Below are 71,014 nucleotides of genomic sequence, written 5' to 3' on the forward strand. Positions count from 1 at the left end.
ATCCTAGGTCCTTTCAAGCGCGCCCGTGTCCCACTCGCCCGTGCCCTCGCCGACGAAGAAGAAGACAGCGGTGGCTAGGGCTCCGGTGGCGGTGGCGAGTTCAACACCCTCTCAATCCGACTCTCTCTTTCTTCTTCCCCAACATCAGGAGGGCAGCAGTTAGGGTTTCGGCGGCGGAGGAGGCGGCTGGGCCAGGTCGGAGCGGGGACGACAATATGGCCATGGCGGCGGCAGGAGGGCGAAGGGGAAGAAGGAGGCCGCGGAGCTCTAGCAAGACTCTATCGTGTTGCGGCGGGTCGCGCGCTCGCTCGACAGTGAGACGTGTCGCGCGTTAACTTCCCCATAGTAATAAGCGCCTTATTTATTATGTCATTCTGTTCTATCTCTGCTTAGAAAAGATCAAAGCAGATACTATCGTTATTTTCTAGTGAAGAAGTATACTCAATATTCTACAATAGTAGCTAGGTGCTGAAGAATCTATTGTACTAGAACTTTTATACTAAATGTAAAAGAGAACCTTCATTATTTGCATCTATTATACTAAAACTTTTATACTAAATGTGAACGAGAATCTTTCATTCTTTATTCTAAATACAAACGGATTTGCTATTTTCCACCTGAAAAATAGCATCTGTTCAGGCATCTGAACAATGGCTGTGAGCCATAGATGAAGATCTGACGGATCTAAATTCGCACAAAGGAAACTAACAATAAGGAATTCTTTCTATAGTAAGACAATTACAAAATTATGATCTAAGACGCAAAGACAATTAAAAATAAACAATTCTATAGTAAGACAACTAAAAAACTATGATCTAAATTGACACAATGATGTACGAATTTCGAAGCGAGATCAAATGATCACGTCGTCGCCTGAACCAAAGACACATTCTAGGCGCATGCTTTTTAGAAAAAAAAGTGAAATACAAGATATATCCATGTGGCCTTTGTCCATAGTAGTAATTATGGGCATATTTTTCCAGTAAATTTGTAAAACCGAAAACACCTGTCGTTGAGGAAGAGAAACATATTATCATCTCATCGGGAAACACTAAATACCCTATATATATTTAATCTAATCTAATCTAATCTAAGAGAGGACTACTAGCAAGCTAGCTAGGGAACAAACCAACTAGGCTTAGTTGAGCATCGATGAATATCCTCCGGCGGCACGTAGATGCACTCCAGTTTGTTATCCTGCATGCTGTAGCAGTAGGCCGCAGGAGGAACCCGGAGCTCGTCGTAAAAAAGGTCATGAACATAGTAGATCCGAGTACCGCCGCCGTTGACGCCATTATTTTCCCTAAAGGTGGTGTGATATCCATCCAGGAACAGTTCGTAGTCGCCAGCGTCTCTCACCTTGAGCCAAGCGAGCCCGTCAGGCGTCGAGCCTAACTCGAAGACGTCGAAGGCCACCGGCCGTGAAGACTTGACGCTAGTCCTGACCAAAACCAGCTTGCTCGGCAACGCAACGAGGTGGACGAAATTGAACTCTTCATTCTCGGTACAGATGCCGTACATCTTGTTGGCAAGGTTGGGCGTCGCTGGTGGAGGCTGCACGATGCAGAGGGCGTGGAGCGTCGTGGCGTCGAACACCGTCGTCTGGCCGTCGAAGCCGAACATCTTGCCGTCGTGGTAGGCTAAGTCGAAGTAGGCGAGGTTTACTGGGACGGGCGTGTTCACCAAGGTCCAAGCCGCGTCTCCGGGGCGGCAGCATAACATACCCGCTCCCGGTGGCACCAGCATCATGTGGGACATCATGATCGTCATGCTCGCCGCCGCCGCCGCTGTCGTCGGAGGAGCGCCAGGCGGGACATGGACGGCGAAGCGGAAGAAATCCGTGAATTGGAGGTAGTTTCTGCACGAACTCCAGGTGCGTACCGCCGTGTGGAAGTCGGGGCGGCGCAGGTATGTCAGGTGCGTGACAACGTCGCTGCCGGCGTGGCGGACGGCGTTGAGCGAGCCTGGGCAGGGCAGACGTCGCGCCCGTGGCCAGGTGCGAGAGGCGGCAGGACGCGTCGCGGGCGTCGACGACTATGGACCAGCCGCGCGACAAGGGGAAGACGAGCGCGTCCTCTGACGGCCCCGCACGGGGAAGCATCAGGCGCGGCGCTGGCCCTACCGCAGCGCGCCATGCCCGGCACACGGAGCGGAACGCGGCTAGCCCGGTGACGGCGTCGCGGGTCCTCTTCCCGATGGGCTCCAGGAGATCGGTGGGGAGGTTGGACCAGTCGGGTTGGTTTTCCTCGTCAGCTGCCATTGTAGATAGATCGTGTTCTAGATGGATATATGATGGAGGTCAAGCACTTTTATATAGTCCCTCCGCCCGTTTTTTTGGTTGAATTTGATCGTGTATTGGGCCTGAAGTGGTCCCCTTTTGATCTAGTACGTCGCTCTGTTTCGTACGAGGCCCGGATTAGTTTCCCAAGCAATCCTGATTCCTGACGACGCGACACCTGAGGTTCCCGGTGGGCTCGGCCCGGTCTGATCGGAGCGAGGGGCCGGAAGGACTACGACGCTACTGACGGATCGGATTTAGAGACGAGTCAGTCCCGATCGTAAGGCCGGTCTCTAGTGCCCCGAACCGCGCCACGGCATGGTCCACGGACCACGGCTGCCAGCACGTCGTCCTCGACCGTTCGGTGAAGAGAAGCCAGCGATGTCCGCCACCACAACGCGCGTGCGCTTCGTGAAAGAGTCGCGCCGTGCACGCCCCGATGCCTCTCGCCCTGCCAGTGATCAGTTCAGCGCCACCATGCTCTCTAGATCAAGCCAGCCCGACACGCTGAGGCGCCACGCCAGGGAGCTGCAGGAGACCATGGTGCCACGAAGAGTGGCTACGAGTGTGTTTGGTTGAGCTGTGGCTATGGAAAAAAAAAAGCTGTGGGCTGTGAGCTGTAGGAAAGCTGTTGTGGGCTGTGAGTTGTAGAAAAGCTGAAAGTTGTTTGGTTAAATAAGTATAAAATATACTTTCTATCTTTATCTCTCTTGAAACAACTATGAAAAAGCTTTTTATTCCATCAATTTTGAAAAGCAGAAAGCTAAAAGTCAAAAGCAGGGTCAAACCAGCTTTAAAAAATGTACTACGAAAAAACAGCTGCTTCTGAAAAAGCCGTCTAAAAAACAGCCCCTTTGATTGAGCCTTTTGGCTTTGGCTAAGCAAAAAAACCCAACCAAACGGACGCTACAGAAACATGACCTTACTATGCTTTTGTTGACTCAGCAAAGACTTTGGACATTCATTTTTCTTAAAAAAATGGCGAACAACACTAGTTATATGTAGACCGTACTACAGCTACGCTGCTACCGCCTGTTCCTCAGCATAATAGCATAGTAAGAACATACTAGTTTTTATAATCTATCTATACTAAAAGGACAAATCAGCAATCAAATTAGGGCGTAGCAATCAAATTAGGCCGTGGTTAGCGCCCGGATGTCCAGATGCCCGTGCCGCTACGCCTGCCGCACCCGCGTCACTGCACCTACCCACCCATGCCTCGCCTGCCGCCCTCACCCACGCCACCTCCTAGCCCACGACGGCTACTGCTGCACATGCTACATACGGCTGCATGCCCGCACCAGCTGGGACCGCCTCCACCTGCCCTCGCTTACCACGGCCGACACTGAGGCGAGGCAGCAGAACATGAGGAGAAAGATGCAACATCCGATCTAGTTTTAAAACATCCAGATGCAATAATTGGAATATACGTCTGAAGACAAATGCAATATTTGAAACATGTGTCTGAAACACTTGCAAAAATACTTGAAACTATTACAAGGCATATGCAACATCCAGATAAAACATTTGCAACATATGTGTAAAAACATATGCAATATCCAGATAAACACACTTGCAACATAAGTTGAAAAACATGAAACATTGAGAACAGAAACTTGCAACATACGTATACAACCATTGCAACATATGCAAAATCCTGATCTACTTTTGCAGCGTCCATCTGAAACACTTGCAACATACCTATAAAACATCTAAAACACTTTAAATGTACACTTGCAACATGCATTTTCACCCTTCTTCCGCGCGGCGCAGAGTAGAGCGGGGATGGCCGGTTCCGGCTACCGGCGGCCGAGGATGGTGGTGCGGCCTGGCAGTGGCTAAGTGCGCCTACGCCTGGCCTGGGGCCGGCCAGCGATGGCCCCTCTCCTGGTGTCTGGCCAGGGCGCGACGGAGGACTGAGCACAGCATGGCGCGGCGGTGACGCAGGCGCCGCTGCAGTCGCCGACCACTGTCGGGTACCATAAAAAGGGGTCCCCTAAGCAAGAACCGAAAAAATCGCTTAGACCTTGTAAATATTGAAGCGAAGAGACAACCACCGGCAAACCCCCACCTTATCCGAGGCCCGGCTGGACCGCCCGGCCCACCTCGAACAATATCCGGGCTCACCCGAAGCGGGCTCGGTCCAGAACGAAACCACGAGGCCTCGGACGGGGTACCGGTTTTCCGACTCGCCTGAGGCCCCACGCCACAAGGCCTCGGATGAGGTACCGATTCTCCGACTCGCCCGAGGCCCTGCGCCACAAGGCCTTGGACGAGGTACCGGTTTTCTGACTCGCCCGAGGCCCCGCGCCACGAGGCCTCGGGTGAGGTATCGATTCTCCGACTCGCCCGAGGCCCCGCGCCACAAGGCCTCGGATGAGGTACTGGGTTTCCGACTCGCCCGAGGCCCCGCGCCACAAGGCCTCGGACGAGGTACCGATTCTCCGACTCGCCCAAGACCCCATGCCACGAGGCCTCGGACGAGCACCCAGTTACCAACTCGCTTGAGGCCAGCTCGGCATCAACCCCGTCACCGCTGCCTTGACCGATTTCTCTGACGGGGCGTCACATCCAACTAACGCGTCCAACCACTCCCGCGACGTCAGCCGAACGACGGCACGATACAGCGAAGTGGCCGACAAGACGGGAGTCACATCGACGCCATGCCATCCGAGACAGGACGGGGCAGGGGTTACCGGCCGCTGTGCTTGGCACTGTGCCCACGGCTAACACCCGTGCTGCACTGTGCTACCTAACCCCTGCTCTAAGGACAGCATGGCGTGGAAAGTCAAGTCCGGGTCCCTGTAACCTCGGAATCGACATACAAGACCAACTGCTCCCTCCGAGCCTCGGCTATCCGCTTCCGAGCTCCTGTAGCCTCGAGACTCGCGCCCGCCGAGCCCCCCACAATGGTTCAGCCTCTGCACCGACTGGGCCTTGGCTCTCTACGTTGTCAGCACTCTGGGACTGGCACGTCGTCCGCAGTACGTGCCATGCCCTGCGTCAAGCTGTAGGAGCTCCCACGTCGTGCACAAGGCCAAGCTCCTGTAGCCTCAGAATCAGCGCACCCGCGCCGTCGCATCTACCCAGCCTCGGCTCTCCACGTAGGTCAAACATACAGTGACCAGCACGCCTCCAATAGAAGAAGGCGTGTATGCCACCACAGGAGCTCCCACGTCGCACAAGATCAGGCATGACCGGCACGTCGCTCTAGTGCATCGAGGATAAGACCGCTCCACCGACCATACCGCCACAGTAATGAGCCGTAGGGCTTGGACATACCGCCTCTGCTCACAAAACGCCACATAGTAAATACATGTACCGCCCCTGTGCCTCCCTTTGACTATAAAAGGGAGTGACCAGGGCTGCTTCTAGGGGGAGATGAGACACACAGGTGCAGGCAACGCACAACGCTCTATAACACACACGCTCCCTCACTGCAAGAGATCAACATCTCAAGCCACCCACGCCACTCTACGCAGAGACCTGGGACTAGCTCCCTCTCTTGCTCAGCTTGTAAGCCCCTACTACAAGCACCTCAGTGCAAGGTATACAAGATAGCTCTCTCAGACTAGATGTAGGCACCTATTGCCTGAACCAGTATAAATCTTGTGTCTCTTTGCATCACCATCCAGAATTAGGGGCACGCAGTACACTTTCACTAGTCGGTTGAGGACCTGCCGGACTAAAACACCGACAGTTGGCGCGCTAGGTAGGGGCCATACTACGTGTCAGCTTGGTCATCCCAACAAGTTCCGGATGGTAGACCCCGTACGACCACTACGTCTCGGCACAGTGATCTGGTTCGGAAGCCTAGAGTTCATGTCTCTAGGATATGAGTATGATATGGTACTCCTCCCACCTAGAGCTCTATCGACCAACGACGACATCACGCACCAGTAGCCCAGGCGTAGGCGGTGCCCGGGCCGCCGCTCTCGTCGTGCTCGCCAGGCACGACGTGGGCGGGACCACCCCAACACCGCGCGAGCTCAGGGCGACGCACCGCGCTCTGCCAGTATCCCATACCCGGCTGTTGGTACAGAGTCCCTAGCTAGGGACCTATCTAGCTTAAGCCTGGGCAAGGGAAAGACACCGGTGGCGCGCAGCAACGCCCCATCATCAAGCTCTACCCCGCCACCTCCTGAGGAGTCGACTCCGGCAGAGCGAAACCTAGCGACGACACCATCCCCGTACCCCTTTGGGTTGGGCAATGCTGCCGCCGCCTACGTTTCCACTCACGTAGAGCCCCTAGGACGCCACCAATGTTTTGCCCTCGGCCTCATCACCATAATCTCGACCCACACCCACGCTGACTCCTCGGAGGAGGAGGAGGCATGGGCTGGAGTAGACTTCTCTAGGCTTCGCGACCCTAAAGCCATGCGCCGCTTCATGGCCGCAAGCGACTACTGCTTTGGCTACTCTAACTCTGATGACAAAGACACTTACGATCCCACTCGTGAGTGCTTCAACGTCGAGCTCGGGATGCCGAGGGAGAGCATGAGGACGAAGGGGCAAGCAATTGCTCCTCGCCCCATGAGGGGGCAGGCGACGCCACACTTCCACGCGTCGAGCCCCCGGCAGCGCGGAACGAGAACCCCGCCCCCGAGGAACTTCGACGCCTAGACCTAGAGCAGCTCCGTGAGCTTTAGGCCAAGGTCGAACAAGACCGACTCCTTCTGTAGTAGCTTCGAGACACTCTCGAGCAAGAGCAGCGGGGTCACGGTGATGGCGGAGCAGCCCGGTGGAGGGCTCATGACCGTGGTGTCGTCTTTCCCTCTGGGAGAGATAATCCAGAACCGGGAGGCCTCGGGTAGAATAGCCAAGTGGGCCGTCGAACTCATGGGGGAAGCCCTATCTTTTGTGCCTCATAAAGCAATTAAATCCTAGGTCTTGGCCAATTTTATGGCCGAGTGGACCGACACCCAACTGCCACCTGCTCAAATCCAGGTAGAATGCTAGACCATGTACTTTGATGGGTCTCTGATGAAGACCGGGGCAGGCGCGGGTCTGCTCTTTATCTCACCCCTCAGAGTGCACATGCGCTACATGATCCGGCTCCACTTCGCCGTCTCCAACAATGTAGCCGAGTACGAAGCCCTCGTCAATGGCTTGCAGATCGCCATCGAACTTGGAGTATGGCGTCTTGACATACGGGGCGATTCGTAGCTCATCGTCGATCAAGTGATGAAGGAGTCGAACTGCCATGACCCCAAAATAGAGGCGTACTGCAAGTTGGTATGTCGCCTAGAAGACAAGTTCAATGGCCTCGGACTCAACCACATTGCATGAAAATTCAATGAGGCCATGGACGAAATGGCAAAGATGGCATCGGCATGGGCCCCGATCCCCCTGAACATCTTCACCAGAGACCTCCACAAGCCTTCCATCAACTATGCCTCGCTGGTGGAAGAGGGCCCACCGGTCGAGCCCACCATAGGGCCTAAGGCCCCCTCTATCATCGAGACCCCTGCGGCCGAGCCCGAGGCCATGGAAATCAACGCGGAGCCTCTCGAGGCCGACTAGGGTATGGACTGGCGAGTCCCGTTCCTTGATTGCCTCGTCGAGGAGAGCTTCCTACAGATAGGACTGAAGCCCGATGGCTCGCGCGATGAGCCAAAACTTACGTCCTCAGCAACGGCGAGTTGTATAGGCGAAGCCCATCTGGCGTCCTCCAACGGTGCATCACCACCGAGGCAAGCCAAGCCCTACTTTGGGACTTGCACGCTGGAGCCTGCGGGCACCATGCAGCGCCTCGGACGCTCGCCAGAAACGCCTTCCGCCAAGGGTTCTACTGGCCAACGGCAGTTGCTGATGCCACCAAGCTGGTACGCTCCTACGAGGGATGCCAGTACTATGCACGGTAGACGCACCTCCCGGCCCAAGCCCTCCAAACCATCCCCATTACATGGCCATTTATCGTATGAGGGCTGGACATGGTTGGGCCTCTACAGAAGGCCCTCGGGGGATATACCCATTTGCTGGTAGCTATTGACAAGTTCTCCAAGTGGATCGAGGCTCGTCCAATCACTCGAATCAAATCCGAGCAAGCGGTGCTGTTCTTCACTGATATCATCCACAGGTTCGAGGTTCCAAACACCATCATCACTGACAATGGGACACAATTCACCGGCCATAAGTTCCTGATGTTCTATGACAACCACCACATCTGTGTGGCCTGGTCGGCCGTAGGACACCCTAGGACAAATGGCCAAGTAGAACGTGCCAACGGCATGATCCTACAGGGTCTCTAGCCAATAATATACAACCGGTTGAAGAAATTTGGCAAGAAATGGCTTGCCGAACTCCCGTCGGTCATCTGGAGCCTGAGGAACGCTCCGAGCCGAGACATGGGGTTCACACCATTCTTCCTGGTCTATGGAGCTGAGGCCATCCTCCCCACTAACTTGGAGTACGGTTCCCCGAGGCTACAGGCCTACAACGAGCAAAGCAACCGCACTGCCCGCAAGAACGCCCTTGACCAACTGGAGGAAGCCCGAGACATTGCGCTGCTACACTTGGCCAAGTACCAGCAAGCCCTACGACGCTATCAAGCCCGGCGCATTCGAAGCCGAGACCTGAAAGTGGGTGACCTGGTGCTGAGACTGAGGCAGAGCAATAAGGGCCGCCACAAGCTGACCCCGCTATGGGAAGGGCCATACATCGTCGCCCAAGTGCTAAAGCCCGGGACCTACAAGCTAGCCAACGAGAAGGGTGAAATCCTCACTAACGCTTGGAACATAGAACAACTACGTCGCTTCTACCCTTAAATTCCCAAGCATTGTATACATTGTTTCTTGAAATACAATAAAGAAGCGTTCTTTAGTTGTTCTAATTTTTCAAGAAACCCCCCGAGCCCATCGATGGGGGATCGGTGTTACGATAACGCTATAAGGGAGACTCGGCCCTACCTTTGCAGAGGTGCCCACCATGGGTCTCGAACAAGACTCGGCTCTGCCTCTATAGAACTGAGCCTCCCTCAAGGGCTAGAAGGGGGGGGCTAAGTCCCAGACACCGTTTTTAGTCGTTTTTCAAAAAAAATTCTACGCCAAACTCTCTCGCGCACTCTGACAAATCGATTGTAAAAAAACCTAAGGACCGAAAGTCTGTCTCAGGGCCAAAAGGAAGCCACAAGACGACCTACGCCTCTGGGCTACGGCAACTCCCTCACCACCTTTTGCCCGAAGGGCATCTTAGGCTCCGAGGAAGTTTTTTGCAAGAGATATGTTCAAAGACGAGACAGGGGGCAGAGGCTCGGAAATACAATAAAAAACGATTAAAAAGCATATACACACAAGTACTTTAAAAGGCCTCGACAGCCACAAGCGTCATGGTACAATGATGTAAGTCCTAATCTATTTGCATGGCCCCTTTGGCCTAGGTCAAAACTCAGGGTCGCCAGCGTCGGCGGTCGGCGTTGGAGGAACCACCTCCTCTTCGAACAACCTAGCCAGTGTCGTGCTAGGGGACTCAGCCACCTCCACCAACTTCATGACCTCCTCCTCGGCCTTCTCATCATCCTCAGCCATGATGTAACCGTCGCTGACGGCCTCGAGGTTGATGCCGGCATAGTGCGAGGAGACAACGGCCAGGGCGCGCTTGACGCCCGTATGCAGCGCCTCCTGGAGCCGCTTGTGGACTTGGCCGCTCAATGCGATCAAGCAGCTCCTAAGGGAGCTGCCCGACTCGACCCCCCCGACCTCCAGGGCCTCACAGGCGGTATGGGCGGTGCTCTATAGCACGTTGTGCTCCCGGATCTCGGCCTCGAGCACCGCCTGCACTACGACGAATGCCTTAGTTGCCTAGGAGGCCTCCTTCTTCAACCCTACACTAAGACAAGCGGGATGGGGTTAAGCATGAAAGAAAACAAGCCAAACAAGGGTGCAAGCCTATGAGACTCACCCTCGACTTTATCCCTCTAGTTTTGGACCTCGACCCAAGAGGCCTCAGCCACCCTGGAAGCCTCCCTCTCTAGCTCTACATCATGTCGGGGAGTTAGGGGTCGAACGCAAGAAAAACAAATAAAACAAGGGGCGAGGCTCAACAGGACTCACCCTCGGCCTTTTCCTTCCGGGCTAAGGCCTCGACTCAAGAGGCCTCGGCCACCTTGACAGCCCCCGCCAGCGCACCTTTCATCAGCAGGTGCACGCCCTGCTCCACCTCCAGCTGCTCGGCGATGGCCTTGGCAGAGGCTGCCTCTTGTTCGGCCCGGGACCTGAAGGTGTCCTGCTCGCCGGCCACCTAGGTTAGCTCCTCCTCCAGCTCCTGGATCCACGCTGTCAAAGGGGTGGCCTGCTCCTGAGCCATGGCTGCCTCGGCCTTCATGTCAGCACGGCGAAGGCGGAGGTCCTCCACCTCTGTGCTTCGCACCGATAGAAGCTCATTAGCATTGGCGAGCAGGTCCTTTTGCTGTCGGAGCTGGTCCTAGACGTCCCTCTCCTGTTGGAGGAACATCGACTTCCTAAGGGACAGGGCCTCGAGCTCCTAGATAGGCAGAACAAACATCGAGCACTGCGAGAAAACTCGGGAAAAAGATGACACGACACAAGAAAAGAAAGCGCGTACCTAGGCAACGTTGGGCAGGTTGTCAGCCATGATGGACAGCGCTGTCCTCAGTGACCGCTCCGCCAGCTAGCAGAATTGCTTGAGGGAGCCCCAGTGCCCCCCTCGTCCACATCCTCGAGGGCGAAGAGAGGCTCCCCCTCAGGGTCGTCCTAGCTCCGCCACAAGACACGTGGGCTATCCCACTCGCGGGGCTCGGGTCGTACCCGGACGAGGGCTGAGCTCCCCTCTCCAGAAGTCAGAGTTGGCTGCTCCGCGGTGCTGGCCGCCTCGGCATCTGCCACCTCCTTCCCCAGGAAGTATCGTCAGAGGAGATTGAATGAACCTCCACCTCTCGGGCGCTCTCCTACGACTACTGTGGGTCTTGGACTGGGGGCGGTACCGAAGCTTGCCCCGACTCTGTCTCCGCATCCTGGGCCGCCGGCTCCGCCGTGCCTAAGCCAGCCTCCACCACCTCGGCCTCGGTGGTCCTGGGAGCTCTGGCCTCCACCACCTTGGCCTTGGTGGTCCCAGGAGCTCCAGCCTCCGCCACCTCAGCCTCGGTGGTCCTAGGAGCCCCAGCGTCTACCACCTCGACTTCGGAAGCCCTAGAAGCCCCGGCCTCCACCACCTTGGCCTCGAAGGTCCTAGGGGCCTCAGCCTCGCCCTCGGTGGCCCCAGCCTCCCAGGGCGTAGGCACCTCCTCCCCTGCCTTCTTCGTGGCTGCCTTAGTAGCCTCTCCTTGGGTGACTAGCTCCTTTGGGTTAGCCCTGGCCGACGCCGCGCCACACTGCATGGCGGCCTGCGCGTCCACCACCCATCGGGCGGTGGAGCTGGTGCTCACCTTAAGCACCTTAAGTGGCACCAGGGTGGGCGCTTCTGCCTGACGCTTCCGGCTGAAGACAAAACACTCACAAGGTCAGCATATGACCAAACAATGAGTGGGAGATGCTGCAAACTCCACTGACAAAACACTTACCTCAAACGGGGAAGCAATAGCTTCCATACCGCGTCCCTTGTCCTCGATAATGGCGGTGGTGGCAGTGGCACGGCCCCCGTGTCCGCCGGTACCGGTCGGCCCTCACTGGACTCCAACACCCCCTTGGCCCTCTGCGGAGGCGGTTGAGTCGCCCCCGCCGTCACCCGCTCCACCTCCGCTGTCAAGCCCATCGGGCTGATGACGCGCGTCCCCGATGCCCATGTCTCGAGCGTGTTGGCCTCGGCCCCGGGGTGGGTGATCGCCAGCCCTGAGGCACCCTCTCCTCATCCTCCTAGAGATGCCAGGCCACTCACCGACGCCCCAGGCGCCGTCTCCCTAACGTTAGGGAGGTGGTCCAAGGGACCCCACCCCGCCTTGCTCTCATCGTCATCGCTCGAAAAATCCATCGACGATGATGATGGAGACGGCTCCTCCGGGAGACCATCTGAAAGGGTCGAGATGGCGACTAGAGGGGGGGTGAATAGTCTTTTCTAAAACTTAATCGCGTCGGCTAACCGATATAAATGCGGAATTAAAACTATCGATCTAGCCAAGACTATACCCCACTATATATGTTCACTAGCACCTTGCAAAGATAATAATTATGCAACAAAGGTGCTGGGCTAGTTAGAGCTCTCCTAAACAATTCTAGAAGCAAGGTTACACAAACCTATGCCACTAGTATTTTAAGCAACAAGAGAGCTCCTACACATGCTAGTAAGCAAAAGCACAAAGCTAACAAAGCTCACTAGCGATGCTCAATAACAAGGCAACCAATGCCTAATTAGAGAGCGCAAATACTTAGCTACACAAACTAAGCAATGTGACTAACAAGGTTACTAAAACCAAATTAGCCACACAAGGGAGCTACTTCTATGCTACACAAGCAAGAAGGTAATTAGCAAGCTACACAAGCTATATAATTACAAGAGCAACTACACAAGCTTAATATGTATAAAAGTAATTGCAAGCTTGTGTAATGGGGATGCAAACCAATGGGAAGAACAAGGTTGACACGATGATTTTTCTCCCGAGGTTCACGTGTTTGCCAACACGCTAGTCCCCGTTGTGTCGACCGCTCACTTGGTGGTTCGGCGGCTAATTAGCATCACCCGCTAAGCCCGCACATTGGGCGCCTCAAGAACCTACCCCTTGAGTGAGGGTAGCTCAATGACACGCTTTACTAGAGTTGCTCTTCGTGGCTCCCGCAGGGCGAGCACAATGCCCCTCACAAGCACTTCTTTGGAGCGCCTCACAAGCTTCTTGTGGGCTTCAACGGAGACCACCACCAAGCCATCTAGGAGGTGGCAACCTCCAAGAGTAACAAGCACCACTGGCTTGCAACTCGATCATCTAGTGCCACTCGATGCAACCTCACGATGCAATCGCACTAGAATCGCTCACTCACACAATCGAATGATCACTATCAAGTATGTGTGAGATGGAGGGCTCCCAAGCACTCTCAAGCAAGGACACAAAGTCCCCCAAGGTGCTCAGCCCCAGCCATGGCCGAAGGCCACTTCTATTTATAGCCCCAAGGGCTAAACTAGCCGTTACCCCTTCACTGGGCAAAAATCGGGCCGACACGCTCTGGTCGTGTTGACCGGACGCTGGACCTCAGCGTTCGGTCGCCCGCAAATGGCCACGTGTCCCGATTCCAACGGTCACTTGACCTGACCGGACGCAACAGCTTCAACTGACCGGATGTAGAATCCTCGGCGTCCGGTCATTTCCAGTAAGCTCCCCGAGGCGTATTTCTTCGACCGGACGCGTCCGGTCCACCTTGACCAGACATAGACCAGCATCCGGTGCAATACCCTCAGTACTGTGCAGACCCGTTAGTTTGACCGGACGCACGCTGCCAGGGTCTGGTGCTTTCAGACCCAGCGTCCGGTCAGTTGACCGACGCCAGCGTCTTCGCGATCAACTCGTTTTCACTTCTAACTTCTTCACACTTGCTCCAATGAGCCAACCACAAGAGTTTGCATCCAGCGCAATAGAAAATAGGCATTCCATTTTCCCAAAAGCGCACCCAAACCCATCTCAACCCTGCAAACACCACCTCCTTTGTAAATGTGCCAACACCACCAAGTGTACACCACCATGTGTATGTGTGTTAGCATTTTCACAACCATTTCCCAAAGGATGTTAGCCACTCAACTTGCCACGCCACTCGATCCTAGCGATGATGCAAAGTTAGATCACTCGAGTGGCACTTAGATGACCGATATGCAAACAAGTTTGCCCCTCTTGATAGTACGGCCATCTATCCTAAACCTGGTCATAAACTTCTCTACACACCTATGACCGGTGAAATGAAATGCCCTAGGTTATACCTTTGCCTTGCGCATTCCATTCCATCTCCTCCAATGTCGATGCAACACATGCACCAATACAATCAACAATGATATGATCCACTTCATATCATCACGTGATCATATTGGTTCATCGATCTTGACTTTACTTGATCTTCACCATTGCCATTGTCCATCGGCGCCAAGTCTTGCTCAAGCTTCACCGCCACATGGTCCATCACTCCAAAGCCTTCAACTTGCCCTTCATGCTTGCAACTGGTCCATCAAGCCAAGTCTTGTCTTGATCTTCTCCACCTTGATCACATGACTTAATGTCATGTCTCATGTGCATTTAAGCTCCTTCATCATCACATGTGTGAGCTTTGCAACATCTCCAAGCCATTTTCACCTTCATGGCATATGTTGCTCACACATATGTACCTGTGGACTAATCACCTATGTATCTTACATAAACACAATTAGTCCACCTAAGTTATCACTCAATTACCAAAACCAAACAAGGACCTTTCACCATCGCGCCCCTATTACCGGCGACGTTTCTCTAGCTCATCGTGCTCGAGGCTCTTCCTCTTATGCCTTGCCTCCTCGGCGTCCTTCCACTCCTTGTATGCCTCGGCATGCGCCCTGTTCTCCGCTCGCCACTCTATGTTCTCGGGAACGGGCGCCGGGGAGGCTCGCACATCCCTCATCCCCTGCAGGAATGGTAAATGCAAATAAGGGAACAGATTGAAAACGTAAGGAGCAAGGAGGCCTCGGGGGCCGCAGCGACGCGTGACACACCAGAGAGATGTACCCCCACAACGGGCGCATCGGGAATAGGGTAAGATCACTGCTCCTCTACTGCCCCTCCACCGTCTCTCTCACACGATGCAGAATCTCCTCATTGGAAAGGGCGACGGCGGACGACCGAATGCCGTCGATCGGCTCACCCGGTGTCATCTCGAATAGGCGTTGCCGCCGAGCCATCAGCGGCAGCACCCTCTGGTGGTGGAAGGCCACCACGACCACGGCCGCCGTAAGGCCATGGCTGCATAGCCTCTCTAGCGCCCTCAAGAGTGGCTACAGCTTGGACTGATCAGCCAACAGGATGTCGTACCTCCACCTCTCCGGCTGGCTCTCCATGACCTACTCGGTATAGGGGGAAGCCCACCGTCATCATTACAGAGGTAGAACCAGCTATTATACCAGCGGCGGTTGGACGACGTGAGCTAGGCTAGGATGTAGAAGGACTGTCGGTCTAGGCACACTTGGAGAGTGCAACCACCGGCCCTCAACGCCTTCCGCGTGCTCGTCGTGTCCGTCGGCTTGGTGGTGAGCCTCGCCCAAAAGAAGTGGAGCCATAACTCCTAGTGGGGGGCAATGTCTAGGTACCCCTCACAGATGGCGACGAAGATGGCCGCCTGCGCGATGGAATTGGGGTTGAAGTTGTGGAGCTCCATGCCGTAGTAATGCGGGAGCGCCCGCATGAACCGGTCTGCCGGCAAGCCGAGGCCACGCTCGTGGAAGGCCATGAAGCTCACGATGTAGCCATCGCGTGGCCTTGGCTCTGGCTCGCCCCCCGAAGCAATCCACTCTGGTCTGTTGGGGTCAGTGACCGGGTGGAGGAGACCGTCATCGACGAGCGACTACAGCGTCGCCATGGACACGTCGGACGGACCCCAAGGATCCGCCTGGAGGACAACAGCGCCGCCGGCCATGGGTGCGGTGGAGAATGTGGCTACGGCGGTAAGGCGTGCTCTCGCTATCTCACTCACTCTCTCTCTCTCTCTCTCTCTCTCTCTCTCTCTCTCTCTCTCTCTCCTTTCCTCCCCCTTCTCCCTTATTCTCCCCGGCACTCTCTTCCTCTGTTCTTAGCAACCGCTCGAGGGCAGAGAGGGCGAACACAGGCGGAAAAGGTAAGGAGGGGCGGGGCGTGGCTCGTCACGTATTTATGAGGGAGGAAAGAGGGCAAAATGGGTGGGTGATGAAACCGAGAAAGTTTCCCTCAGATCTAGCGCAGTTAATCCAGATCCGACCAAACCGCCCACGCGTCCACCTTTTTCTTATTAACCGCGCGCACACAATAACGTCCCATCCGTAGATGTCGCGTCGCATCCAACCACAGTGATGGCAGGCGCCATTTCGTCTCCTCGAGGAACTGCCTCAAAAGGCGCACCCACCGTCGTCAGCCGATGGGAAGGGAATATCCCCCACCCAATTCCTTTCAGACCAAGGAACTAGGCACCGAGCCTGTTATGGTCCAGGGGTTCAAAGGCTGGGCCCCAAGGGTCTCAACAGCCACCCCAGGACAAACAGAGTTAGGGATGACTATGGGTGAGCCTGTACATGGCCGAGGCCCAAGCAAGCAATTGCTTGGGATGCCCTAAGTCATGTCCGAGACTGGCAGGGAGGTCTCTAAATGGGATTCCACCATAGGGAGGCATCGAGCCCCCGGGGCCAATTGAATGGCCCTAGGACCCACTAGAGAAGCCCTCTGGTACTTTTGCAGTGCGTCTCCAGACCGCTAGCCGACCCCAATCGAATGGGGCACGGGCCTCCACTCGGACTTACCCGATAACAGCTCACCGGAGGTGTCACTGCTCGCCCACCGAGGGTAGCCTGGCATACTCCACCCCTCCTTCCGAACAAAAAGGATACGCGAGGGCCGCACAAAAAAGACAGAGAAACTCATGATCGCCCTCTTGCTCCGAGCAAAGGCTTGAGGGCTCTTCCTACAACCAAGCCGAGGCCCAGCGACCCGAACTCACACTCGGGGGCTCGACAAACGCGATAAAACCCCTCACTCAACATGAAAAAAGCCCCTGGAGGAATAAATCCACTCCTCCAGGGCCTCGGGGGCTACATCCGGTGGGTGCGCTCGCGTGCACCCACCGAAGCCTCGAGTACGAAACACCATCCCGCCAAGAGCTGCCGTGAGCCAAGTCTCATCAAAACCTCAGGAAGAGCGCTCACACTCTCCCCGAGGCTCGGGGGCTACTATCGGGTACCATAAAAAGGGGTCCCCTAAGCAAGAACCAAAAAAATCGCTTAGACCTTGTAAATATCGAAGCCAAGAGACAACCACCGGCAAACCACCACCTTATCCGAGGCCCGGCTGGACCGCCCAGCCCACCTCGAACAATATCCGGGCTCACCCAAAGCGGGCTCGGCCCAGAACGAAACCACGAGGCATCGGACGGGGTACCGGTTTTCTGACTCGCCCGAGGCCCCGCGCCACAAGGCCTCGGACGAGGTACCGATTCTCTGACTCGCCCGAGGCCCCGCGCCACAAGGTCTCGGACGAGGTACTGGTTTTCCGACTCGCCCGAGGCCCCGCGCCATAAGGCCTCGGACGAGGTACCGATTCTCCGACTCGCCCGAGACCCCACGCCACGAGGCCTCGGACGAGCACCCAGTTACCGACTCGCTCGAGGCTGGCTCGGCATCAACCCCGTCACCGCCGCCTTGACCGACTTCTCTGACAGGATGTCACATCCAAATAACGCGTCCAACCACTCCCACGACGTTAGCCGAATGATGACACGATACAACGGAGTGGCCGATGAGACGGGACTCACATCGACGCCATGCCGTCCAGGACAAGACGAGGCAGGGGTTACTGGCCGCTATGCTCGGCACTGTGCCCACGGCTGACACCCGTGCTGCACTGTGCTGCCTAACCCCTGCTCCAAGGACAGCGTGGCGTGGAAAGTCAAGTCCGGGGTCCCTATAGCCTCGGAATTGACGTACAAGACCAACTGCTCCCTCCGAGCCTCGGCTATCCGCTTTGGGCTCCTGTAGCCTCGGGACTCGCGCCCGCCGAGCCCCCCACAATGGTTTAGCCTCTACACCGACTGGGCCTCGGCTCTCTACGTTGTCAGCACTCTGGGATCGACACGTCGTCCGCAGTACGCGCCATGCCCTACGTCAAGCTGCAGGAGCTCCCACGTCGTGCACAAGACCAAGCTCCTGTAGCCTTGGAATCAGCGCACCCGTGCCGTCGCATCTACCCAGCCTCGGCTCTCCGTGTCGGTCAAACATACAGTGACCAGCATGCCTCCAACAGAAGAAGGCGCGCATACCACCACAGGAGCTCCCACGTCGCACAGGATCAGGCGTGACCGGCACATCGCTCCAGTGCACCAAGGACAAGACCGCTCCACCGACCATACCGCCACAGTAACGAGCTACAGGGCTCGGACATACCGCCTCTGCTCACAAAACGCCACGTAGCAAATACATGTACCGCACATGTGCCTCCCTTCGACTATAAAAGGGAGTGACCAGGGCCGCTTCTTGGGGGAGATGAGACACACAGGTGCAGGCAACGCACAACGCTCTGTAACACACATGCTCCCTCACTGCAAGAGATCAACATCTCAAGCCACCCACACCACTCTACACAGAGACCTGGGACTAGCTCCCTCTCTCACTCAGCTTGTAAGCCCCTACTACAAGCACCTCGGTGCAAGAAATACAAGATAGCTCTCTCAGACTGGACGTAAGGCACCTATTGCCTGAACCAGTATAAACCTTGTGTCTCTTTGCATCACCATCCAGGATTAGGGGCACGCAGTACACTCTCACTAGTCGGTTGAGGACCCGCCGGACCAAAACACCGACAACCACGCACATGGAGCTTGGAGGCGGAAGGCGAGGCGCTGGAGACCGGGTCCGGCAGCAGCTGCAGTCAGTGGGGCGGCTGGCAGCGTACCTTGGCGAAGGATTCCTTCTCTCTGCGGGGGACAGAGGCACCGTGGGGGGTGATGGCAGCGGCGCGCCGGAGTGGGCCGTGGCGTGAGGCGGAGTCGGGAATTTTTTTTTATGAGAGAGGCGAGTGAGACAAAGTTTTTTTTAGAGAGACGGGCGAAGCAGAGTGAGAAGCCAGGTCCGACGGGACGGATGCCCGCGTCTAAGTGTTTCCGATCAAATTAATATTTGTTTCCCTTGTTTGTCAAACTCTACCATGCCAGTGAAATATATTTATTTCTCTAGGCAGCTAACCGCGTGGACTCCTGCCTTTTACAATTAGTGACAAAGACTAAATTACAGTTGAATTCGATTTGTTCAATAAGGCAACTCTTATCATTCTAACCTAGCTTTTTAGCATTGCAGTTGGCATCGTCAGTCCCCATAAAAAACAAACAATGCTGCAGAGCCTCCACAAATACTCGGCCATGTTTTCCGATGAAGAGGTACTCAGCCTTGACTCCTTGAGTTGAAATAGTAGTGTTTGCTGTCAGTAACTGAACTATTGGAGTCACCAAATTGTGAGTAAAATGCAATCTTCTTATTGCACTGAAAGAAAAAAAAAAGAGATATCCCACCTCAAATTTATTAGAAGATTCGCGGTGCTGCATTGTACAGAGCAACTAAGCTGTGACTGAAGAACAAGTTGAACAGGTGTCTGACAGCCTTATTCTAGATTTATAGCTCGGAATTACCATTCTTATTCATTAATCATTAAACATGGATCTCAAGTCTCTGCCAAGATTTGCTAAAAAAAACAATACGATCCATCCATACATAAGCCCTGCAAATGACCATCAATAATGATCTCACCAGGCTATGTGGAAAATAATGGTGTGCCAGCTCGGCCTCTCCTGAACAAAATCAGGATAAGAGCGTCAGTAAGATCCATGGCACGGGGCCTGGGGCACGCACATGCTTGGCGCCACTAATCATCGGCGCTCATCGTGGGGGCGCATTTAATGCCCTAACGATCCTGCCAGCCAGATTAGCAGCTGACAGTTGCTTAACTGAACCGAATCACGTGCGTCGTCCGCTCTGCAACTGCAACGACGAACCAACAGCATGATCGTTCAGAACTGAATCATGGATCGAGCGTGCGCGGTGATGGAAACGCTGGCGTCTCGGAATTCGGGAATTAAGAAAATCACTCGTGTGAGCTGCTGGAACTGAAGAATCTGTAATTATTCAGCAGGCGACGTCCGTTCGTTTTCTCGAGCCCGTCGTGCCTCGCATCCACAGGAGATTGGCAGAAAGATCAGCCAGCAGGTATGCCGAAACGAGCTGGTCACACGTGAATTCCGAATGGCGGATTACACGGGTGCAGTACTTTGCCGAGATGAAACATCAACTAGTAGGATTACACTCTTTGGCATGCACAAATTAAACTAGAGGCCTTCATCTGAATGAATTTCGTCTAAACAGAGTAACAGACACGGAGAAACGGGAAACAGTGAAACGCACTCAAGCTGTCACTACTGTACATCTTGTTTTGGAAAGAAAAGAGTTTGTCGCTCCTGCACGACGTTGGCTCCGGCTCCGGCTCCGTCCGATGGGCTCTCATCAAGCTTCCGCGTTGGCGGCGGTGGTGAGCACGGAGCGGTCGAGCGGCTGCGCGTGGTTGTGGTCGTTCTCGTAGGTGACGATCAGCATGGCGGCGTCGCTGCGGCACCGCTCCACGTACTTCCTCGCCGGGCAGTCCTTCTTGCTGCTGCACCTGTAGTATCCCCTGCATACACCACCATCATTCAGAATTTATCAGTCATACAAGACTGCATTTTTTCTGAATAACGATCAATTAATAGCAGTGTAGCAGCAGTAGCACAAACAAGATGGCGTGGCAGCTTAATGGACACAACTAATAAAGCAATGGCGTGAAGAGTACGAAATGCTCAAGATGCAGCGCACCTTGGGTGAGGAGAGCCTTTGATGGGTTTCTGCCCATACTTCCTCCAAGAGTAGTTGTCCACCGGGATGTCGGCGTTCTTGTCGCTGATCGCCGGCACCCTCACCACCCTCTTCTCCCTCGGCTTCCTGCACAGATTTCCATCATCCATTAGCCAGTCATTCAACACCACGTACTTACAGCACCTTGCATTGCATTGTAAGAGGGATGCAGATGAGATGGCTGGCACTCACTTTTTCTTCGGGCAATGGCACCTCACGCCGCTGCCGTCTCCTCCCTTGCCGCACACCTTCTTCGCCGTGGCGGGCCTGGCGGCGGAGCTCGTCGCGGCGTCCGACATGCTGATCAGCTGGCTGCTGATGGACGTGAAGAAGGACGTCGCCGCCGACGACGTGCACACCGAGTTGTTGTCGAAGCTGAAGCTGATCACCTCCTTGGCGCCGGCGGGGGCGGCACGGGGCAGCGGCAGCGGCACCGGGACCTCGATGTGGAACTGCTCTCCGCTCGGCGTCTGGTCGAACTGGAAGCTCTTCTGCTTCTTCGCCTGCTGCTGCTGCGGCGGCTGGAACTGGCCGGTGGGCTGGAACTGGATGTGAGGGGTGCTGGTGCAAGGATTGGGCGGGGGGACAGCAGCCGCGAGTACTCTCGGGCTGTTCTTCTGCACCGCCATGGCCGGCGACGGCGAGGGAGGCACGCTGCAAGAGTTCAACTCCAGCAGCGACGTCTCGAGGAACATGCTCCTGTCAAACTTCTTGGCCGGGGCCGGCGTCAATGTCACGTTGCTGGCACAAGGCGGCAGCAGCAGCACCGCCGGCGCCACTGCCTCCGCTTCTTGGCTTCTCATCGTCATCAGCGCCGCAGCGCTTCGCATCGTCATACTAGTTGGCAGCGACGTCGGCGGCGTCAGAGGCGGCGGCGGCGGAGGAGGAGGAGGAGGAGAAGTAGCACTGACCAGCAGGGGGCCGGCGTTGGGAGTGTGGCGCGGTGCCACTGCCAGAGACGGGTGGTACTCCAAGAGGCAGCTCGCATCGACGGGAGGCGCCGGCGGGCTCCTCTTGGCAACCCTTGCTCTGGCATGGCCGAGCCTGTCGCTCAGGACGGCGACCACCTTGCCGAACCGGGAGACCGCCTCGTCGGTCTCCGCGGCCACGGGCATAGGCCGGAACGCGTCGGCACCGGAGAGCGAGAGAACGGCGACGAGCTTCTTGCAGCTCTCCACGGCGGCCCGGTTGGCTTCCTCCACCACCTCCATGGCTTTCATCAGAAAACTTGCACCGGCCGGCAAATCCAAGTGCTAGTAGCTAGAACACTGGTAGCCTCGATTGAATTACCCAATGAGATTGCAACCACTAATCAATCTAGATTTGCGCATGAAATTGTTCCAGGTGCTATGCTATGACTATGATGAGTGGAGAGGTAGAAAGGTTGCGAGAATTGCAGCAATTGTGGTGGCTTTGGAAAGAGTCTTTGCAAGATCTTTCTGTGATCTTATACAGGGAGAGCAAGAGCATATGTGACTATGTGAGGAGGCAGTCTCATTGGGTCCTTCTCCTTCACTTGAGCAGGAAGTAATTCTCGTGAGTATATGATATTCCATTTGGGAGTGAGAGGTGGAGCACGATCGGAATAAAATGTTGGAAAGTCAACGAGGCTGATGATAAGATGATCAGGGCCGTCGCCCGTCGGTACGGTGGACGGCCCAGATGCCTTATGATTATTTTAAACAACTTTTTTATTAGGTGTCAAAACGTCCATTCTGAGTTATCAACTCTATCTTCTTGCCTTTTTGTTTTGTCTTGTTTTTTTTTTAAATGGTCAATCATCACGGGTGTAAACTAGAGCTGACAAGATGCTAAACTATAAATGATAGTTGATTTAAATTTAACAACTTACTCGGTGAAGACTTTGAATAATCATCATGTTGAATTTATATCTTGTCCAGCTCTGCAGCTGAACGGGTCAACAATTCGACGTTGTGTGGTTACTGGAAATTGCATTTGTTTATTGCTCATTCAATGTGAATGTATGTCCCACAAAGCTAGCTGTTCAAGTCATCAGGAAATAAAAGGAAAAAAAGAAGAAGAAGCTAGCTGTTCAATTCATTCATCGGGGAAAAAAAAGCTAGCTGTCCAAGCACTCCAACTTGACGTCGTAACACAATTTTGATAAGAAATTGGCTGATAGTTTAATCAATTGTAACCTCCTCTACCTACTCCACCCACCTTTTAAAATACAAAGTATTTTAGTTTGTCCTAAATTAAATTTATTTAACTTTGATCAAAGTTTGTTGTGTAAATATGTTAAGAAAAAAAAAACTCTGACCCGCGGGGGGGGTAAGACAGCCCCCGGGCATTGTGCTTAAGAAGAAGACATTCTCACGCCGGTCAAGAAAACCTGTTAAGATCTGCAACACCAAACAATTCGACATTATTTTTAGAATATTCACCTTATTACAATATCTACGAACAGAGAGAGTGCATGTCTAGCTTTTCAAAGTGTAACCAAAAGAACAGTGACATGTAATAGAACCCTAAAATGGATAAAAGTATTGGAATGATAATAATTTCTAAAATTTTAGGGGGTGGGTGGCAATTTCGGCTAAAATGACATGTCAGTAATGACATGCCACACGTGGGACCTCTCTCCTCGCAACAACAACACCTGGCAGCAAGTCAGAGCTATATTAAGTGCACTGGGTATGACGCTATATTAAGTGCACTGGGTATGACAGTGCACATGCACAATTTTAAAAATACATATCGATAAGAACCAAATTTTCACCATATTTACACCCCCTATGTCACATATACTTGCACCCACAAAATGGCATGCGCATCCTCCGGATTTGCTCTAGCTCCGCCCTTGAGCAAAAACACGATTCACGCTCGCTAAAGCGCCACCTCACGCCATGCCTACCTCACACAACCGCTGCACGAGAGCGATAGAAACAGAGAGAGGGAAGAGGTAGATAAATAACATTTGTTACTGTAATATCAAAATGATACAATAATCTCAATGAAGCTAAAGTTAGGAACGATAGAAAAATGATTAGCTTTTACCTCATTGCAATGTGTTCTGGCAAAAAGATTCATGAAACAAATCAAGACATCAGCCACAACATCTATGAATTGCTATTATAACATTGTAGAAGCACATCTTGCAATGTAAAAACAAAGACCATGTTTGCAACATCATAATATGTTTTTGTTTCAACATCTCAAAAAAAATTCTTCTAACATGGGAGATGTTAAGATCATCCATTGCAACATACAAAACTCACTGATTGAGACATCATAATGTCTTACTTGGAACACAAAGAAACAAATAAACACAACATCGTACAAACAATTACTTCAAGATCGTTGACGGCACCTTCGCCACGCATTCGCCCAAGTGGTCAAGCTCGAGCACGTCCGCAAAAGTAAGGTTGAATGCACGCACCGCCCACTGGTGGTTGTCATCCTTGTTGCTTAGGAAGGCCTAGATCTATGACCATCCCTACCACCCTACATCATATCACCAATCAGCAACGGTGCCTACTGGACATGGAGGAGTAGAGGTTGTGGGGTCAAGGGAGAGGGGCTTAGCAGGCATGGAATGTAGGGGCAAAGGCAGCCCAGGAGGGAAAGGGGGAAGAGCATAGCAAAGGCAATGGAGGGACGACATCTAGAATGGAGATGCTACACGAGTCACTAGATCCAAGCTTGTGAGCATGGAGCGGAGGAATAATGGAGAAGGGAGGGGGGGGGATACACCATCACGACCTTGCTTCTCTTGGGGCAGTCCACGACGACAAGGTGCAACGCATGAGAGAGATCGACATGAGAGAGGGGGGAGCAAATGGATAGCAATTGGTAAACGGTAAAGGATGTAGAGAAATGACAATCAAGAACATGTGAAAGAGGTTGTGCCACATAATAGATAGGTAAATCTATCATAACATCATTTGATATTCAAGACTCCGTTCGAACATCCGACTGCTAGCGTTAGTGCATTACCGGAAGTGACAACATGGAGTGTGTTTCCTTTCTAAAGTAGAGTACTAGCTCTGTTTCCCTTTATAAGGCGCACACGCATATCAAGATTCGAATTAACTTTAAAATCTTTGACCAATAATTTGGATAACAATTTTAAACTACTATAATACAAAGTCTATACAGTTAAATTTGTAAGCAATTGTACTATCCAATGGTTTATAAGCATAAACAAGATAGTATAAAGTAAATGAATGATCAAAGTGTAATTTAGAAGAATGTATCATTTCAAATTATATCTTATGAAACGGAACCGAGGGATTTTGTTTTTAAGAGCATAGTAGGGGCTAGGGTCATAAGTTGACCAATCACATTAAAAAAAACTTTTTGGAAACTTAAGGATGATGTCCGTGCCTTTGTTTAGTCCTGGGCTCAGCAGAATCGCTTTTAGTAAAGGGTACGCGTAGCGTCTTATTCGGTGAAAGCAAGAAAAAAGGGCCTAGTATATCTACATGTTGACTTGTAGAGCTGTAGTTGGTCAGTCACTAGTATTTATGTGGGCAGCGGCCCTGTTCATTTCTCTTTTAATTCGTATTTTTCAACTTATTTTTTCAGTCAGAACATTATTTTTCTCTCACAACAAATTAGTCGAACAGTATTTCAGTTTGTTTTTTCAGCGAAGCGAACGGGGTCAGCACCAGTGGAGCCCATGCCTCTCGGTCTCGAGCTTGTCTACTGTCCACTCCATTTCCATCTCGGAAGTCTGAATCGGTAGCAGGTCAGCGTCCAATTAGTTCTTACTGCCATGCATTTCGCACTTGGTCAACTGCTTGTGCACTAATCCAGCGTTACCAACTTTTGCCCGGGGCATGCATTCATTCGGTCATCCCTGCATGCGAGCATCCAAGCACCACCGCCACCGGAGAGAACGCCAACCCATTGCGATTGCGATGGCCGATGGGTGATCGTCAGTTCGCCGGAGCCGTGGCACCAAGAACCCTTCATTTTTCGCGTGTTCAGTGTTGCCTACCAACAATGGACCATGAGGTGAGCTTTTTTTTTTTTTCTTCGAGAAGACGATGGCCCCGTTCGCTGGTCTAAAATTTGGCTAAAACTAACTGAAAACACTGTTCCGGCTGAATTGTTGTGAGAGAAAAACACTGTTCCGACTGAAAAAAGCCGAACAAGCCATTTTTAAGACAAGCGAACGGGGCCGATAAAAACTTTGTCACGAGTTTTGTTAGAAATAGAAAATAAAAAATATTGAGTGATAACCAGACTCAAAAACAGGATGCTCATCTATTTTTTATGACTTTAGTGCAAAGATCAACCAACGAACAGCTTTAAACCTCACTACACACTTAGGCACGTAACAGCAGGCTATTCTCGTCCAACACGAGCCAACTAGCAACCCTGTCCACCCTGACCAACTAACAATTTTGCATAACCTCACGCCCAGCGAGGTGGGTCACGTTGTAACATGTGCAATATTTGATCTACTTTTAAAAAACATCCAACAACATTTGAAACATACGTCTGAAGGCAAATGAAACACTTAAAACATGCATCTGAAACACTTGCAAAAACACATGAAAAACAATTGAAAACCATTGTAAACATAGCAACGTTCAGATAACTACACTTGCGACATGTATTTGAAAAAATAGATGAGACATTGAAAACTGAAGCTTGCAACATACATATACAACCATTGCAATATATGAAACATCACAATCTACTTTTGTAACATTCATATGAAACACTTGCAATGTACCTATGAAATATCTGAAACACTTGAAACATACGTTTGCAACTTGTGTTTTTCACCCTTCTCCTTCTGGACGACACAGAGCAGAGCGGGGAACGGTCGGTTCCGGCCAGCCGACATCCAAGGATGGTGGCGCGACCTGGCAGCGGCCAGCTATTCCTGCGCCTGGCCTAGGCCCGGCCAGCAACGGCCCCCTCTCTTGCGCGGTGCTCGGTGAGCGTGGTGGAGAGGGAGGAAGGCGGTCGCCGACGCTCGGATGCGGTGGAGATGGAGGATGGAGGAGGGCGCGAGGGAGGCAGAGAGTGCGGCGCTGGGGAACAGCATGGAGAGGAGCGGGGACGGGGCGCAAAGGAAGGCCGCCAAGAACGCCGCCTCGGCGATCGGTGCAGGCATCGTGGCTACGGCAACGAGAAGAAACTACGCAACGAGGCGAGGAGGAAGAGAAATGCGTTCGTTATTTATTTTTTAGATTTTAGATGGGCCGTGAGGAGTAGACCGGACTCCTCCCGCAGGCCCAGGTACCCTCACCGTATCATTACCGTAATTCGATTTCTTTGGTTAGCCTTGGGACTACCTCTCACTGGACTAGTCCAAAGCATACGACGGTGTCATAAACCGTGCATGTCTTTTGGAGAAGCTCTGGCCCATTGGGCCTTGGTCCATCAACGCGCATTAAAAGCAGGCCCGTCACGAAAGAACAATGGGCCGTCTTGCATGCAAGGCGAAGGCAAAGCTGTCTGGTCTAGGGATGGCAACGGGGCGGATTCGGATCGAGTTGAGTCTCTATGCACCCGAATCTGAAACCCGAAACCGCATCGAACACTGATTCGGGTGATAATCCATCTCCAAAACCAAACCCGCAGATACTCGAAACCCGTTTTGTATGGCAACATAGTAAGAGCAAAAAGGACTTTCTATAAACATATGCATGATATATATACACATATTCACATGTATAAACAAGAGGCAACAAATAATAAATATTTTCATGAGTCAACTTAGAATAAATTTAATAATCTAAGTAAATAAGTTATTATTAGCATATTATAAAACATGAGTTTTAATTCCAAATAATTTATTTCGGATATCCATTGGATATCCATGGGTCGAAAATCAAACCCGAAACCGAACCTGATAGGTTTCGGGGCCCCAAACCCAAAAACCGTGGGTGAAAAATTATCCTGAACCCAAACCCGCGGATATCCGACCCAAAACCGCCCCATTGCCATCCTTAGTCTGGTCTGACTTGCCTGAAGTCTTCTATCGACGTCCCCGTTTGCCTACTCAAAGCTGTTGATTACTTGATTTTGATCTCGAAGTCCGAATTGGCCTTGTTTGAGAGAGAGAGAAAAAGAGACTGAGAGAAGTCCAGGATATTCCCCAGTTGAGGTGGGGCTTTATTCGTCCTTTTCGCACGGCCGAAACGATTGCCGTAGTGTGGGTTTTTCGGCGGGTTTTGGATCTGCTCTCCCGTCTGTTTTTCCCCGGATATTCCTCCTTGGCATTTCTATCCCGATTCTTTTTTCCTTTCCATGCTGCTTTGGGCGGGCAGCAGGCACGTGCCATGTCTTCGCTGCCCACTTCACGATCGCGCCGCGGCACACGATCCGATCCGGCGGGACCGGCACGACACGAGCCGGACGGAGCGTGCCGACAGGCTAGGCGCGGCCTGGTAAAGGGCTTCAACGCGGGCGCGCCTGGTGGCTGTTTCCCCTTGTTCGGAGTCGACAGACATAGGGCCTGTTTGGTTGGAGACCTGGAGGACTTGCCTGGCAAAAAGTATTGCCTGAGAGTTGCCTGGAAAGTTGATGATTTTTGCCTGGCCAGGCAAGTTTGAAGAAGGTCTGTTTGGTTGGAGACCTGTGCCTGAGAATGCTAATAGAGATATGCATAAAATTAAAATGTTTTTAATATCTATTATGTAAGATTACATATATCTTTATAGTTTGATTATGATTGTTATATTTTGTCCCACATGTTACGATAAAGTATTTGCAAGAAAATAATTAAGTTCTGCCCATGATTAATAGATTCTATTATAGCCATCAAGCAGTAATCACCAAGATATTTTGCAGTAAGTGAAAATAAGAACTAGAAAAAAGATAACAAGAGAAAAAGGCGTACACCTACACTAAAAAAATGGCAGACACAAAAGTTAACGAGTTTTGCATGGCTCTTTCCGGCGGTGAATAAATAAACTAATCAAAAGTATACGCCAGTCAACACAGGCGGCCGGGCGCTTAAGCCAGGCGCTCGATTTTCTTTGCCTGGGGCGATGCGCACTTGCCTGGTACAGGCAACATCCCAGGACATCAACCAAACGCATCACAGGCAAGGTACAGGCAAGGTTGGGACCAGGCAAATTTACTCCAGGGCTTGAACCAAACAAGCCCATACTGCTTCGCATGACACGACATTGATGGCTACTGTTGAGGGAACCGCGGCGATAGGTGTGCACGTACTCCGTACACGCGAGGAGAGAGGCGATGTGAAGGCCGGCGATTTTGGAGCCAATGATTCGTTGTAGCGAGGAACTTGGAACGGTTGCAGTGTTTTATACCAAAGTTCTTCTTTAGGGATTAAATCTTCACTAATTTATGCAAACACATGAATTTGACTCAACTTTGCGAAAGAGAGAGCCCAAAAACTGTCCAGCAAGGACAGTGTTTCTTTAAAAAAAAAATAAAAATCATGTATCCATATGACACGCCCATGATCATTTGCGCTTGGGAGATGGTTGCGCCACTCATGTCAGTAGATGCAAATCCATTTTCGTTTTAGCAAATCTATTTATATTCTGCCGACGCTGCCGCAAGTCGCTTTATTAGTATCTCGAAAAATGGTATTAAATAAGGCCGGGAGTGGTCAATTTTGGGCAATTAAAATCAATCCCCAGACCTTTCCCCTCCCTCCTCTTTCTCTCTCTCTCTCCTCTCCATCCAGATCCCCGCGATCGAAGAAGCCAGGCCAGGCCAAAAAGCGGCCAACCCAACACAGCTGCGCAACAGCGCAAGCCACCGCATCAATCCCACAGCCCGAGGCCCGATCCAGCGCGACCCCCCGCCGGCGGCTGCGCTTCGGCAGCGCCCCGCCATGTCCTCCTCCACCGCGTCGTGGTCGCGCTACGGCGCCGTCCCCACCTCGCCCCCTGCGCCACCGCCGCCGCAGCTCAAGCCGGAGGACGTTGCGGGCGGCGAGGCGGCGCCCTCGTCGTCGTCGGCCTCGGCGACGGCGGCGGAGGCAGGGGTCGCCTTCTTCTCCCGCGCGCGGGCGTTCGCGGGCGCCGCGGCGGGCCGGCCGCGCGCGTGGCGTGAGGTGCTGGACCCGACGGCGTTCTCGCGCCCGGAGAGCTGCGGGGAGGCCCGCGCGCGGGTGCGCCGGAACCTCGCCTACTTCCGCGCCAACTACGCGCTCTCCGCGCTCGTGCTCGTCTTCCTCGGCCTCGTCTACCGCCCGGTCTCCATGCTCGTGTTCCTGGTGCTCTTCCTCGCCTGGCTGGGGCTCTACTTCGGCCGCGGCGACGGGGACCCGCTCGTGTGCCTCGGCCGCGACGTCGACGACCGCGTCGTGCTGGCCGTGCTCTCGGCGGCCACCGTGCTCGCCGTCGCGCTCACCCGCGCGGGGCTCAACCTCCTCGTCTCCCTCGTTGTCGCGGCAGCCGTCATCGGCTTGCACGCCGCCTTCAGGGTCAACTTCTACCTCGACGAGAGGGACGCGTTCGATGTCGCCGGCAACTCGTTCACGGATAGCGCATACGGCTACGCGCTCCCTAGATGATGATTGAGATACGGCGGGGGCATTCAGCTGATGGGGTTGTTGATTGTGTTCTGCTCTTCTTGAGGCAGGGGATTCTTGGTGGCTCTGATCCATTCTCGGATTTTGCAAGGTGTTCATGGGTGCCTCAATGTTCTTATCGTTTTGAGGTGTTATTGACTTCCTCTTCTAGTCTGCATTCTATGTATAGTGATTTTTGTGCTCAGTTTAAGAGAAATTTTTACTTGGTTTTAAGTATATTGAGTGTAGTTTGAGGGTAAAACTTATGTGATTGGTATGATTTGAATCTGTTTTTTAAGAGGGAAATTGAAGACGCAGACTACAGTGCTGGCTAAGGCTAGTGTAAAACTGTAAACCATCCATCCAACTGAACTCGGAATAAAGGTTCTGACCTTACTTAACAAGATTAGATCAGAGCCAGAAAAGATGGCAATAGATCCTGATTGTGCTCATCTCTACTTGAAAAGATGCCTAGAAAGTCATTCAAATTTCACATTTAATTCATGCCGATAGCTATTTACTAAACGACTGCCCAGAGGATTATACCACCAATGTCTTCAGTTACCGTCCACAAAAGATTGCACCCTCAGTGACATAATAGTCACTGCCCACAAAATACTATACCACCAATGCTATGATTCTGTTTCTAAGCTTGTATACCCCAGAATCCTGTTGGTGTTAGCTAGTTTAAAGCCTCCCGTTACTAGATGTTAAAAGGCCCTCCGTGTAGCCATCCCAGAATCGAGTTAAAGAGTCTTTTCTGCTCAAAAAATGCTGGAAGTTCAGTGCTGATCACATGCACCAGGACCAACCCAAAAATGACGGGCGCAGCAGGCAAGACGATCAGCGCTTGCCGTCTATGGCTTCCTTGAGCTTCCTCCCGAGCGCGTAGGCAAGCGGAGGTGGCACGGCGTTGCCAATCTGCCTGTGCTTGCACTGGATGCTGCCCGCGAAACGGTAGCTGTCAGGGAAGCCCTGCGTACACAGACCATGTGAACAAGATTCGGATGTCAAGAGACAATTTGCACATGAATGCTCTGAAGTTCTTCAAAAAGAAATACTCTGAAGTCTAGTCTGCTTCTTGTTAAGTAATTCAAACAGTAGCAACGCTAGAGCAGGCCAAAGCTACTAAGAATTGATTGATTACTGTTACTGAATTGCAGCAGCTATTGAGGAACCAATGATCTATATGTTACATGCGATGCGAAGGCAAATTACCTGAGACCTGGCACACTCACGAACAGTGACGATCCTGTCCTGCTCAGGGTGGAAGCACATACCGACCTTGCCCATAGGCTGGGGATCGGTCACGGATGTGGGGAAGTTGCCCTCCCAGTCCAACCTCCCATACAGCCCCTTCCATTGATTGTGCCTTTTGGCAGTGTTGGGCAGGCACCAGGGTATAAGGTCCACCATTTGCCCAGTTGACAGCTTCACCTGTGTACTCGCATAACCATTGGCAAATGGGGCATGGTTACCTAGAACAAAGGTAGTACAAAACAAATACTGGTGGACAAAGGAGCAGGCTGTGGTTACCTTCTCATCCGGTAGCTCATGCCAATCGCAGCCAGGTCGCTTTGGAATGTGCCTGCACCTGATGAGATTCAGCTCGTTCATCTCCTTGGATATGTGGTCACTTAACAACACGGTGCTGCCTCTGATCTTCTTCTGGAACCATGACACTGGTTCACTCCCATACTGCACCATAGGAAGGAGTAAATCCAGCTGATACTACCAGCCAAGGGCACCAACAGAAGAAAGCGACTGGAGATTAAGTTGAGTGACACTGACACATGCCTGTATTGTTGGCTTGCTGGCGCCATTTTCCACGGGTGGGAGATCCCCAACTGTATCTCTAACTGTTATTGATCGGAAAGGTGCCCCTGCGTAGTGTTTGCCGTCAGGGAGGTTTATCTTCAGCTCAGGGCTAGCAAAGACGTGCATTGGTTCAGGCCACTCCGGAAGGGTCTCTCCAGGTGCAGCAGCCCAGATGAATGCTCTTTTCCTGGACTGTGCAACACCATAAGCACCTGCCTCTAGAATGCCGAATCGAACCTGAGAACATGTAAAGGAAAAGGTGACAAAATTTAGTGTTGAACGAAAAGCTAGAATGCAAGAACTACTTAGTAGAGAAGAACAGCAAGCACCTGGTACCCCATCTCCAGGAGTGATGCCAGTGTTAATCTGAAGGTCTGGCCTTTGTTGAATGAAACGAAGTTCCTGACGTTTTCTAAGAGAAGGAATCTTGGGCGGAAATAATCTGCGAAAGAGAGGAATGCTAGAACCATCTCACACTGAACCTTGCTCCAGGGACTTCGATTGAATCTGTTCATCCCAGAAAACCCCTGCAAAAAGGATGCACAGGGAAAGTTATGCAATTGGTTTAGAATATCGAAAACAAGCATAAAATGTTTCCTAGTCAGAGAAAAACAACAGACCTGACATGGAGGTCCACCATTTATGAAGTCTACTTCGCCAGGCACGGGCAGATTCCTAGTCTTCTCATCAGAAAGTTTTGATGATCGTTCAGCAGCCTCAGAAGTAGAGATGCAATCATCAGCATCACCACACTTATCCATTACTGCCCTGCAAGACAATACTCAGAAATGAGTGGAAGGTGCAATGCATGAATAAGCATATCCATGATAAACAATTGTCATACTTCAAAATAACATTGCAGTTCTCCACAAATACTGCTGCTTCTGGGTGATTTTCACCAAATGCTTCCCCAGCAGGCTCTTCATATTCAATTGCCCATTTTGTTTTTGACGCACCTGCAGAATTGTATGATCAGAAAGTAAAATAGCTGTGGCAATCAAGGTGTTCCCATCAACCCATATAGAATCTGCAGGACAAGTACATACCAGCTATCTGCAATCCTTCAGATAAACCACCACAGCCAGCAAAAATATCCAGGGTTGCAAGAGAGTTGTCTGACGGCATATCATTTTTGTCTGAACCATCTAGCTCATCATCACAAATTTGCTTTCCTTTATTCTTCTTGGAAGCAGAAGGTGCCTTCCTTATCAATGACATAAGTTTAGCATTGGGTGGAAGCTGGTTCAAGATCATGCAAAGATAAGCTCAGTTAATCATCTAAAGAAATTTCTCAGGAAAACAATCTAAGCAACTGAGAAATGAAAGGTGAAACTCAGAATGTCTGACCTGTTTCAGGGATCCAGTAACAGGATCAAACAAAAGTTCACAGTAAAATACATGCTCAACCACCACTGGAAGATTTGAATTTGGAAGGGCGTCCTTCATCGTAACTTCACATTTTCCCTCTATCATTGTCACTGGCACACTCATGATATCTTCACTGTAGTATACCTGGATCAAATGACAAAATGCAAGCATTAAATCCCAAGTGACAACAGAAACAAGGGAAGTGTGAGTGGTAAGTCACAAGCTCATCTACAGCACTTAAAGAAGAATGATGCATTGATTAGACAGAACAAGCGAACCTCTCTTATATCTGACGTATAGGCTTTTGTTGATGATATGTCATCCGGCCTGTAAAACCTTCTTACATTGATCTTTGTTGATTCTGGATGCGCTTTGTTAGATCCATTAGGAGCATCGATACTCAATACATGGCAAACAACATAAGGCTTTAGGCCCACGTTTCTTCCAGCCTTGTAGGTCTCATAGCCCTCCCCTTGGGAGAAAAAATCAGGCCTAATATACAGGAAGTCATGAACATTGTATCTAATATTGTTGAAGACAAAACTGGTCCCTGAAAGTATCTTGAATTCATCACCAGCTTGGTTTCTCTCCTCACATGAGCTACAGGCACCAGTTCCAATGCCAAGTTTATCATGAGGGATGGAGAAGAAGCCACCTTTCTTTGGCAAGTATAAGCTTTTGCAAAAATATTCCACAGGTAGACCCTTCCTCTTCCTCGCCTCTGCCTTCTCCCTCTCAATCCTATTAACTTCTGAATTCTCTTTTCTGTATTTGTGACCCCATGGAATCAACTGGAGATTGACAGTCACCAATTCTTTGATGTCACCTAATTCGAATTCTTGACAATCATTAGTCAAGAAAGCCTCCCTTTCATTTGCAGCATTGCCAAGAACAGTCTGAACACCTTTTTGCAGAATTCTTCCATGGATTTTTTTTGTACCATCATGTTTCTCATACATGTACTCAACAAAACACATGATGGCTTCTCCTGAATCATCTTCCAATGAGACTGATTGACCAACACCAATACTAAGATCTTGAAATGTAACACATTTGTATAGAAATTCACCAGATACTGTTTTTCCAGCTATCTGCCCTTTCCACTTAGCTTCCTTGCAAGACTTCAATGACTTATTAGATCGTGTTGATGGTGGGGTCTTTGCAGCCTGCTCCATTTCAATATTTACATCCTCTTCAGTATCATCATCATCTTCATTTTCTTCTAGCTCTTCATCGATTTCCTTTTGCTCATTTCCGTCTCTTTCCTTTGTATCCTCTGGAAAGTGTGTGGCATAATAATCACCCCATATCTTGCTGATGAATCTTGTAGTTGTTGCACGCATAAGCTTCCTTCTTAATATTGGACCCATTTTTGCGCTTGGGTTCAGATTCTCTCCTTTCATTGCTTGAGATTTCTTCTTCATCACCAGCTTTGTGTGTCTTCTTTCTTCCATCTTCAGTATAAGGCCTGTGACAAAGGCACTCCGTTGGATAGACACATCTGGAAAATCTGCAAATTGCTGAAGTATTATTTGTCCATGTACCACAACATATCTTTCAACAAGAGTTGTATTTGATGATATAAATGCAGGGTGCACGCTGTCAAATTCTGCTACTCTTTTAATCACTTCGGCAAAAGAAAGCTTTGAAGCACGACTTTGTTCTTTTAAAAGAGTGATGATGCTAACAGCCAGCCTTGCTGTTTTCAGAACCGGCTCACACCATGGTGCATATTGTTTTGTTGGCTGGCGTAATTTGTACCTGGAAAAATGATATCAATAATAATATATTAGTTGGAAGAAGGCTAAATAGAAGGTAACTGCAATATGCCGTGCTTGAAATAAAGTGTCAAATTTAAGGTCAGAGCTGTTCTTTTAATAACAAAAAAAATAGCATTTAATTTTAGACAGTGAATAATATAGAGTGTATTGGAGCTGTTAGGATATTTACCAAGCCACATCAGTGCGAATGGTTATGCAGATCATTGAACCACCAAATTCAATAACCCACTCCTTGATTGGGCTCAGATAAATTGGAATTCCCAGATCTTGGTTCGATTTACTTGAGGAAGAAGATAGCTGCATTGGCTCAGCAGTTGAACAGCAACTACCGTCATCGTCTCTCATAAAACCTGATCCAAAGATCACTGTATCATTTTCAGCACCCGATTTCATAGGGATGAGCTCCAATGGAATGAGTCTGGAATCTGAATTATATAGAGCCCAGTTGTTCAGGATTCTCACTGGCATATCATCAGAAGAAAAGATGCTAATGTCACTATCAAATATGTATTCATCCATTTCTTGATTGTATGATTTATAGTAAGCTGGCAATGGATAGTCATTGGCAATCTCTGTTTCACTAATTTTGATGTATACATTTTTCTGTGAAGTTCCACGCTTGCCTCTCTGCTTCATCATCTTCCACTCTTCCTCTTCCTGCAATAGTCTTGCTAATTTCTCATCATCATTGTCACCTACTCCCATATGATGTTCGTCCTTTATCTTCAGAGCTCCATTTGAAGGCATAGCTGAGAACTTGTTGAATTTTACTCTAGACTTACTTTCTTCTCTTAATGCAACAAGAACAGGGAGTGTGCCCAAGATCTCATCATTGCTGGCTGCCGTCTTATCTAACCCAACAAGTTGGTTGTATATGAACTCACCATTGGAGATCACAAAGTCCTTGCTCATTGTTCCACCAGATTTTCTGTTTGAATTAATGGAACGGACAACACTGGCCAGCAACTCTTCCAGGTCCAACTGAGGATTTCCGCCAACTGATTTGGCTATCTTCATGTAAACTTCAACACAGACTCGAGCCTTCTCACTGAAGTGGTCAAAATAAGATCTGTAACTGCTTGCCGGCTTCACACATTTGTAATCAGCTATTTCTGTTGAAATCCAAATTACTGCAGTACCTTCATTGTAGCCAGAAATTATCCACTCCTTGATTCTCCCAAATCCTAAACAGAGTACACCCTTTTCCCTGTCCTTTTCCAGGCCATCGTCCAAAGGCATGATAAGAGCTGTTATGAAAATATCATCAACTTCAGACATTTCAAATGGTTGTAGATTACCATCTGCATCATGCAAGGAGAAATCAATGAGTTTTCTGGAAGGCCGACGGTCTTCAGGTTCTGTTTTTGTCAACCTAACTGCTTCTATTTCCTCTTCTTCCACCCTACTTTCCTTGATTGTGATAATTAAATCTTCCTCGGATAAGCCCAATTCTTTCTCTTTGAAGTTAGAACAGGCAGCTGCCCTCTTCGGCCTCTTGCGGACAACAGGCTCATCAGTGGTGTCATTGCTATCTGTTTTAGCCTCATGTTCAGTCACCATTTCTTCATTCTCAATGGAATCTTCCCTATTCTGCAGCTTTGCTTTGCGCTTCATTGTTCCTGAAATCCAGAAGAGCAACAAACATGCTAAGATAACTGAATGCAAAGGCAGGGATGAGATGAAACACAGGGGTTCAGATAAGGAGTTTGACCAACAGAATCGTATTTAATACTAATAGGTATAGCATTCAAATATGTGCAGAAAGCAACAGCTCAATTCTGGATCACACCAAAAGATGCACCATGTTGAATTCATGCATTACATGCAATCATACTAGGCATGCCCAGCCTGGCTAATGAACATGAGTGCATATGCAGTCATTCCAAGATAACTAGAACTGCAGGTTTCAGGCAAGATGATGAAGTTAGAAAAGACAGGATCTGATCCGTTTTATATGCTATACTAGTTTGATTGCAGATTGGTAAATCACTAACTACAGTGTAGATACTGGACACTGCATGTTTACAGAGAACAAGTTCTTCAGTTAGCCTTTTAACCATTCATATAAAGACGCCATATAAGTGCATGTCCTGAAACAAGGATGGTTCTAAACTCCAAACATTATTATCATTAAACAAGCTGGTGCCAGTGACGCCTCATGAACAATAATCCCAATGTATGCAATTAAGAAATAATGAATATACAGTTAAATTTGATACTTCTAAAGGCTCTCTTTGAGTAGTGTTTTAACTTACTACTGCTCACTCTAACCCCGCCCATGTACAACAAAGACTATACATGTTATGGTGCCTTTCCTCGACTTTGAGGCAAAATAAAGTTGGCTAAGATTACAATACCAAACCAAAAGCAAAACATCAATATGAAAGAGTCCTTAACTATATTCCCTGCGTTACTAGGTCACCATGGAACCTGGTACGCCTACAACGACGCGATTTAAAAAGTTTCACAAGTAAATGCAAAAGAAATACCTTGATTAAAGCAATGCACATAAAGTTGGCTAAGATTACAATACCAAACCAAAAGCAAAACATCAATATGAAAGAGTCCTCAACTATATTCCCTATGTTACTAGGTCACCATGGAACCTGGTACGCCTACAACGACGCGATTTAAAAAGTTTCACAAGTAAATGCAAAAGAAATACCTTGATTAAAGCAATGCACGCTTTGCCTCCTCGACATTGACATGAGCTCAAGCTATGGCGAAGTGTGATAGAGGAAGGAGGCAGCGTGAATGATAGTGAGGGAGACAATGGTGAGAAGGGAGGTGGTGGTGGTGGCGGCAGAAAGGACAGAGGAAGGAAGAACCCAAGTTGGGAGCTAGCGATTCGATTCGTTTGGTTGCGGTTCCATGATGACCTAAATGTAATGACAAATTTGACAAAAAATTGTATAAAGGCATATTGGGTTTTCAACTTTGTTTAAAGAACAAACTAAATTTGACACCCCCCTAATTCATATCAATACATATAAAATATCAGACATGTTCTAGTATCAAATACGTATCACCGTACAAGCATGAAATAAAATTGGATTTTTGAGGTAGCCTAGCTGGCATATATCAGTTTTTCCAACCTTTAATGCATCAGTAGAAACAATTGTGCCACGGTTCATAGCCTCATATGGCGCACTACAGAGAATTTATTGAAAAGGAAAATTGCTATATTGCAGCTACAAGGCATTTGGAAACAAGATCTGTAGCTGTAGCAACAGCAGAGTGTTGATGTTTTGCCATAACACCCCTGTAAAGTTCAGAATCAAGTAAATATGTGAACTAACATTTCCAAAAACAAATGTAAGAATCAAATAGCGAGCTAAAATGATTTTAGTAATTAAGTGAGGAAACAAAGACAATAGGAAACAAAAACTACACTACACTCAAAGCATGATAACGCAATGTCGCAACTTCAGTGAATATTTTGTCGTTTGAGAATTTGACCTAAACTACTAACTGCAGCATATAGATTTAGTTTGAGATATTCAAGAGCAAAAGCAAGTGCATAGTATATCTCTGTTACTCCATTTGGAAACATACAATGTTTTAAATTTGACACAACAAACTTCCTCAACTTTTACTATTAACATCTCTGTTACTATTTAGATTTGTTGTGAAAATAATACAATTATCTAAAAACTGCCACGTATTCTTGAACACAGGGAGTACCTTGTGATGTAATGAGACTATAAAATACTCCCTCCATTCCAAATTATAAAGACGTTTTGACTTTTCTATACGTAGCTTTTACTATGCACTTAGATATACATAGTCTAGATACATGATAAAAGCAATGTATCTAGAATAGCCAAAATATCTTATAATTTGGAACAAAGGGAGTTACTGGTAAGTGTGCCTTTCAATTCAATCATGTTAAAATGTAGAGTAAGAAAACACATCAACACCACATAACTAGACTACAATGAAATATGCACCCGTTCATTCACTAAATATGATACCATGAAAAGAGATAATTTGTGAGAATTGGTTCATTCATAAAGTACGGCAGATCCACAGCTAACCATTTCATGACAAGATCAGATAAAACCACTAACGAACATTGAGGAGGCAGCAACAGTAGCGTACTTCTTGTGAATTACACTACCTGGGAAGTGCAACCGCAAAACCAGGTACAATTAGCGACTCGACCAGACCAAAAGAAGCATGCACATGTAACTCTTCACTGATTTCACAACAAAGTTCATAGCTACCAGCATTACTACTTAAATTTATTTTAACAAAATTAAGCATCTGCTTCATAAAAACTACAAAGGAGGTGAACTGAGTCGTAATCACGTGAGAAAAGATATACCAGCACGATGAGCAGAATCCCCGGAGCAGGTCACCGTTACATCACCGAATACGCGGTTCCTGCACGACAAAGTAACCAAATATGACCGAGCGGAAGCCAGAAAAATAAGAAAAATCCACGCCAGATCCTGACCCATATATAAATCACCTACAAGCAGCTGCACGATCAAGACGAGAAAACTATACAACCGTTGGACACAACCAAAGCAACCTACCCACGCGACCCCACAACAGCAGCAGGCAGTGAAACAAAGCCCCAAATCTACCAACGCTCGCCCTTTAGACCAGATCCCCACGAACTGAAAGTCACACCGAATCAGAACTCCGCAACTCGGAAGCACACGGAGGGGTGATTTTTCCTATAGGAAAACCCCACTAGAGACCACAAACGAGAGCTCGCTACAGATTACGCAAGGCAAGCGAACTGCTGGGCGCCGCAGCAGGAGGCCCGATCACGGAGAAGCTCCTCCGATCGGTGAAACGTGGTACTCCCGCCCTCCCCATTCATGGAAGGAAAACCGCGCCCAAAACCCTCTCCATAGTAGTACTACTACATTTGGCATGGTAGCAAAAACGAAGCGAGCAGCGTCACCAACGCGCTCACCGACGAAGCGACGAGTGGGCGAGTGGCGGCTTGCGTCGGAGGCGTGGTTCTGCGGCGGGCGCAGCGGAGTCCTAGCGCGGGCGAACGCGGCGTGGAGAGGCGAAGCGTGTAGGAGAAAGGGAAGTGGGAGTGGTGAGGTAATAATGGAGGGCAGAAAGGAGGAACACGCGCGAGAGTTTCTTATAAATAGACTCTTACCTCGGCGTCATTATACTGGCGCCGAGCTAACACAACGCCAGCGTCTCTGGTGTATGGTCTTAGCTCGACGCAGACTTGATGCTGACTTGGTAGACAGCTCTTGGCGCCGTAGTCCCGTAGATGCTGACGCCGAGCTCGACGCTGTTGACGCCAGCGCCGAGCATGCAGTTCTAGGCCTCGAGCGCTGTGCACTCATGCTGCCATTCACCACCGTCCAGCATGGAGTGCAGATGCTGGTAGCCTGAAAAGGGTCACGTCGCCTAGCTACTGGCAATGCGTGCACGGTCAGGCATGGAGACTTGCCCACGCTGCACGGCACCTGGAAATCACATTAGCTTTTTACTATGTTAGGCCAAGCTTCGTTACTGGCTTTTTACTGGATGGATGGCAGAGGAGAAAAGAAAAGCACTTACGTCGACTCATTGAAAAAACACTACGCCCACGCACTTCTCCCTATGACGGGCTTGAAAGTTATCTTCCAACAACTTATGAAATGTAGCACTTATTTTCTTCCCTCAAAGTCACGTGCTTGAACAAGTTATCTTTCACAACTTATGAAAAAAAAAATTAAATGGTAGTACACTCTTATTTTATTCACAAGCACCACGAAACGATTCTTCGAACTTCTCTTTATATACCACGTTCATCCTGCAAAAAGTGACATTCTAGTTTTAGTCAAACAATCTTAAACTTTAACTAAATTTATACAGAAAAACACAAATTTGAATAATACCAAATAAATATCAGTAGTTTCATCGCTGGATATATTTTCATAAAAAATCTTATTTGTTGTTACAAATATTGACAATCTTCTCTTACACTTGGTTAAACATCAAACTTTGACTTAGGAAAAAACTTAAACATTACTATTTGCGGAACATAGGCAATACATGATAAATCTTGTGGTTATACTATTACTATACCATGCCATTTCTAGATTCAAAATAGGTTTTCAGTTCCTAATCCTTTATAGTCTTTTTATTTACTATCCACATGTCAATAAATGACACAATAGTTAAGGTGTAAAGTCACATTCCAGCTAAACTAGCTATATTCATTCCTCTTATTTAATTCCTGCTCCATGTGTTTGTTTTAGTTAACTTTACCTTTGTCCTAAATCATGGTACAACAATTGTGACCAAGTATTTTTAGAAAACAAAACATACTCCCCTCGTCCTAAAATAAATTAACTTCTAGAGTTATCCAAAATTTAACCATATTATGTTTGACTGGTTTTGTAGAAAAGAAGACCATTTTTATGACACAAAAACGATATCATTAGATACATGATGAAATATGTTTTCATAATTTACTTATTTGGTATCATAGATGTTGGTACTTTCTTTATAAAATTTGTCAAAATTCAATTAGTTTGACTTAGGACAACTCTAAAAGTTAATTTATTTTGGGATAGAAAGAATTCACAAGTTTAAAGGACCCTTTGGAACAAAGAATTTACAAAACACAAAGATAGGAAAACATAAGAACGAAATGTCGTAACACTTTAAATCCTACAAGATTTCAGAAGAAAGGAAAGTTTAGGAAGATGCCCTTTGAAAAACTGTAGGAAAAACATTGGAAACAAAACGATGAGATTAGAGCTCATGTTTAGTTTCCTCCAAAATTCTTTAAAGGAATTATAAGAATTCAAAGGAATTGTTGGGAAGCATTCTTGTTCAAAGGGAATTATAGGAATTTTTCCTACATTTTTCCAATGTAGGAAAATAAATGCTACGTTTCATGTGTGCCATACCTAGTCACAAATAAGAAAACCGGCCATACTTCGGTTCAATTTCTCACTCACTAGTTGACTGAGAAATCCAGAGATCACCAATTTCTCACCGATCCATTGCGAAGCCGTGGGATGGCATCATGAATAGTATACAAGAAAGATTTCACACACAGTGGTCCTCAGCCTCAGGGGGTTAGCACATATGTGGTCACATCAAAAGCATAGGAGAGGGTGAGGGAGAAGTGCGTGGCCGTAGTGTTTTTCCAATGAGTTGACGCAAGTGCTTTTCTTTTCTCCTCTGCCATCCATCCAGTAAAAAGCCAGTGACGGTGCTTGGCCTAACACAGTAAAAAGTCGATGTGATTTCCACGTGCTGTGCAGCGCGGGCAAGTCTCCATGCCTGACCGTGCACACATTGCCAGTAGCTAGGCGACGTGACCCTTTTCAGGCTACCAGCATCTGCACTCCACGCTGCACGGTGGTGAATGGCAGCACGAGTGCACGGCGCTCGAGGCCTAAAACTGCATGCTCGGCGCCAGCGTCAACGACGTCGAGCTCAGCACCAGCATCTACGGCGCCGAGCTCGGCGCCAGGGTGACTGGCGCTGAGCTGCCTGCCAAGTCTGCGTCGAGTCCAAGACCTCGGCGCTAGGGACGCTGGCTTTCCTATAGTGGTATATTTGTGAGAAACTTTAAAAAAAGAGCTAAAAAGTAAAAAAAAATCGCGCCGTGGGGGACCATTTTTGGCGGGCGTACGCGGCTGACCCCAAATTTTCAGCTTCCATTTCAGGAAATGGTCTTTGCAAATGAGAATGGAGATTGGACTTTCTTTCTAAGGAAAAAATAAATAGTCTTTTGCTGGGGTAAGAAGATGCTAGAGGTATTTGTTTTAAACAAAAAGATGGTTTGATCACTAAAAAAAAGGGTATTTGGCAAAGATGCCAAATATTTGAGTGAATCAAACGTCAGTCCACGCTGTCTCTGTTCGTTTCTCTTATAATCCGTCTTTTTCAGCTTGTTTTTTTTAGCCGAAACAGTGTTTCAGCTTGTTTTTTCAGCGAAACGAACAGGGCCGCTGACATGTTGACCTGAGTAGCCATGTAAGCAAAAGTGATAGAGATGTAGCAATATCTTCTCTCTTATATTAATTTTTTCAAGTGTTGGTCTTGTTTTGAGGTTGTTACGAAAACATATACACATGTAAATTGTTTACAATAGTATTTTAATGTGCACAAGGAAACCAGTCAATAATCATCCACTTGTAACACATACCTCCTCCGTCCCAAAATAATTGCACATCTGGTATTCAAATTTTGTCCCCATAAGAAGAGCATTTTTAGCCATGGACTACCTAAATGCTACTAAAATTTTGCTAGTTTCTTTTCTTCTAAAGTGCAATCATTACATATTGGTACTACTTTTATAGTGGTGTATATGTAATTTCATAGTAGCTTTGGTCTTTCTCCACACATCCTAGAGGTGCATTTATTTCCGGAAAGAAGTATTGTAATTTGGAAGCACCGTATCAAACTACTTACGCGCACTTGCTTGTCGCCAACCAAATTTGTCGACAATTAGGCTGCCATCCCATGTTTACTAGTGTGTGATGCCTCGCTACCTCGCCTGCTACTCTCCCAGGCAGTCCTTGTCGGACTCCATCGAAGCTAGGGGCACCAGGGCCAAAGAATCCAAGCTCTAGCCGCCATTTCTGCCTAAACTCACTGGAGCAAATTCAAGCAGCCTGAGCACCCATCCATCAATTCCTCTCCTCTATAGCATTGAGCCGCCACTCAGATCAATAGTCATCTCGCGTCGTTCAAGCCAAACCCAAGTCTTCGTCGATTTTGACCTTTCCTGCAGGGACGCGCCCCCATGTCGCTGATCAGGCTTGTGCACTCGCTTGAGGCCTCCGTCGGCTCCAGCGGCGAGGCGAGCAGTCGTCGAGTAGGACGGCGTGAGGTGGGACGGCAGCGTAGTTCTAGGGTTTGGTGCCGCCGCAATAAACTCTCACCCCTCGGCACCGAGCGGAGCGGAGTCGAGTTTCACCCGATAGTTATCTTTTTTTTTGGACATGACATTTTTTCCAACGGTTTTGGCCCAAACCGAGTGCAAAATAAGTGGGCTTACCGATCATCCAAACAGTGAATTCCGCCCTTGGGCGGGAAAAAAATGGGGTATGTAATTTACAGAGTTTTGAGGGGCAAATATCAGGCTTTCAAACAGGCCCTTGTTCTAAACCTAGTACGTGAAAATATGTCATTCATAACAGTGGCAAATAGTTAAAGAATAATGTGTGATCAAGAAAATAAAGGGCTCACCTGATTTTGTTTTAGTTAGTGCATCCGTGTATCACATTGAAGGATACACTTAGACTGTCTCCAACGACGAAATGCAAACCCAAAATACGTCCTCTACAGTGGTTTTGCCTACCAAAAACACTCTCCAACGGCTCACCCAGACGTACAACCCATTTTGCCTACCGACGGAAACAATACGCAAAAAAGCGTCTCCTCTCTCCTCGGTAGGCAAATCTCCGATGGTGGCGGCCGCGGGAGGAGCTGACGAAGGAGAGAGCGCCGCCATGGATACATTGACGAATGGATCTAGGTGCTCACCTTGCTTGAAGCCGCCGAGGGGGAGGGCCGGTCAACGGGACACGGATGCCGGAGGGGTGCTGCAGAAGGGGCGCCGCCTGGCCGCCGGTGGCCGGCTCCTTCGCGCTGGGAGGAGGCAGCAGGGAAAGGAGTAGGGGGCGTCGGGGCGAGCCGGCGGCCCGGCGAGGGGACAAGCTGAGTCGAGCTGTTGGGGGGGGGGCGCAGTGGGGGAGGTGCTGGCTGCTAGCCTGCGGCGGTGGTGGCTGGCGGGAGGCGGGTGGAGCCGTGGAGGGTGAACGCCGGCGGCCGGCCGCGCGACGCGCGAGCTTCCGCATCCGCGTCCCGCCCCGCCTGGTGGAGCTCAGGAGGAGGATAAGGCGCCGCCGCCGGCCACGAAATGCCGGTGTCGCGAAAGGCTCCATGGCGGGCAGCGCCGCGACAGGGATTTGGGGCTCCTCTGTTGGAGAGGCGAAGCTATGGGGATGCAACGTTTTTTACTGTACATCACCCAAACCGTGAAATAGGTCTCAGGTATGGGTTACGCTGTTGGAGTCAGTCTTACAAGCGCAAAAATGGGTCTTAAAAAGTATTGCGTGTTATTCCTACTGGATCAGCTAAATTGTATGTACCTACAATAGCTAGAGAGAGAGAGGTAGCTAATAACCTTCTATAAATTATGTAATTGAATTTAATAGTTTAAAATAGGTTATAAATATGAGTTGAGTTGTTTGGATCAGTCAGAGCCTCTTTTTACAGCTAGTAACTTATTTTAGTCCATTCAAACAAATATTTAGTTATTAAACCGTCAACCGAAGAGATCATACGAAGTACAGTTTTACAACAAAAGGTTGATGTCACTTGATATATTTGAAAAATATTTCCATACATGCAATTCTTTCTATTTAGAATAATAATTTTTCATTCGTTAAACAGAATGCAATATACATAAGGTCAGCCAACGTCCTAATAATGAACTTATATTTGACATTAGCAAGAGTAAAACTTTTGTGAACCGTGATTTTCTTTTGGAAAATACAATATTTAAGTCAGAATTTATTGCTTTGGGGGTAAATTAGACAACACTCACATAAATGCTTGTTCGCTTCTTCGACACCGTGTAACAATGACAATTTGCCCCCTCCCGTGGTCCCGTTTCAAGCTTTATTATCATACCATTTTTGGTAGAGATTTTTTAGAAGGTTCACTTTTAGCTTCTATGACTCTTACCAAACACTAGCTCATAAAATGGTTCTGCGAGAGAAGTGGCACGGCTCTTGACTCTTGAGTGCCCACACTGCCATTCAGAGCTCCACACAATGGTCGATACGTTGTTTCTTATAAGGAAGCGTATAGAAACTAGCTCGTAAGGCCATGTTTGTTTGCGTGGACTAGGGTGGTTCGGTCGTATGAGCTGGGCATTGGCTTGCACCAGGCCGCCCTAGCCAACGCAACTGGGGTTGTTTGTTTGCCCTAAACCGGTGTGGATTGGCTGGTGCTGGCTCCTTGTTTGTTTGCCTAGACAAGGTGTTAGTTTTCCCCAACTAACATCAACTACCAAAAGGAGATAAGGAACCGAAAGGGGATATCACCTTGCTATGAGCGAAGAGGAACACCAGGAGGAGCAGACGAGGCAGAAATGTCGAGGCAAACAAGCACCACCGCATCGGACCAGGGGAAGACGAAGCAAATCCAGAGCAGAGGAAGAAGAAGAGGCCCGCGGAACAATGGCCACCACTAGCACCCGACGAAGGAGACGAAGAGGTCGGTGAAGCAGAGACGGAGATGTACCAGCCACACCACCAACGCCGCCTCCTCCACAGGGGCTAGGAGCGTCTGCTACAGTGCCGCCAACACCGGGCCAAGCAAGAGCGAGAGAGAGCGAGAAGCGGCGGAGAAGACGGTGGGAGGGGGATAAATGGGAGGGCAAAAACCCTAGCAGCGTTGTGGCAGAACCACCCAAAATAACAAGCTTTCGGATGCGCTCGTATTCCACTAGACACTAAGCACCCCTGAAAGGTCCTTGTTTGGTTTTGGTAATTGAGTAACAACCTAGGTGGACTAATTGTGTTTATGTGAGATACACAAGTGATTAGTCCACAGGTACATGTGTGTGAGCAACATATGCCATGAAGGTGAAAATGGCTTGGAAATATTGCAAAGCTCACACATGTGATGATGAAGGAGCTTAAATGCACATGAGACATGACATTGAGTCATGTGATCAAGGTGGAGAAGATCAAGACAAGACTTGGCTTGATGGACCGGTGGCAAGCGTGAAGGGCAAGTCGAAGGCTTTGGAGTGATGGACCGCGTGGCGGTGAAGCTTAGGCAAGACTTGGCACCGATGGATGATGGCAACGGTGAAGAGCAAGTAAAGTCAAGATCGATGAACCAATATGATCACGTGATGATATGAAGTGGATCATATCATTGTTGATCATATTGGTGCATGTGTTGCATCAACATTGGAGATGGAATGGAATGCGCAAGGAAAAGGTATAACCTAGGGCATTTCATTTCACCGGTCATAGGTGTGTAGAGAAGTATATGACCGGGTTTAGGATAGATGGCCGTACTATCAAGAGGAGCAAACTTGTTTGCATATCGGTCATCTAGTGCCACTCGAGTGATCTAACTTTGCATCGTCGCTAGGATCGAGTGGCGTGGCAAGTTGAGTGGCTAACATCCTTTGGGAAATGATTGTAAAAAGCTAACACACATACACATGGTGGTGTACACTTGGTGGTGTTGGCACATCTACAAAGGAGGTGGTGTTTGCAGGGTTGAGATGGGTTTGGCGCTTTCGGGAAAATGGAATGCCTATTTTCTATTGCGTCGGATGCAAATTCTTGTGGTTGGCACATTAGAGCAAGGGTGAAGAAGTTAGAAGTGAAAATGAGTTGATCGCGAAGACGCTGGCGTCGGTCAACTGACCGGACGCTGGGTCTGAAAGCACCGGACCCTGGCAGCATGCGTCCGGTCAAACTGACGGGTCTGCACAGTACCGAGGGTATTGCACCGGACGCTGGTCTGTGTCCGGTCAAGGTGGACCGGACGCGTCCGGTCGAAGAAATACGCCTCGGGGAGCTTACTGGAAACGACCAAATGCTGAGGATTCTACATCCGGTCAGTTTAGTCAGAGCGTCCGGTCAACTAAGTGATCGTTGGAATCAGGACACGTGGCTGTCTGTGGGCGACCGGACGCTGAGGTCCAGCGTCCGATCAACACGACTGGAGCATCCGATCGGCCCGACTTTTGCCTAGTGAAGGGGTAACGGCTAGTTTAGCCCTTAGGGCTATAAATAGAAGTGACCTTCGGCCATGGCTGGTGTTGAGCACCTTGGGGGACTTTGTGTCCATACTTGAGAGTGCTTAGGAGCCCTCCATCTCACACATACTTGATAGCGATCATCCGACTATGTGAGTGAGCGATTCTAGTGCGATTACATCGTGAGGTTGCATCGAGTGACACTAGGTGATCGAGTTGTAAGCCGGTGGTGCTTGTTACTCTTGGAGGTTGCCACCTCCTAGACGGCTTGGTGGTGGTCTCCGTTAAAGCCCGCAAGAAGCTTGTGCGGCGCTCTGGAGAAGAGCTTGTGAAGGGCATTGTGCTCGCCCCGCGGGAGTCGCAAAGAGCAACTTTAGTAAAGCGTGTCATTGAGCTACCCTCACTCAAGGGGTAGGTTCTTGCGGCGCCTGACGTGCGGGCTTGGCGGGTGATGCCAATTAGCCGCCGAACCACCAAGTGAGAGGTCGACACAACAGGGACTAGCGTATTAGCAAACACGTGAACCTTAGGAGAAAAATCATCGTGTCAACCTTGTTATTCCCGTTGGTTTGCATCCCCGTTACACAAGCTTACAATTACTTTCATATACATTGAGCTTGTGTTGTTGTTTTAGTAATTAGTTAGCTTGTGTAGCTTGCTAATTATCTTCTTGCTTGTGTAGCATAGAAGTAGCTCCCTTGCGTGGCTAATTTAGTTTGTGTAACCTTGTTAGTCACATTGCTTAGTTTGTGTAGCTAAGTAATTGTGCTCTCTAATTTGGCATTAGTTGCCTTGTTATTGAGTATTGCTAGTGAGCTTAGTTGGCCTTGTGCTTTTGCTTACTAGCATGTGTAGGAGCTCCCTTGTTGCTTAAAGTACTGGTGGCATAGGTTTGTGTGACATTGCTCCTAGAATTGGTTAGGTGAGCTCTAGCTAGCCCAGCACCTTTGTTGCTTGATTAGTATCTTTGCAAGGTGCTAATGAACATAGATAGAGGGGTGTAGTCTTGGCTAGACCGATAGTTTTAATTCCGCACTTATTTTGGTTAGCCAGCGTGATTAAGTTTTAAAAAGGACTATTCACCCCCCCTCTAGTCGCCATCTCGACCCTTTCAACCTCGAAAGTTAGCTACATCGGACAGTTTCGTCAAGCACACCCCATGGGAGAACTCGAAGCAATCCACGTTTTACATCCAAAATCCAATAATGAGTATGAACTTATAATACTTAGTCCATTTCATACAACAACAGTTCTTGAAAATTATTTATTACAACACCAGGGTTCAGAGTGCGATAATTAAACAGCGAAATAAAAATAAACATCTAGCGGAAACGATACAAGGATCCGTCTGTGCCTACCAGAAGAATCCTTCACATAAGAGCTACTCCTCAAGCTGCACCTGCAACAGGGTAAAATAAACCCTAAGTACACAATATACTCGCAAGACTTACCCGACTAGTGGGAATAGTTTCCCGACTCCAAAGGGTATGATAGGCAATATGTGTTTGTTATTTTCTTTTTGTTTGCAAAAAGGATTACTAGAAGTACATCCTTAAGATCAAGTTTAATTAGCAATCATGATTACTTCATTAGCTAACCATTCTAGGTAAATATCTGTTCTACTTTCAAGCAAGGGTTGAGAAATCAAAACTAATTTACCATCTTTTATATTCTAGTATTTACTACGGTGCTAGACCATAGGCAAGTCGTACCGTCTCACAGAAATGGTGATTCGTGAACCAATGTATCCCAGCTGGGTACCCCGAAATACACGCCCTATTTATACCCCAGGCACAAACAAGACCAACCCATTCCACTCATGTCACGGGGTCTAGGTCCCCGTCCAAACTTGGACTCCAAGCCCCCCCACTTGAGACCCGGTCTCAATATGGTGCTTAGACCTCCACCTTTCCCCGCCACCAATTAGTTGGTCTAGAAAAGAGCCAGAACCCATGACAAGAGCGTAACAAGCCTTTCCCGCTCCCATAAGCAAGTATATGCTCAAGATAATAAGTCTGTGACCTAACTACCATCCACAGCAATGGACGATCCTCAATCGACACGGACAGGGAAAATAACGTAACCAAGCTAAGCCCGTGGCCGTGGGACACAACTTGTTACACCCACCAATACACATACCATATCCCTACCCGGTCTTCATTTTGCCTTTCACCATTTTTATCATGAGAGTAATTATAATAATCATCTATTGTGAGTAATGGCAGGTTACTCATGCTACCAAAAACCTAAGCATAGCAGCTACTCAAACCTGCACTAGTAAGACTTATAGGACAGATATATCTATACATGTGGTTTCCATAAAATTCCTGTAACGTAAATGCACATCACCTATATACATATAGTGATTATCAAAAATAAGGGTTATGCACCGGGGCTTGCCTTGGGCAGGCATGGTGTCAGCCGAGTCAGTTAGTGGTGGCTCCGAGGCTTCCTCCCTCACGAGGACCTATATATGTTGTAGCTATTAGTCCCATGAAAGATTTAAAGAGTTGATAAAGATGAAATGGTATCCCTCAATTATTGAAGTTGTAAAGGCGGACGAACTCAAAGCGCTCTTCAAGGGTTTTATTTTTGTTTTTGAGTTTAGGATCCACCGTACTATAAAGAGGGATGCAAACTTAGTTGGTCTGAGTAAGATAGAGTGCTCAAGCATAAAAATAAAATCAAAAGAGAGATACTCTAGCACTCCACGAGCACGTATAATATTTTTCGGTGACTGTTGGTGTCAGAAGCCTCGGCGTAAGCCGGAACTCTCGACGGTCGGAAGTCACAACTCATGCTAGAAGTCCTGACACCTAGTCACTTAGCCTACGTGATGACCATGGCCGTTGGAAGTCCTGACATAAGCCAGAACTCTCGACCGTCAAAAGTCACGACTCATGCCGGAAGTCCTGACGCCCAGTCACTTAGCCTGTGCGGTGACTATGGCCGTCAGAAGTCTCGACGTGAGTCAGAACTCCTAATAGTCGGAAGTCCCGACACCTAGGGTTTTGCTGGTCGGTTGACTAGACCCGTCGGAAGTCCTGACGTACGTCGGGAATCTCGACAGTCGGAAGTCCCAACATTTGTCAGGAGTTTTGACATTGACTTGCTCGTGCGGGCTTTTGACCCTACATGAACAGTGTTTCTATTTAGGTCGGAAGTCTCGGGATCTACGTCAGAACTTCCGACATAGATATGAACGGTTAGATTTCTACTATGAGTATAAATAGCCCTCTCAGTTTTAACCATTACCCACTGATTCACTGCTCACTAACCTTCGTCCTAACAGCTCCCAAGCAACAAAGGCACCCCTCTCCTCTCCCCTTTGCTCCAATCTTCGATTCCTGTAACACCCTAAAATTTGCTCCTTTTGGAATAGATGTAAATTGAGGTAATTTTGAATTTTTTTGCTCATGAAAACATAGGGAAATAATATTTTTTCATTAAATTAAAATTTATCATAAGGTAGCAACATGTTTGTGTATTCATGCTGTTGCATTAGGCTTTTTAGAGATGCTTGGTTTGATTCAAATTCAAAATCCTTTTGAAAATTTCTTTGGAAAAAGTTATGCAAATAAAAATAAAAAGATAAAGTCTTCCTCCCTCACTCTTCCTCTCTCTTTTGGCCCAACTGACCTTGCTTTTCCACCGGCCCAGCTGGCCGCTTGGCCTTCCTCCTTTCCTCCCCGCTCGGGCCAAAGCTCCGCAAGATGGTCGTTCCAGTCTCAGCGTTGGCCCATCTCCTTCGGCCCATTTCCCGTGTGGCCTTCTACTTCGTCGTGTCAGCCCAGCAGCAGCGCTGGCCCAGGTCTGCGCCGCACCCACATGTTCCCCTCCCTCTCTGAGTCACTAACCACCCTGGCCCACCTATTGGGGTCTCCTTCTTCCTCACATCGTGTCCGCCGTGGACACCATCTCCGATGTCGTTCGTGTCCGTCTCCTCTACGTGCCATGCCGTGCCGCCCAAGCTAACCCAACCTCATAAATAGTCGGCCAAGCCCGCGCCGCCTCCCTATTCTGCCTTGGAGCAAGATTTTTGTCCCTGCTCAAGCTCATAGCTGCCTAGCCCTAGCCGCCGCCATTACCGTCTGCCTCACTAAGCAACACGCTGCCTTCGTCGCTTCCCTGCTTGTTGTTTCGGTTCCGGTGAGTTCCCCGTCCTCTCCTCTCTCTCCTAGACATCTCTGTTCAAAAAACCATGCACCATAGACCGGAAACCGAGAACTCCGACAAGTTCTCTTTGCCCGGCCATGGCGTCGCCGCCATGCAACTCGCCACTGGCCACCTTCCCTTCCCGTTTCAATCCTGGTCGTTCAAATCTAGATCAAGGGCCAGGATTAGAACTTACCCCCTCGGCAGGCAAATTTTCAAAAGAACCCCTCCCTTTTTTAATTATAGAACCCGCAGTCCATAGCACTTTTTCCAGAGTACGTTTTCTTCTTTGAAAAGCATAGTTTCATCGGTTTAGATCCAAAATACGTTTTCACTTATTTACATATTTGCCACTGATTTTGTTTTAACCATATAATCTCCGTTTTAACTTCGTTTTGATCCATTCAACTCGTGTTAGGTTCATAATTTCATAATCTACATGTTCATACTACTGAAGATATGTTTTCAACTTTTAAAATTTGTGGTTAGATTTAATCTATTATTTTAATAAAGAAAACCTTGTTTAATTCATATCTTCTACGTTTTAGCTCTTATTTGACATGTTCAAGTTGCGTTAGATTCATAGCGACGAGATCTATGCGTTAGTAACATTATTTTCCATATTACTATTTCTAAAATTTCATGGTTTAAATCATATCTTGATTAATAATTATGCAACTGGACTTTATAAATAAAATATAATTTGTTTTACTTTAGTTTTATAATTCAAATCTAAAATTGACTTAATTCAATTTATATTATTTATAAAATATCTTTTATATATATATATATATATATTTATATAGTTAAAATAAATGAAGCCTATAGTTTTCTTTTTCATGTATAAAGCAAATCTATCGGTAGATGTATCTTTTTCACCATAGCTTTGATTAGCGTGCTTTTCACGTCTGTGTGTTCGTAGCGAGACATAGATTCGCTTTACAAACTTTTCATCTTGATTTTATGTTTGGTGTACTGTTCTAATTTAGATCTATTATTTGCTTCATGTATGATTGCATGGATGCTTGTGTGGTGCTTTATGATCTTGTCCAGTCGGTGAGTTATACGTGGTGAATCAAGAAGCAGATCTTTGAAGTTTTGGACTTGAAGAAGGATCTAAATTTAAGACAAGTATAGCATGGGATCTTCCTTATTATCCTATACACCTTTAATCATTTAATTCATACTACATGTGTCTACCTTAACTACCACTAAGGATTTTCTAGTACTTTGTACCTTGTGCCTTGATACCTTTGGGTTATTACATTGGGTAGTATGTTGCTAGTGCTCAACTACAACCATGATCTTATAACTTGCCTAATGTAATATGCAATAAACATTAAAAGATGCTTTTTAGCAACATGGAATAAGAGGGCTAGAGCATTGGGTTGTTTTTATGGTGCTCTAGATTCCTCTCCCTAAGGACTTATCTGTAAGTGATTATTCGAGACTTACAGTACAACTGTGAGGGCTATATGGCTCTAGCTTTAGCTCAGTATGAGGACTTTTTCTAGCTTGTTAGTGGTTACATTTATTGGCGTAAGAATGGCTTGATGAGTCGGGTATAGTGCGGCCTCTGTCCCCTTGAGTATAGGCTGCGTGTCATTGTGCTATCGGGAAGGGGGCTTTATATCTATTTGCCGAGTAAATCTAATGGCCCTAACTTGTTAGACAAACCTTTGAAAGGCTTCATAGTAAACCCTGCCGACCTTCCTTGGTAGTGGGTCAAGAGGTTGGCCGCCTCGGGTGAAAAGGTAAATCACGACTCACAGTGAAAGTGTATAACATCTATAGAGTGTAAAACTGGTATATCAGCCATGCTCACGGTCACGAGCGACCTTGGAACCCTTATGGAATAGATGATGAACACTAATGATATGGACGATGAAGATGCTCACTAATGGTTTATTGTTTATGTTATTCATTATTCATGTTTACCTGATCATGTGTTTATGGGCTTGTGATAAACTTGTTGCTACTCCTATGCTAAAATTATGACAATTAAAAGCTAATCATAGTGAAACCAGTATCGGCCTTTTGAGCCTCATGAACCCTATGTTATATTTGTTGAGTATGACATGTACTTACGCTTGCTTTATTTTTCAATTATTTGGATAAAAATCCCGGATGGGTACCAGATTGCTAGATTTTGGAGGAATTAGGCTTGTGATCAACCAGTCGTTGTACCTGTGGAAATGGAGTCTTCGCATGAAGATCAGAGTTGTCTTTCCTCTGTCTGTTGTCTAAGGTTATATCCTTTATACTAAGTAAGTTATATATTGAGCATTGTCCTTCGATATTACCCTTATTTGTAGCTATATGTGAGTTTTGACTTTCTGGACTCACATATGGTGTGTATCTGGGTTTGTTCATAAAACTGGGTGCTACAATTTCCCTAGGGTTTTAAGTGAAAGAAGAGTGGATTAAGTGAGAGAATCACTTTGGAAAGCTTGAGCACTTGATTTCTTCATCAAGCCAGTTGGATTTGCGTCTATTACTCTTGGGGCTTTGCTCCTAGCCGGCTAGGCGTTGCCCAAGAGCTTTCATCTTGTGGAAGAGTGTCGATAGAATATCATCGACCATCCTATAAGGGGTATCCTATGAAGGTAGATTGATCGGCAGAGAGGCGTGTAATCAAGAACAAGAAGACAATAAAGATACACGAGTTAGACAGGTTTAGGCCATCACTATGATGTAATACCTTACTCCTGTGGTCTGTTGGTTTGTATTGGCTATCGTATGATATTGCATGAGTTTGAAGGGGGCTCTGCTCGCCTTATATAGTCTGAGGGGGCAGGGTTACAAGTTGATTAGATCTGAGAGAGAACCAGAAAGTAATAACATATTACAGGAATCATGGGATCATACGTATCCTAAGAGATCTCGTAGTATCTTCAGGATATCTTCCCGGTTGAAAGGTCCTTGTTTGGTTTTAGTAATTGAGTGACAACTTAGGTGGACTAATTGTGTTTATATGAGATACACAGGTGATTAGTCCACAGGTATATGTGTGTGAGCAACATATGCCATGAAGGTGAAAATAGCATGGAGATGTTGGAAAGCTCACACATGTGATGATGAAGGAGCTTAAATGCAAATGAGACATGACATTGAGTCATGTGATCAAGGTGGAGAAGATCAAGACAAGACTTAACTTGATGGACTGGTTGCAAGCATGAAGGGCAAGTCAAAGGCTTTGGAGTGATGGACCGCGTGGTGGTGAAGCTTGAGCAAGACTTGGCGCCGATGGATGATGGCAATGGTGAAGAGCAAGTAAAGTCAAGATCGATGAACCAATATGATCACGTGATGATATGAAGTGGATCATATCATTGTTGATCGTGTTGGTGCATGTGTTGCATCGACATTGGAGGAGATGGAATGGAATGCGCAAGGCAAAGGTATAACCTAGGGCATTTCATTTCACCGGTCATAGGTGTGTAGAGAAGTTTGTGATCGGGTTTAGGATAGATGGTCGTACTATCAAGAGGAGCAAACTTATTTGCATATCGGTCATCTAGTGCCACTCGAGTGATCTAACTTTGCATCGCCACTAGGATTGAGAGGCGTGGTAAGTTGAGTGGCTAACATCCTTTGGAAAATAATTGTGAAAAGCTAACACACATACACATGGTGGTGTACACTTAGTAGTGTTAGCACATTTACAATGGAGATGGAGTTGGACTTGATGTGGATCAACTTGGTGAAGAAACTCCACCGACAGAGTATCCACCCGTAGAGTGCGGACAGTCCGACGGTACCACCGGCACCCTACACAGAAAAGATAGAGTCTCACTGGGTGCACCGGACGCTAGCACTAGTAGTGATCGGATGCTGGCAGGGCGCGTTCGGTCAGGATGACACATGGTGACATAGGAGCTAGAGTGTGACCGGACGCTGGGATGCGTCCGATCACGTGCGACCAGACGCGTCCGGTCAAGGTCGGTACCTTACTGTAAACGACCGGACGCTGAGGGTCCAGCGTCCGGTCAGTTGAAGCTACTACGTCTGGTCAGGTCAAGTGACCATTGGAATCAGGACATGTGGCTGTCTGAGGGCGACTGGACGCTGAGGTCCAGCGTCCGGTCAATACAACCGGAGCATCCGATCGACCCGATAGTTGCCCAGTGAAGGGGTAACAGCTAGTTTAGCCCTTGGGCCTAGAAATAGAAGTGGCCTTTAGCCATGGCTGGTGCTGAGCACCTTAGGGGACTTTGTGTCCATGCTTGAGAGTGCTTAGGAGCCCTCCATCTCACACATACTTGATAGTGATCATCCGATTGTGTGAGTGAGCGATTCTAGTGCGATTGCATCGTGAGGTTGCATCGAGTGGCACTAGGTGATCGAGTTGTAAGCCGGTGGTGCTTGTTACTCTTGGAGGTTGCCACCTCCTAGATGGCTTGGTGGTGGTCTCCATGGAAGCCCACAAGAAGCTTGTGCGACGCTCCAGAGAAGAGCTTGTGAGGGGCATTGTGCTCGCCCCGCAGGAGCCACGAAGAGCAACTTTAGTAAAGCATGTCATTGAGCTACCCTCACTTCTAGGGTAGGTTCTTGCGGCGCCCGACGTGCAGGCTTGGCGGGTGATACCAATTAGCCACTGAACCACCAAGTGAACGGTCGACGCAATGGGGACTAGCGTGTTGGCAAACACGTGAACCTCGGGAGAAAAATCATCGTGTTAACCTTGTTCTTCCCATTGGTTTGCATCCCCATTACACAAGCTTGCGATTACTTTCATATACATTGAGCTTGTGTTGTTGCTTTTGTAATCAGTTAGCTTGTGTAGCTTGCTAGTTACCTTCTTGCTTGTGTAGCATAGAAGTAGCTCCCTTGCGTGGCTAATTTGGTTTGTGTAACCTTGTTAGTCACATTGCTTTGTTTGTGTAGCTAAGTAATTGCGTTCTTTAATTTGGCATTGGTTGCCTTGTTATTGAGCATTGTTAGTAAGCTTAGTTGGCTTTGTGCTTTTGCTTACTAGCATATGTAGGAGCCCCCTTGGTGCTTAAAGTACTAGTGGCATAGTTTTGTATGACCTTGCTTCTAGAATTGGTTAGGAGAGCTCTAGCTAGCCCGGCACCTTTGTTGCTTGATTAGTATCTTTACAAGGTGCTAGTGAACTTTGATAGAGGGGTGTAGTCTTGGCTAGACCGATATTTTTAATTCCGCACTTGTTTTGGTTAGCCAACATGATTAATTTTAAAAAGGACTATTCTCCCCCTCTAGTCGCCATCTCGACCCTTTCAATTGGTATCAGAGCCAGTCTCTCATTTGTGGTCTTCACCGACCTGAGAGGATGGTGTCTAATGGGCTAGATGTTTGTGAGGCACATATTTTTTATGGCACAAACTTTGCACTTTGGAAAAATCACATGCTTGATCATTTTCGTGCAAAGGGACCTAAATTTTGGTGGGTTGTCACAAGTGGTCTCACCCATGTCTTGGACCATAGAAATCTCACCAAAGCTCAAAGAGTTCTCTATGAATTTGATGTACATGCTTGTTGTTTTCTAATGAATGCTTTAAGCTTTGATTTGATGAAACAAGCAAACATCAAGGGAACCGCTCATGAGATATGGGAGTCCATCAAGGAAACCTTCGGTGATTCCTCCACATAGGATGATGGCAAATTCAAGAAGAAGGATGAGCCTAAGAAGGAGGTGCATGAGTGTGTCGAGCATGATCACAATTTGGTGATTGTGAATGATTGCTCCACCTCATGGTCAAGTGATGATGATGATCGATCCACTACAAGTTCACTTGACAAGGTTGATGGTGACACCACAAGTGTTGCAAGTGATGATGCTACCCCATGCACACTTGATGGTGATGATGGTTCATGCTCAAGCCATGATGAAGATGCTACTACAAGCTCTCCAGCTACATCACCACATTGCTTTATGTCACAAGATGACACCAAGGTATCAAATGATAATGTGGTTGATCATATTGATTCATATGATGAGCTTGTTAGTAGACTTGCTAGCATGACCATGTCTTTAGAAAATGAGAAAGCTAAAACATTGAAATTAGAAAATGAAAACTCATTTCTAAAGAACTCTTGTGAAGAACATAAGAAATTACATAATGCTTATAAATCTTCACTTGATGAGCTAAAATTGAATCATGAGACACTACTTGCATCTCATGATGAATTATTAGAACAACATGCTTCTCTCATTAAAGTCTTTACAAAGAAACATAAAAATAATGAGAGCTCATCACATGGATCAAATGATCAATTGCAAAATGTTGCTAACCCTTGTGATGTAGAAAAGAAGCATGTATCCACCTCTTGTGATGATTTATTAGATATGCCATGCTATTCACAATTAGATGCTTGTTCTACTTCAATGTCTTGTGAGACTAACCTTTTGAAGGAGAACAATGAGCTTAAAAGTGAAGTGAAGAAATTGAGAAATAAGTTAGAGAGGTGCTACAACTCAAAAGTCACCTTTGAGCACATATTGAAGACTCAAAGAAACTATGGTGACAAGTGTGGCCTTGGCTTCAAGAAGAAGATGACAAAGGGCGAAAGAAAGAGAGAAAGGAAGATGAAGAAGCTACAACAAAGAAAGCTCTCTCATACCATGTGCTACCGGTGTCACGAAGCGGGATACCCTACAAATGGTTGCCCTAACATTGAGAAGCTCAAGAATATAAAAGAAGAAGAGAGGCTAAAGCATGTCAAGTGCTTCAAGTGCCGCACTTGGGGTCATCTTACCTCAATGTCCCCAACCAAGCAATTGGTGAAGCAACAAGTGAAGCCTCAACCAAAGCCACAAGTTGAGCAAGAGAAAACACCCTAAGTTCAAATCAAGATCAACCATGAAGATAGAGGTGATTTGATGATAAAGAAGAAGAAAACTAGAAGGGGTGGAAAGGCAAGGCATCCAATGCAAACTCAAGATGCCAAGATGATGAGCAAGAATGAAGATGAGAAGAAAGTCTATGCTCACATCAAGTGCTTCAAGTGTGGAAGTATGGGACACTTTGTCTCTAAGTGTCCTACCAAGCTTGAGAAAAAGGCTCAAGCAATCCATGAGAGGCAAGGCAATGAGAAGCACCACATGAGCAAAGATGAGAAGGATCAAGCAAAGAGAAAGTGCTACTCATGCCGGGAAAGGGGACACATGGTACATTCATGTCCCCTAGGTAAAATTTCTAAGCCTATTTCAATTGATGATCATGATATGCTTAGAAAGGATGGTGATGGTACCTCTATGGTTGCTATTGCAAAACATCCCGCTACTCATACTAAGGCATCGCCTAAGTATGTTGCTCCTAACTTGAGAGGACCCAAAATTGTTTGGGTACCATCAAAAAGTCGATGAATGTGTGTAGATACCATGGCATTGGAGGCTTGATTCAAACTATTTTCATATTAATCATCATATGTTGAATCAAGTTATGAAGCTTAGTGCACATCCGGACCCAATGCCAAGAGAAAATTGAGTGAAGTCCAAGCGCTATCAACATACAAGTGCTATAATTCAAGTTGTTGGTAATTCATTGGATATTATTTGATGGCTTGTAAATATTTGAGTTGAAGCTTGCTAATTGGATGATCATGAGCCAACCAAGGTATATCTCTTGTTGATTGTTTCATTTGGGTGCATATGAGTTGATTGAATTGGATAAATATGCAATGTTGCTTGCTATAAGTTGATTGAATAGATAATTGCTTAGTAATCAAGTTTGGATTGATTTGTATTAGATAAGTTCATAAGATGACTTTTAGTAAGTGGTTTGAATGGATATATGTCTTATGGAAGTATTCAAACAAGTTAGCTTCAAGTTTGATTCATATTTGATGAAGTATAGCTCAAGTGTTAAAATCTGTCCTATATTGCAAAATCTGAGCTAGCTGTGATCTTAGCCATGTTTGAGTGATCAAAACTTATTGGATTAGCATAAAAATTGGTATACATGCTCTAGACTTATGGTATAAGATTCTGTAGAAATTTCATGAAAATTGGATAAGAAATGCTTCGGTTTTGGAGTGGATCTTGTCAGCTATAGTGAAGCAGTTTTCAGCATGTAGCAGTGGGGGAAGAATTGAAATCTGGAAGCAGTCTAGAAGTCAAATGAATCTCAAATTTTTACAGCTGCTAGATAACTTAGTAAAGAACATCTCCACCAAATTTCGTGGTATTTGGATTTGTACTTTGGGAAATATGCTTATTCCTTTGAAGGGTACAAAATCTGTCAGAAAAGTGACAAATATTGGATTGATCTAGAGTCACTTTGATTGAAAGGTCCTCAAGTTGGAAACATGTTTACAAGTGTTTAAGGTACCTAAGTTTGGTTTTGAGATGATCTAAATGTATGACAAGCAAAGAGTACAAGGCCATTTGATTGTGGAGTGTACTTTGCACACATTTGGTACTTAAATTGGAAGATCAAGATCAAACTCAAGATGAAGTTGAAATTTAAGTTCTAGTGACTATTGGATATCATTTGGTAGAAAGAAAAAAACTTAAACAAGAAGAAAGAAAATGACTTAAAGAAGGAATCAAGGTTACTCATCAAGTTAAGTCCATCACTTGGATCAATCAATCAAGTTATTTCAAGTGAGTATCAAGAATGATTTTTGTAGAGAGGTCACTTCTCCCTATTGTAGGGGCTTGCCGCCTATGTGTAGGTGAACCAAGTATGGTACTTAGAAGGCTAACATAGAAGTGGTGATCTGAGGGACATTTGAGATGCTTAGTTGAAGCAATCAAAAGGGTTGATCAAGAAAAGCAAGCAATACCCAAAAGAAAGCTAATCAAGATATTTCAAGTAGTATTCTCAAATTGATACTCTCATGCAAGCATTGATCAAAAGATGAAGCAAGCCAACCACAACAAGAAAGTGCACTTGATCATAAATGGTATTCATTTCATATTGGTAAAGAATGAAATTCAACATGGTATCTATTGGTCTTCACCAAGCTCATAATTGGACTTCACATTGCTATTGGAGTAATGAATTGGAATCTATGTGACTATCCTCTACTCCAACATAGCAAAGGTATCATTGTAATGTGCATGATCATTTCATCCCTTACTAGTATGCGGTTAGTGCATATAGTACATGCTTTATAGGATCATGCATAACAAATGAAATGTTTAATTTCATAGCCTACCACTATTGTTTGAATGATTACTTGATCTAGTGGTTAGTATATGAATTTGTTCATGAGCTAGCAAACCCAAGTACTTGACTTAATTTGGATTGCTAACAAGTGACAAGTACAACATTGGCAAGATAACCCTTGCAAGAGGTGTGAAGAAGCTTGTCATTGGTTCAAACCGAACTTGGAAACTTAGGTAAATCATTTTAGTTCAAGTCAATCATAGAAGCTCATGATAGTGATAAGAGTACAAACACAAGACAACAATGCAAATGGATATCTAGTTTGTTTCAAATGGTATCTAGACTCAAGTATTTTATCAAGAATCTACAAATAATGTCTAGATCAAGTCACAAGTGATATCCTATAAGTGGTACTCATGAAGATAGCAAATGTTCAAGAAATGGTCTTTATTGATAAATCAAACAAGTGGTTCCATACTAGAAGATTTTTTCAAATGGTATTCACTTCCTACAAGTGGTATCTATACATAGTATCAATCATGCAAGATGATGGTTCCACAAGTGATCCTCAACTTTAAGTGATCATCAAATGAAGAATGCATCCCTCACCTACAAGAGCTCAAGTGTATCAAATGGATGACCCATGCTATCACATAGGGGGAGGTGTCCCACAAATTGATCACAAGATCAAAAAAATCTTATGTGTGGTATCTCAAGAAGCCCTACACAAGCTACAAGTGGTATTTACAAATGGTGTCATTCCAACAATCAAGTGATGTCCATCAAAAATGCAAGATTCAAGCCTCAACCATCTACCCCAAATGCATACCTTTGCATCAATGAGAAGCACACCTTTTATAGAAATTGATGACAAAGGGGGAGAGATTGTATAAAGATATGAAAGCTTGATTGAATGGAGGAGAGATTGTACAATGGAAAAAATGAGATATAAAAGAAATAGAGGTTGGACATGGACAAAGAGGGAGCAACATTGAAGAAAAGAGATGGATCAAAATTCTTAGACAAGAGAAGCACACAAGTAGGGGGAGCAAGCTCATGAACTTTGATTGATTGCATTTGATATGTGCATATTCATGTGCTTGCTTGCATTGCATAAGCTTTTAAATTCAATATGCATGCTTGTGTGATGTATGCTAGTGGTAGAACTTGAATGATGATTTGATAACTAGCATGCATAGGATGATAGCCAGACACTTGGTATGCTTTTCAAGTAATGCTAGTACCTTGCTTTTAATGTTGATCTCACAAGGTATCTAGTGCTTTTATTTCCAAGTGATATCTAGCTAACCATGATGCTAAGATGAACTTAAAGGTGCAACTCCGATTGGTACATGCTTCAAAAGTTTATTCTATACACCTTAGCATCATTTTATAGTAATTATTCTCCCACATTTTTAATCTATGCATATGTGCAAGCTACAATCCAAACTCTTAGCACATTTATAGGGGGAGCAATTGCTACCATTTGGGGTTTATGAAACTTGTCCAAAATCATTTTCACATGGTAAAATTGCTTGGGCAAGCAACATGAATCCAAAAGAGCTTAATTTATATATCTTTGTAGAGTTGTCATCAATTACCAAAAAGGGGGAGATTGAAAGGTCCTTGTTTGGTTTTGGTAATTGAGTGACAACTTAGGTGGACTAATTGTGTTTATGTGAGATATACAGGTGATTAGTCCATAGGTACATGTGTGTGAGCAACATATGCCATGAAGGTGAAAATGGCTTGGAGATGTTGCAAAGCTCACACATGTGATGATGAAGGAGCTTAAATGCACATGAGACATGACATTGAGTCATGTGATCAAGGTGGAGAAGATCAAGACAAGACTTGGCTTGATGGACCGGTTGCAAGCGTGAAGGGCAAGTCGAAGGCTTTGGAGTGATGGACCGCATGGCGGTGAAGCTTGAGCAAGACTTGGCGCCGATGGATGATGGCAACGGTGAAGAGCAAATAAAGTCAAGATTGATGAACCAATATGATCACGTGATGATATGAAGTGGATCATATCATTGTTGATCGTGTTGGTGCATGTGTTGCATCGACGTTGGAGGAGATGGAATGGAATGCGCAAGGCAAAGGTATAACCTAGGGCATTTCATTTCACCAGTCATAGGTGTGTAGAGAAGTTTATGACTGGGTTTAGGATAGATGGCCGTACTATCAAGAGAAGCAAACTTGTTTGCATATCGGTCATCTAGTGCCACTCGAATGATCTAACTTTGCATCGCCACTAGGATTGAGTGGCGTGGCAAGTTGAGTGGCTAACATCCTTTAGAAAATGATTGTGAAAAGCTAACACACATACACATGGTGGTGTACACTTAGTAGTGTTGGCACATTTACAATGGAGATGGAGTTGGACTTGATGTGGATCAACTTGGTGAAGAAACTCCACCGGCGGAGTGTCCACTCGTAGAGTGCGGACAGTCCGACGGTGCCACCAGCACCCTACATAGAAAAGATAGAGTCTCACTGGGTGCACCGGACGCTGGCACTGGTAGTGACTGGATGCTGGCAGGGCACATCCGGTCAGGATGACGCATGGTGATGCAGGAGCTAGAGTGTGACCGGACGCTAGGATGCGTCCGATCACGTGCGACCGGACATGTCCGGTCAAGGTCGGTACCTTACTGTAAACGACCAGACACTGAGGGTCCAGCGTCTGGTCAGTTGAAGCTGCTATGTCTGGTCAGGTCAAGTGACCGTTGGAATTGGGACACATGGCCGTCTGAGGGCGACCGGACGCTGAGGTCCAGCGTCTGGTCAACACGACCGGAGCGTCCGGTCGACCCGATAGTTGCCCAGTGAAGGGGTAACGGCTAGTTTAGCCCTTGGGGCTATAAATAGAAGTGGCCTTCAGCCATGGCTGGTGTTGGGCACCTTGGGGGACTTTGTGTCTATGCTTGAGAGTGCTTAGGAGCCCTCCATCTCACACATACTTGATAGTGATCATCCGATTGTGTGAGTGAGCGATTCTAGTGCGATTGCATCGTGAGGTTGCATCGAGTGGCACTAGGTGATTGAGTTGCAAGCCGGTGGTGCTTGTTACTCTTGGAGGTTGCCACCTCCTAGATGGCTTGGTGGTGGTCTCCATGGAATCCCACAAGAAGCTTGTGCGGTGCTCTAGAGAAGAGCTTGTGAGGGGCATTGTGCTCACCTCGCAGGAGCCACGAAGAGCAACTTTAGTAAAGCGTGTCATTGAGCTATCCTCACTTCTGGGGTAGGTTCTTGCAGCGCCCGACGTGCGGGCTTGGTGGGTGATGCTAATTAGCCGCCGAACCACTAAGTGAGCGGTCAACACAATGGGGACTAGCATGTTGGCAAACACGTGAACCTCGGGAGAAAAATCATTGTGTCAACCTTGTTCTTCCCATTGGTTTGCATCCCCGTTACACAAGCTTGCGATTACTTTCATATATATTGAGCTTGTGTTGTTGCTTTTGTAATTAGTTAGCTTGTGTAGCTTGTTAGTTACCTTTTTGCTTGTGTAGAATAGAAGTAGCTCCCTTGCATGGCTAATTTGGTTTGTGTAACCTTGTTAGTCACATTGCTTAGTTTGTGTAGCTAAGTAATTGCGTTCTTTAATTTGGCATTGGTTGCCTTGTTATTGAGCATTGTTAGTAAGCTTAGTTGGCTTTGTGCTTTTGCTTACTAGCATATGTAGGAGCTCCCTTGATGCTTAAAGTACTAGTGGCATAGGTTTGTGTGACCTTGCTTCTAGAATTGGTTAGGAGAGCTCTAGCTAGCCCGGCACCTTTGTTGCTTGATTAGTATCTTTGCAAGGTGCTAGTGAACTTAGATAGAGGGGTGTAGTCTTGGCTAGACTGATAGTTTTAATTCCGTACTTGTTTTGATTAGCCAACGTGATTAATTTTAAAAAGAACTATTCACCCCCCCTCTAGTCGCCATCTCAACCCTTTCACCGGTGTCTTGCGGAAGGCATCGAGCAGAGTTGTGCCCCACAAGACTTTATCTTGTGGGCTAGGCCACCCCTAGGGACGCAGCCCATGTGGTCTACCGTGGGTATCCAGGGTCGTATCCCCCACAAAGAGCCTTGGGAAGTTTGTATTCCCCTTGATTTCTTAGTGAAAAGCTCAAGTGACCTTTGTGGTTGCTTTGAGATAGGAAAAGAGGTGAAAAAGACTCTGACCTTTGTGGTCACCTCAACAACGAGGATGTAGGAGCTCCTTTGTGGAGTTGCTGAACCTCGGGATAAATCCATGTGTCCCATGTGCTTGTTGTTGTGTTTGCTTAAGATTACTTGTATTTGTTTGTCTCTCTCTCTCCAGAACTTCATTTTAGGGTTTAGACTCGATCTATGGTTTGGAGGCATTTTGGCATTAAGGGAGTGACCCAATATCTTCACCAAACCACTAGGAAGTGGGGTTGTAAGATTATTTATCCACAAAGTTAAATTTGGCACTGCTTTTGTAGTTCACATAGGTGTTGGGACTTCTAACGTTTGTGCCAGAACTTTTGACGACGTCTGGAGTTCCAACCCAAATTGTCGGGACTTCCGACATTGTTGGACAAATTTGAACTTAGTATTTGCAGTTATTTTTTAGATACGCCTATTCACCCCCTCTAGGCATTGTTAGATCCTTTCAATTGGTATCAGAGCAAGGTCTTCTTTTAGCGCCTTACCGTGTGAGAAGAAACAATGATGGAGTTCGACAAGATGCAAGCCGATGTCGTCGAGATGGCCAAGAAAATAGCTGAAGAGTTGATGGCTGCTCAAGTCAAGTTCTTTCAAGATGAAATGAAGAAGATGCAAGATGAGATGAGCAAGATGAAAGAAGAATTGAGCAAGAAGGTTGATGATGCAATAAGTGGCAAGTTTGATACAACAAGTGGCAAGAATAAAGCAAACAAAGATACCACTAGTGATATTGGAGCCGGTGAGCATGCTCATGGAAAGGGAATATATTCAAACATGAACTTCTACTATGGACAACTCATTAAAGGTTCACCTCTACATACTCCTTCCATCTACATTGGCAAGCCACCTCACTTTGATGAAATAAGATACACCCATTGGTCTTACAAGATGAAGATGCATCTCATTGCCGCAAGACTTTGGGAAGTTGTGGATGTTGGTGTGATGACTCCTACCGATGAAGATAGAGAGATAACTCTAGAAGAAGTGCACAATCTCCATCAAAATGCACAAGCCGTAGCATTGCTTGTGTCAAGCCTAGCTCTAGATGAGTTTAGAAAGGTGAATGCAATGGAGAGTGCAAAGCAAATTTGGGAAACTTTGAAAGTGTCATTTGAAGGAGATAGGAGTGTGAGAAAAGGCAACATTGAGTTACTTCATGGTGAATTGGAAAGATTTGTGTTCTTGCAAAATGAAATAATATAATCCATGTTTGATAGGCTTATGGCATTGGTCAACCGCATAAGAGCTCTTGGTAGCACCGAATGGGATGACAACAAGGTTGCTAGAAAGATGTTGAGAACCTATAGAGCCAAGAACAATATGCTAGCATCCATGATCATGGAAAGGCCCGGTTATGATGAGATGACACCCCAAGTTCTTTCAAAACTCAAGCATCATGAGTGTCTAGATGAAGATGCAATCAATGCTCACAATCAAAATCCTAATGCAATGGGATACAACAAGAGTGTAGCCCTTAAAGCAACTCAACAACATGAAGGTCAAGGTTTAAGTCAAGAGAAGGAGAAGAAAGTGAAGGATGATTCCTCAAGTGGAGAAGAAGATTCTGATGCGAAGGTTGCATTTGTGATTAGAAATCTTAGAAAGTTTATGAAGAAGAAGAGCAACCGTAAGACCTATGGTGATGGAAAGAGAAGGTACAAAAAGAGATTTTGCTATGGATATGGTCAAACCTGTCACTTCATAGCCGATTGTCCTAATGAGAAGAAGAAGCACAAGCACGACAAGGATGAAGACAAGAAGAACAAAGGCAAGAAGAGAGGTGAAGCTCATCTTGGGAAAGCGTGGGAGTCAAATGATAGTGACTCAAGTGATGGTGAGAAGAAGAAGGGAGCCACAAACATCGCCATCCACCACTCTTCTTTATCGACCATGATCTTCCCTAACTCAACTTTACCACCAAAACTCTTCCCCAACCCATCTTCACCACCAAAGCTCTTCTCCAACCTCATTAACAACAACTACTAGAAATAATCAAGATGGGAGGTCAAATGAAGCACAAGGTCATTCTCATGAAGATGGTGTCAACAACGAGCAAGCTCAACCTCAGCTCAACAATGAAGAAAGAAGTGAAGTCAACCCTCCATAAGCTCATGGTTGTGATCCTCCAATCGATCATCACCATGATGATGACGATGATGGCCCCATCCAAAGATCAACTCAAGTGCCACATCCTAGAGTGCATCAATCCACTCAATGGGATCATCCCGTTGATAACATATTGGAGAGCATTCGACGAGGGGTAACTACACGTTCCCATTTAGCAAGTTTTTGTGAACATTACTCGTTTGTTTCTTCTTTGAAACCTCATAGGGTGGAAGAGGCACTCGATGATCCGGATTGGATGATAGCCATGCAAGAGGAGTTGAACAACTTCACTCGGAATGAAGTTTGGTCCTTGGTGGAAAGGCCCAAGCAAAATGCGATTGGAACCAAGTGGGTCTTCCGCAACAAGCAAGATGAGCATGGCGTGGTAACAAGGAATAAGGCAATGTTGGTGGCTCAAGGATTCACTCAAATTTAAAGCTTGGATTTTGGGGAGACCTATGCACTAGTGGCTAGGCTAGAATCAATTCGTATTCTACTTGCCTATGCCGCTCATCATGATTTCAAGCTATATCAAATGAACATGAAGAGTGCATTTCTCAATGGCCCCGTATCTGAGTTGGTGTATGTAGAGCAACCACTATGCTTTGAAGACCCCAAGTATCCAAACCATGTCTACAAACTCGACAAGGCGCTCTATGGGCTCAAACAAGCCCCTAGAGCTTGGTATGATTGCTTGAAGGATTTCCTACTCAAACAAGGTTTTGAGATAGGAAAGGCCGATGCTACTTTGTTTAGTCACAAAGTCAATAATGATATCTTTGTTTGCCAAATATATGTCGATGACATAATATTTGGTAGTACTAATGTGGCTTTTTGTGAGGAATTTAGTAGGATTATGACAAATAGGTTTGAGATGTCCATGATAGGAGAGTTGAAGTTCTTCCTTGGATTTCAAATCAAGCAACTCAAGGATGGCATGTTCATAAGTCAAACCAAGTACACCAACGACATGTTGAAGAACTTTAACATGGACAAGGCCAAGCCCATCAAGACACCCATGCCAACCAATGGACATCTTGACCTTGATCAAGAAGGAAAGGACATCGATCAAAAGGTATATCGCTCTATAATTGGATCCCTTCTTTACCTTTGTGCATCTAGGCCCGATATTATGCTTAGCGTGTGCATGTGTGCAAGATTTCAAGCTAATCCAAAAGAATGCCATTTGATGGCTGTTAAGAGAATTTTTCAGTATTTAGTGCACACTCCTAATCTTGGCTTGTGGTATCCTAAGGGCTCCACTTTCGAGTTACTTGGCTATTCTAATTCAGATTATGCCGGTTGCAAAGTAAACCGAAAGAGTACTACCAAGACTTGCCAACTTATTGGTCGATCCTTGGTGTCTTAGAGCTCTAAGAAGCAAAACTTTGTTGCTTTGTCCACTACCAAAGCTGAGTATGTGGTGGCTGGTGCATGCTGTGCCCAACTACTTTGAATGAAGCAAACCCTCAAGGACTTTGGATGTGAGCTAACCAAGATTCCACTTTTGTGTGACAACAAGAGTGCCATTAAGTTGGCAAACAACCCTATAAACCATTCTCGAACAAAGCACATAGACATCCGGCATCACTTTTTGAGAGACCACGAAGCCAAAGGAGATATCGCCATTCACCATGTGAGCACCGAAAAGCAACTAGCTGATATCTTGACAAAGCCCCTAGATGAGTCAAGATTTTATGCTTTGAGGAGTGAACTAAATATCATTGATTCTCATAATGTGGCTTGATGTCTTGCACACACTTTGTTTGATCTAGTTAGGAGAAAAGAATTAAGAAAATATTGTGTGATACTTTCAAAATCTATTTTATAATTTTCATGAGTGACTATTGCTTTGTGTTGGTTGAATGAAATATAGTCACTTGTGAAAATGTTAGTGTCCATCATATTTTTGCCCCACATGGTATAGTGAGTTCAAGTTTAGGTGTTTTTCAATTTCCCTACGCGGGAAGTCCGGATGTAGGTCGGAACTCCTGACGACCGAAAGTCACGGCTCACGCCTGGACTCTCGACTGTCGAAAGTCCTGGCCCAACGCCGGGAGTCCCGACGTAGATCTAGGCCGTCCATTTTGACCACGCCACGTTGTTTGACCTTTACATTTATACCCGGTCGGCAGGAGCTCCGGCCCCCATCCCTTCCGATTGCTCTGTCGGGGGTCTGTTTGGCACTCCTGACCTCTCCACCCCCTTTCCACCACCCATGCTCTACTCTCCTTCCTTGGCTCGGTGGTGGAGATTCCATTCGTGGAGGTGCTAGTGCTCGTCGATTTGTTCGTGGCCTATGGATTTCATTTTCCTCCGTCTCCTTTCCTCATTCAAGGTACTACCATGGCGCCCTAACCCTAATGTCAATGTACCTTGCAATTTGTCTCTATTCTTTCTCCCTCTCTACTCCTCTATCCTCCTTGTGTGAATGTGTGTTGAGATTTGAAGCCCCATGAATGGTGTAGTCACCATGTGCATTGGAAGTCTCGGCGACCGGTGGAGGTCCTAACCATCAGAACTCCCAATGTCGGCCAAAACTCCTAGCTGTCGGAACTTTCGACTCTGGTTGGGACTCCCAACCCAATGGTCAACACTCCACTTTTCTTCGTGATGATTCTCAGAAGGTGCTTCAGTGCTTTGGTGATGAATTTCAGCTGTTCACCATCAGCTAATACATTTGTAACAAGATACATGATGCTACTAAGGATCCTATGAGACACCTTCTCTATGCCCCCTACATCATGCATGTGATTGAGCAAGTGTCCAGCATTCGGTTCCCCATAGACACTCAGCACAAGCTCCTCAAGATCTCCAACAAGACATCTATCACCGCTGCTAAAGAATTGAGGAAGAAGGCTGATGTAGCCTGAGTCAAAGGCAAAGGTGCTTTGGGTTCTCGCTCTCATTGTGGTGCTTCACCACCTACTGCTGCTCGCTCTTCTAGTGCTAAGCCACTCTCTTCTTTCTCCTCTGGTAAGAAGCCCAACAAGTTCAAGTTCCTCATGACCTACATGTTTAGATAATGTTGTGCTAGTGCTCAACGTGAGCATGATATGCAAGAGAGGCTCTATCGTTTGGAACAACAGGCTGGTATTGTGTTTTCTCCTCCACCATCATTTGTGCCTCCTCATGATCCTTTGGCACTCTATGATGAGGCTTGTGCGGCATATGAGGATGATGTTGCTTCTCGCCCTCATGGCAAGAGCAAGGCTACTGAAGAAGATGAGGACTACATGGAGGAGGATGATGATGACGACGACAATGGTGGTGATAATGGTGACTAAGATGATGACGAGGACTATGAGGACGAGTAGTCAGTTCTTCACGTGGCCTACCCCTTTTGGCACTTGTTGACAAAGGGGGAGTGTTAGGCTTTGATCTATCTTGTAAATAAGTTAGTTGGTCACTTAGTTTTGAGACTTTAAAACCTTTAGCTTGTACGAACTATGTCGTGTGGTGGCTAGCATGTGATGGACAACTATATATATGTGTTTGTGATGCATGATTGTAGGACAAGTAATGGTTATCTATCTACCTTA

At 47.2% G+C, this 71,014-nt stretch overlaps 4 protein-coding genes across 5 annotated transcripts; 1 reads left to right on the plus strand and 3 right to left on the minus strand.

Annotated features, from left to right (window-relative positions):
* Nucleotides 1–9,657: 9,657 nt before the first annotated feature.
* Nucleotides 9,658–11,986, minus strand: LOC136454607 (uncharacterized). Its single transcript, XM_066454977.1, has 4 exons — nt 11,796–11,986; nt 11,220–11,712; nt 11,044–11,124; nt 9,658–9,897 (listed from the first exon to the last, which is right to left on the minus strand). The coding sequence occupies exons 1-4, from the start codon at nt 11,984–11,986 to the stop codon at nt 9,658–9,660; spliced, it is 1,005 nt and encodes a 334-aa protein (XP_066311074.1).
* An 8,265-nt stretch (nt 11,987–20,251) lies between these two features.
* On the minus strand, nt 20,252–22,251 carry LOC136478751 (protein WRKY1-like). The gene is made up of 3 exons (XM_066477016.1): nt 20,978–22,251; nt 20,747–20,872; nt 20,252–20,567 (listed from the first exon to the last, which is right to left on the minus strand). The coding sequence occupies exons 1-3, from the start codon at nt 22,003–22,005 to the stop codon at nt 20,402–20,404; spliced, it is 1,320 nt and encodes a 439-aa protein (XP_066333113.1). The 5' UTR covers nt 22,006–22,251; the 3' UTR covers nt 20,252–20,401.
* Nucleotides 22,252–29,359: 7,108 nt separating this feature from the next.
* Nucleotides 29,360–30,616, plus strand: LOC136480656 (PRA1 family protein E-like). The gene has a single exon (XM_066478157.1). It carries the CDS (start codon nt 29,580–29,582, stop codon nt 30,261–30,263), a length of 684 nt encoding a protein of 227 aa, XP_066334254.1. The 5' UTR covers nt 29,360–29,579; the 3' UTR covers nt 30,264–30,616.
* A 132-nt stretch (nt 30,617–30,748) lies between these two features.
* On the minus strand, nt 30,749–40,287 carry LOC136480509 (DNA (cytosine-5)-methyltransferase 1A-like). Of its 2 annotated transcripts, XM_066478091.1 has the most exons (13): nt 40,158–40,287; nt 39,555–39,613; nt 35,397–36,846; nt 33,725–35,207; nt 33,426–33,590; nt 33,125–33,317; nt 32,923–33,034; nt 32,699–32,846; nt 32,408–32,605; nt 32,058–32,315; nt 31,797–31,958; nt 31,479–31,697; nt 30,749–31,235 (listed from the first exon to the last, which is right to left on the minus strand). In XM_066478091.1, exons 3-13 carry the CDS (start codon nt 36,839–36,841, stop codon nt 31,104–31,106), a joined length of 4,515 nt encoding a protein of 1,504 aa, XP_066334188.1. In that variant the 5' UTR covers nt 36,842–36,846; nt 39,555–39,613; nt 40,158–40,287; the 3' UTR covers nt 30,749–31,103. The 2 variants fall into 2 exon arrangements, with proteins under 2 accessions (XP_066334188.1, XP_066334146.1); XM_066478049.1 differs by having other exon boundaries at nt 32,408–32,846.
* Nucleotides 40,288–71,014: the final 30,727 nt, after the last annotated feature.

This window comes from Miscanthus floridulus, chromosome 1, assembly GCF_019320115.1.
Source record: "Miscanthus floridulus cultivar M001 chromosome 1, ASM1932011v1, whole genome shotgun sequence".
NCBI lineage: Eukaryota > Viridiplantae > Streptophyta > Magnoliopsida > Poales > Poaceae > Miscanthus > Miscanthus floridulus.

What these genes read in the sequence shown, in the direction of transcription:
- LOC136454607 (XM_066454977.1), bottom strand. Translation starts at nt 11,986, where the DNA reads ATGGGCTTGACAGCGGAGGTGGAGCGGGTGACGGCGGGGGCGACTCAA. An exon ending in CTATTGCTTCCCCGTTTGAG is followed by an intron (nt 11,713 to 11,795) that starts GTAAGTGTTTTG and finishes TTTTGTCTTCAG; the next exon opens with CCGGAAGCGTCAGGCAGAAG. An exon ending in CAGAGTCGGGGCAAGCTTCG is followed by an intron (nt 11,125 to 11,219) that starts GTACCGCCCCCA and finishes TTCCTGGGGAAG; the next exon opens with GAGGTGGCAGATGCCGAGGC.
- LOC136478751 (XM_066477016.1), bottom strand. Translation starts at nt 22,005, where the DNA reads ATGAAAGCCATGGAGGTGGTGGAGGAAGCCAACCGGGCCGCCGTGGAG. An exon ending in TGCCATTGCCCGAAGAAAAA is followed by an intron (nt 20,873 to 20,977) that starts GTGAGTGCCAGC and finishes AAATCTGTGCAG; the next exon opens with GAAGCCGAGGGAGAAGAGGG. An exon ending in AAAGGCTCTCCTCACCCAAG is followed by an intron (nt 20,568 to 20,746) that starts GTGCGCTGCATC and finishes TGGTGTATGCAG; the next exon opens with GGGATACTACAGGTGCAGCA.
- LOC136480656 (XM_066478157.1), top strand. Translation starts at nt 29,580, where the DNA reads ATGTCCTCCTCCACCGCGTCGTGGTCGCGCTACGGCGCCGTCCCCACC.
- LOC136480509 (XM_066478049.1), bottom strand. Translation starts at nt 36,841, where the DNA reads ATGAAGCGCAAAGCAAAGCTGCAGAATAGGGAAGATTCCATTGAGAAT. An exon ending in TTACTGGATCCCTGAAACAG is followed by an intron (nt 33,318 to 33,425) that starts GTCAGACATTCT and finishes ATCTTGAACCAG; the next exon opens with CTTCCACCCAATGCTAAACT. An exon ending in AACTGCAATGTTATTTTGAA is followed by an intron (nt 32,847 to 32,922) that starts GTATGACAATTG and finishes ATTGTCTTGCAG; the next exon opens with GGCAGTAATGGATAAGTGTG.